The sequence below is a fragment of the Scleropages formosus genome, chromosome 10, assembly GCF_900964775.1.
Source record: "Scleropages formosus chromosome 10, fSclFor1.1, whole genome shotgun sequence".
Lineage (NCBI taxonomy): Eukaryota > Metazoa > Chordata > Actinopteri > Osteoglossiformes > Osteoglossidae > Scleropages > Scleropages formosus.
This window is the reverse complement of record NC_041815.1, coordinates 25,511,836-25,583,448: the sequence shown is the minus strand read 5'-3', so window position 1 is coordinate 25,583,448 and position 71,613 is coordinate 25,511,836. Positions and strand designations below refer to the sequence as shown.

General features: G+C 49.5%; 2 protein-coding genes across 2 annotated transcripts; both read right to left on the bottom strand.

Annotated features, from left to right (window-relative positions):
• Positions 1–33,078: 33,078 nt before the first annotated feature.
• Positions 33,079–58,314, bottom strand: aatf (apoptosis antagonizing transcription factor). Its single transcript, XM_018748876.2, has 12 exons — positions 58,219–58,314; positions 56,959–57,129; positions 55,330–55,773; positions 55,088–55,225; positions 48,689–48,800; positions 48,064–48,271; positions 47,193–47,354; positions 46,370–46,453; positions 42,348–42,415; positions 42,170–42,250; positions 40,518–40,589; positions 33,079–33,642 (listed from the first exon to the last, which is right to left on the bottom strand). Exons 1-12 carry the CDS (start codon positions 58,301–58,303, stop codon positions 33,576–33,578), a joined length of 1,692 nt encoding a protein of 563 aa, XP_018604392.2. The 5' UTR covers positions 58,304–58,314; the 3' UTR covers positions 33,079–33,575.
• Positions 58,315–60,668: 2,354 nt separating this feature from the next.
• Positions 60,669–70,618, bottom strand: lhx1a (LIM homeobox 1a). Its single transcript, XM_018748362.2, has 5 exons — positions 69,514–70,618; positions 66,797–67,020; positions 65,964–66,241; positions 63,511–63,676; positions 60,669–61,816 (listed from the first exon to the last, which is right to left on the bottom strand). The coding sequence occupies exons 1-5, from the start codon at positions 69,681–69,683 to the stop codon at positions 61,437–61,439; spliced, it is 1,218 nt and encodes a 405-aa protein (XP_018603878.1). The 5' UTR covers positions 69,684–70,618; the 3' UTR covers positions 60,669–61,436.
• Between the last annotated feature and the right edge of the window lie 995 nt (positions 70,619–71,613).

Sequence of the window (71,613 nt, the reverse complement as noted above, 5' to 3'; positions counted from 1 at the left end):
ATGTACCTGCATCGTCCTCACAGGAGCCTGGAAATTCACCAGGGAGAGAGCCCATCCCCAACTCCCTGGTGGCCCTTTTCTTGGGTGGACGGGGGAGCAGCGCAACACGTATGTGACAGCCGCAGTAGCCGAGCGCAGCAATGTGGGAAAAGGCGGCCGAGGCGCGAGCGTAATTAGTGATATCGTTTCCGTGCCGAGTCTCTGCCGTAATCTTCCAGGATGATGGCTGACAGACACTCAGTCGCTGCGCTTATCTGTATTCTCCTGGGCAACGCGTCGGTGCCGGAACAACAGGCTTCGGCGCCTGGGCTTTGGAGGACGTTCATTTCCAGCGTGAGGGGTTCGACTAGCCCTCCCCTCCCCCGCCCCGCGGCACCGAGATGAGGTCTCCTAACCGCGCTCTTCAGAGGCGGATCCTCGCGCTCTGTTCCTCCTCTGTTCTCACAAAGGCTTTCGACGCTGTGTTCCGGGCCTCCTGCTCTCACGCGCACGCGCGCACACACTTGCACGCCGGACAGATAGGCGCGTGCCGGACGTGCCGGCCAACACCACGCGCGCTCTCTCGCTCGCTCGCTCGCCCGCCCGCCCATTGCCATTCCGTGCATCTGCGAGCCCCGGCCGCGACGACCCTCTCCATCTCTCCGCAGCGCCTTTCCGTGGAAATTGAAATAATGATAACGTGTCCCTCTGACTGCATCAAAGTATCGCCACTTCAAAAAAAAGCCGGAAGGCATGAAATGCAAATGACAAACGTGGAGAAGATGGATTGAGTGCCGTCGCCACGCGCCTGCTGGATCTTGAAAGAGGCGCTGGGGGTGGGGCGGGGGCAGTTTTAGATGTGGCAGGGTGGCGAAGGGGGATGGCGTGGGGATGTAGACGGGACAGGGTGTGTGTGTGTACGCGTGTGTGCTTAGTTCCTCTATGACTCGCTGACCCTGGGACGCCGGCGTCAGTCGCCGTCACACGCCGGGCTGCTGCCTCTCGCTGCCGGGAACCTCGTCCGAACGTGCGGCGGCTCAGCAAGAACACGGCTAGGAACACGGATTTAGAGGAGTCCCAGCTGCTGGACCTGAAGGTCAGCGCCCTGGCCCTCAGCCGGCGACGGGACCCTCGGGGACGGGGACGTGGACGTGATCGGCGGGACAGCTCTCCCGCTCCCACCGATGACTCTTCGTGTTCATATATGTTCGCCCGCGTTCTCCAGTTCCCCGGGACAAGAGCAGCGGCCTTCATGGTGGAAAAAGAACCATTTCAGAGCCTAAATAGTAAAAACACTGAATCTGCTTACACTTCCATCTGTTTAACTGTTTACTTTAAATTTATATTCATAACCACTGCTTTTTTCAGTATTTTATCAGACTGTTTTGTTCTGGTTTTACATATTTTCACTATCACGTTATATGTATATAAAAGCTTTCATTGCATGAAAGATGCTCTGGAAGTGTTTTACATAATAATAATAATAATAATAATAATAATAATAATAATAATAATAATAATAAGAAGAAGAAGAAGAAAAGGTTCTTATTATTATTACTATTATTATTATGCACATCAGCATCCCATATATATATATATATATATATATATATAGACACAAACACACATGCATACATACTATATTGCACTATTCATATTGGTTTTTGACCAATTGCTAATTATTTATCTGATAAGTATACATCTCATAGTTGGAAAGGTAGTTGGGGCTGTGATCTGTGAGGCCCAGGTTTGAATCCAACCTCCTCCTGTAGTACCGTTGACCGAGGTACTTACCCTGAAGTGATACAGTAAAATTGTACCCTGCTGTATAAATGGCTAAATAAATTAACTGACCTCAGTTAGTAAAACTTTTTTAAACAGTTTATGGAAATTTGCTGCCTACAAAATATAATTTCTGAAGCTGTAAGTTTGTTCACATGTTTGTTTATTAAGCTAAAGTAATAAATGTCCCCAAAGGGACGGTACACCCTGAGAAACAGACCATGCGGTTACGCGATAATAAACAAAGTATTCTTTATGAAATTAATTATTTTCGAAATGAAGGTTTTCAAGGTTTTAAGGAGTGAGGATGGAGTCAGTTATTGCATTAAAGTAAACCGATCTGTATAAGGCCCCTATAGTGGTATGTAAACTTGGAAGCATTAGTGTGTGTGTGTGTGTGTGCGTGTGTGTGTGTGCGAACAGGTGACAGCAGTGCGGTCCTGGACATGGACTGTTCATCAAGGTTACAGGCCCCTTTGGCGGTACCGTGGTGAAAGGTCCCCTGAGCGGCACCGTGAAGCGAAAGTGCCGCGGCGAACAAACGTCCCGCAGATTACAGGGAATCTGGGTCGCTTTCCATAAACGCTTTCGCCGAGCAAACGGAAATAAACAAGGGAGTCGCGGCGCACGCTCTCTGTGGGCGGTGTAATGTGAGCGAGACGCGACCGCTGCATTACTGCCCCTAGGTGGGCAGAGCCGGTCCTCGGCGTGCGTCTCCGCGTGCGAGTGAAGGACACGCCGGAGTCGGAGATGTAAGGGTGCGTCCGTAAAGGAGACGCCGGGCTCAGAGGTGCGTGCGTGCGTATGTATACGTGAGGGTGCGTACGAAGGACACGCTCGCGGAGCCCAGAGCTGGAGAGCTGGGGTTGTGCACGAAAGCGCGAGTGTGTGTCTCGAAGACACGCTGGCCTCGGCGTGCCCTTCATACACACTCTCACACGCACATACACCCTCGCACTGAAGCGCGTACGTGTAAGCGTGCATTTACGGGACGCGCTGGGTCCAGGACTACGGGCGCGTGAGCGTGAGCGCGTGTACGAAGGACAAGGCCGAGTCCAGGGCTGCGAGCTTGTGTAGTTAAACAGCGGCAGGAGGGAGACGATACATTAAATGCGAGGCAGAGTGAAACAAATTACACCGTTGTCTTTCTGTTGTTCTTGTCTCCCTCTCGCACTCTTGCCGTTATATATTTTCACACTTGGACGGCTTCCCTCCCCCCGCATCCGGCCCGCCGCGCGCACGCACGCGTGGGCCCGCGCGCTCCCTCCCTCCTTCGCTCGCTTGCTCTCCGGTACGCCGTCCCTGCTCTCCCTCGCTCTCTGTCTCAGGTCGCGTTACGGCGCCTCCAGTAGAAATAATAGGAGCGAAGGCGTGAGGTTGTTATTTGCATAGAAATAGCATGACGCCCCAGGCAGCTTGGGAGAAGGACACAGAGATCATTTGTCTAAAATTTTAATGAAAACTTTTGCTGAGACAGAGATTTTTCTACCCCCCCAACCCCCTCCTCCTCAACCAAGCCCACCCCCCCCAACCCCTCCCCCTTTCGCCTGTCACTGAATTAACGGGGGCTCGATTTAAAATTAGATGACACGTCGCAAATCGCTGCATGCCGGAGCGCAATAACATGTAAATTTCAATTTGCTGGGTTTAATAGAAGCGGGTATCGCCGTGCGGCCGAACCGCGCCGATGCCATGGCGGGGGGGGAGGGGGGGGGTGGGGTGCTGCCTCCTCCATTGTGTTGGTGTCAGAGCTGACTGGAGCGCGAGACTTTACCCTGAGCCGCTTTGGGGACGAATCCCTCCTCGGTCAGCGTGGGGAGGACACCCAGTGAGGGACGCGCCGCACTTCTGGCACACGCACGGCGGGGTCACCTGATTGGCCGATACACCCGTTCCTGCTGGGGTCAGGATGCTGATGTCCCGCGCAAACTTTAATGGAGTTCATTTCTGTGTGTGGTGCCGTGGGGAGGGTGGAGAAGGCGGGTGGAGAGGGAGTCGGGGGGCGCCGTGTTTCGGACCGACCGCGTCGGGTTAGCTTAAGTGCGGCGGTGAAGGGGAGGAAGCAGACCCCTCGCCGCCAGTACGAACCCCCTTGCGTGTGAGTGTGTGCGCAAGCTACGCTTAGCCGAGCTGCCCTTGGATTCGCGGTGAGTCTCCACGCTGCGACGCGCGAGAGCCGCCGCCGGGCTCTTGATGCGGAGCTGCGCTGATGCGGTCGGACGGGGAGGTCGGCGTGGTGCCCGCCCTGTGCCAGGCCCGTGCCAGCTCTGCGTCTGACCCACTGGTTGATGCAGGGGAGTCCTTGTCCTGCTCAGCAGTGCGGAAGAGACAAGAGAGACAGGAGGTGACGGGACAAGGTGGGACAGAAGCAAACCCTCCTCGTAATCCATAGTCACGGTCATTCATCAGCCATAAGAACTTCACTAGGAACAATAAGTAAGACAGAGCTGACCGCAGCAGGACAGCAGAGGGCAGAGCGGCAAAGGACTGGGAACGAAGGCTGCAGGTAAGGCCAAGGATGGGTCCGTTCTTGTACCTTTGGGCTTGGCTCTCAGTCTCAATCATTACTGCAAAACATCCAGTTCTACGAAAGGGTCACAACTTCACCGCACAAGTTTCTTTGAATTTGAAAGAGTCTAATAAGCAGGAAGAGAGACGGTAAAGCGGCGGAACGGGATGCTTGCGTTTATTCAGCTTTTCAGTGAAACGACCTGCGATGAATTTATACATGTTTAGGGACATATTTAGTTGAATTAGGAAATATATATGCGCTCATCGCAACTGGCAAGGAAGAATTACGGCAGTTGTTGCTAGATCCTCCGACAGTATGGAAATAAAGCTTATCGAGGAGAGCTCTCGTAGCTGTCACTGATGAAGGCCTGCAGCCGAAAAACATTCCTGGTGGGATTTCAAATTGTGATGAGTAGGGCTACAGCTGTGCTGTCCTACACACACACACACACACACACACACACACACACACACACACACACACACACACACACACACAGAGGCTGAAAATGCTTGTCCCAAGCGGCGTCATGGCAAACCAGAGCCTAACCCAGCAACACAGGGCGTAAGGCTGGAGGGGAAGGGGACACACCCAGGACAGGACACCGCTCCAACACAAGGCACCCCAAGTAGGACTCCAACCCCAGAGGGCAGGATCCGCCCAAACCCGCTGTGCCACCGTGCCCCCCACTGCGCTGTCTTGAATACACTCATATTTACCAGACCTCATCAGGGTAAGCATCTTGCTCAAGGGTACAGCAGCGAGAGGAGGAGCTTGAGCCCAGGTCTTCAGAGCGCAAAGGCAGCAGCTCTGACCACTACGCCCCCTGCTGCCCCCTATAACCCTCCTTAAATGGAGTAACTGTGTCTTGCTGTACGGGGGCCTGCGTTCGTCTGCAGGCACTGCAGCCCTCGCAAAACAAGGAAACAGACAAACACGGCAGCGCTTGTTGAATCTCAAATAAACCACGGCATCTCAGTGGGTTCGAACCCTTGAACTCCTCAGGTTGTGGGCCCTCCCACTCCGGTCATTTTTTGCCCCATTTTTTCTCTTCTGTGAGCCGTACGCTGGGCCCAGGGGGGCCTCCCCAGGCGCCATGCCACCGACGCCACCCAGGGTGCCAGCTTCAAGGGCCGCTTGTGGGCAGGAATCCAATCGCTTAATTAACGGCACTCGGTCCAAAGCGGTCCAAGCGGCGCGGCGGAGCCAAAGGGGCCCGCCGAGAAGAAAGGTGTGTTTTGTACCCCTCCCCTTTTGGAATATTAATGAAGTGCAGTAGGGTGCCGTGGTGGAGGACGGGTCGTGAGCGCGCGTCTCCAGTCAAGGTGACCGTGTCCGTGAGCGACCATCGCCGGGGCCTGACAGCTTTAGGAGAGCGACCGAGATTTGTGGCCGGAGACATAACCAATGGAGGTAATAAAAAAGTAAATGATGGTTAAAGAGGTTAAAACAAAGGGTGAAAACGCCACCTGTCCTGCTTTTACTGGGGGCGCGCTGCACCCCCAACCTGTCGGTGTTCCCCCGCTGCATGATGGGAAGTGGGTGAAGGGGGGGTTAATGAGCCCTTGGGGTCAGAGGTGCACGAGGGAAACGAAAATGAGTTCAGTGGCCTCGGCGATATCCTTCATGGAGCAGGAGCCCTTCCACACGCGCTGTTACTCACCAGCTCTCTCTCTCTCCCACACACACACACACACACACACACACATACACATCTGGATAAATTAATAACAGGTATCTGTGTGATACACACAGCTACTACAGCACACATATTCTCCAGGATAAGCAGCTGTCAGAGGTGTGTATGTGCACACCTCTTATCTTATACCCCATCTTATTTATTCTTATTATTATATTCTATTAATTAACTAGTAATTATTTTCTTATTATTATTATTATTATTATTATTATTATACCTCATCTTATTATTTCAGGAGATTCTGCAGTGTTCAGGGTTGTTGCCTCCCAACCTGAAGGTTTTGGGTGTGAACCCCAGCTCCTGCTGTGGTTCCCTCAGTCAAAGTACCTACAGTCTGTATAAAAAGTGTTCACAACCCCTTGGCTTTTCACATTTTATTACAGAGGATTTTTACATTTCAGGGGCTCTGTGAGCTCGGATGGGAGGCAAAATTATCTTCTTATTTTTTGCTTTATTTTAACTAACACCTAACTGAAATTTTGCATTTATTTTCATTATGGATACAGGCAATATTAATATTTTCGATACAAATATTTCTGTATGATTGTTTCCTATGTTAATCTATGCATTTTACTTTATGCATTTAAATATATTATTCTGAGAAAAGGGGGTCCATAGACTTCACCAGACCTCCAAAGGGGTCCAGAGCTGAAAAATGGTTAAGAAACTCTGTTTTATTGTGTTACAGACACAGGAGTATTTATTCTGAAATAACGCAAAACGCCCCAACTGCAAACAGGTGGACACCAGTCAAGTCATTCAGCGACCTGGAGAAGAGACTTGGTTACTTCGCAGGTAATTTTGGTATGTCAAAGCAAGGGCTGAATACTTATGCATTTGATTATTTTATGTTTTGTATTTTGAATCAATTTAGTTAAAATGTCAGGATTTTTTCACTACACTACACTACTTTCACTACAGAGTACTTTGTGCTGGGGAATGGCAAAAAATCTCAGTTAAATACATAATGGTTCCATGCTTTGACACAACAAAACGTAGGATAAGTCCAAGGGGCGTGAATAGTTTTCATAGGCACTCTACTATGAGCAGACTCAGTAGGAATACCATGCTGTATAAATGGGTAAATCACTGTAAGCACTGCAGTGGCTCGAGCCACCACCCTGCACTCTAAATGCCTAGGTTTGGATCCCACTTCCTGCAGCAGTACCCTAATCAAGGTACTTACCTTGAACTGACACAGTAAAAATTACCCAGCTGTGTAAATGGGTAGAATGAAAGTAGCTTAACGTGGTCAGTCACTGCGGAGAAAAGCATCGGCCAGATAAATTAATGTAACAGCACAGGAATCTCGGAAAAGGGGTCCTTGTGAGCGAGAAACGAAGTTCTAACATCAGCTTGAGAAAAGTTGAAAAACATGACCAACTTTCACATTTCTGAATTTTTCAATAACTTTGCTGTCATGGGGTTCGGAATCAGGACCGGTTAATGGGAAGTGCCCGCAGTGACGTGGGAACAAGGGTGCGCGTGAGCGGGCGTGTGAGTGTGTATGGGTACGTGCGTGTGCTCTCTCTCCTCCCCCTCACCAGTTGGCTGCACAGCCCTGCAGACGCAGCCCTTTGTCACGGAACCTGTCGATAGTGCGGGCGATGGCGTGTCAGAGAGGAGGGACCCGCGGTATTAATACACACTGGAGGTTATAAAGCACCCCCCCGGGAGCGGCATCCTGGGGGCCCCCCAGTGACCAGCAGGTGACAAAGTACTCTTTAATACCCAATTGACAGTATTGACGTCCCCTGGGCCTGATGCGCACGGGAGAGCCATCGCCGCGGGAGCCCCGCCCTCGTGTGGTGTTATTGATCGGCAGCCCTGGGACCGCGTCCCTGTGGACACACACCCCGTCCCCGACCCATAATGGCCAGATGAACCACTCCGATTACAGTTCCGAGGAGACCGTGCCATTCTGTTCCTCTTTGTCTCACCAGGACAGAGTGGGAACACTATGGAAGGTGGGTGGGGATGCGGGGGGGGGGGGGGGCTCAGGAAGCAAGGGACGGAGCGTCAGGACCCGGTGTCCATTATGATAGTTACAGCGAGTGAAGTCATTAGATGATGTCTAGCATCCAGAGGCCACATCAAGGCGCCACATTGAGGACGTCCACTGTGCTGCAGGAGACACGGAAGGGACAGGAAGGTCAGAAATTTCTGTCTCCATGTGCCAAACTTTTTTTCATTTAGTTCCAATAAATTCCACCACTGCTTCCGCTAATTCCTCTACGGCGCTGACCTCCGGTCCAGATTTTCGAAGCCAAGTTCCTGAATTTGACAACATTCTTTAATGCTGTTGCGCTGCAGCGGAACAAGGTTTTACGCAAGAAAGTGGAGTCCCCTGTCCCCACAGTGCTCTGCCCACCTCTAGGCATTCAGTACTTTGATTTATGGGTCCTGCAGTGTGTGTGTGTGCGCTACTCCCTGTCACTGTGAGCATATGGAGAGCATGAGAGGGGCAGCGAGGAGCACAGGAGAGCTGAGTCCATCCCCCCCTCCAATCAGCCCCCTAGAGCTGCAGATGAACACAGCACATCCCAGCTATTTATTTCTTACATCCAAGAAGAGCATCCCCATGAATTAGAACATCATCTCACACAGCCACCTCTTCAGTTCCTCCAAGCCCTGCACTGCCCTGTGAGTCCTGCTCGGGGTGGCACCAGCCAAAGTATATCACCCACAATGCAACAGTTTTTACCAAGGCTGCTTGAAAGGAGCAGAACAGAAAATGAAGAAGAAAAAATTTTCAGCAGTGAGACAGAGAATAAAAGTTATGATTGCATATTTATATGATGAACTGCAAGTATGGTTCTTTTATACTAGTAGATTTAGAGATTCTACAGACACAAGTTACTTCTACACAAGTTATTTCTTAAAGTCTGGAAAACAAACTGCTGTATCTGAAAGTGCTCAGTCAGTAGGACGGTCATATAGTCATAGTTGGTCGTGGTCAGTCATTCAGTTAAAACCGCTCATAGTCAGTCATGGTCGGTCACAGCCACATGGTCAATCAATCAAAGTCAGTCGCAGTCAGACACACTAAGTCACTGTTGGTCCTTGTTAGTTACAGTAAATCAAAGTAAATCACAGTCAGCCAGTCTCAGTTGGTCACAGTCAGACACAGGCTCTTTTAGTCACCATCAATCACAGCCATTCAGTCACAGTCACTCACAGTCACTCAGTCAGTAACAGTGAATCACAGCCAATCGCAGTCATTCACAGTCACTGTTAGTCAGAGCCAATCACAGTCAGTGACAGTCCCAGTCAGTCAATCACAGCCAATCACAGTCAGCCGTCAGTCAATCACAGCCAATCACAGTTAGCCGTCAGTCACAGAAACAGCCCATCGCAGTCAGTCACAGAGCTCTCCAGTCCACTTTCCTCCGTTGTTGCCAACTAAACACAGACACATTTCTCTGTGTTACACACACAGTGTGCGTATGTGAGTGTATACCTGTGACATGCTGCCCACAGCCACAGATCTACCTTCTCCACAATTAAATTAGGAACAGGTTTTTTTTTTTAACTAATTTTTCTTTTAATCATCACTTTTTTTATTTCAGGTCATTTTTATCCCTTTAGCCCATCACACGAATGCTGCAGCAGCAACTTCTAAATGGAGTGACTTCATGTTTTAATTTAGTGTATGCAGTTAAAAGGTAAAAAAAGGAACGCAGATGATTTGCGGTGATAAGTTCAAGCGGATATCGGGGAGGTTAAAAGTTAAAGTAATTCATTACGGGAGATAGCAGGGCGATATTCCTCATCCTGACGCCCCACGCGGGCCTCGAATCTAAACCGTCGTCCAGCTACTCCGATGCAGAGATATTGCTGAAATTGATGGTCATATTTTACGGCGGGTCAAGCCAGAGCGGAGTTTTGAACACTGTAATTACAAGTTTGGTGTAGGGTGGCGAGGGGCGTGGGGGGGGGTGCGGTCTTTGTCTCGCTGTAGACGAGCGCAGCGGTTTAATTGAACGGCGACCTCTGGAAGCGCTCCTCTGCCGCTCCCGCAGCGCAATGGAAGTGCTGAGCTCGGGTTCCGGGTGCGCGTCACCGCTGGAGCCGGCAGCGTCTCGGAGCACCTTCAGCAAGAAAAAAATTATATCCTCCCGAAGAGAAGGTGACTGTAGAGCGGTTATCTAATGAAGAAGGGAAGGAAAAAGTTGGATTTTTGCATTTATGGGTTTGATTTTTGGTCCTCGTGTTCTGGTTTTTATCAGATGAAGACCAAGGTTGATTTAGGGTTGGTCGTGGGTTCAAATCCCACGTCCTGCTGTAGCGCCTGGACCTTTGGATCCAGAGGAAGCAACTGTACGGACCACGTTATCAGTTGCACCTTTCTCTTTCGGACATAATCAAGGCTGTCTTTGCCCCCCCAACAAATCAGCTGTGCTCAGGAGCTCCTTTGACCACAGCTCATCTCCTGGAGGTCATGTGGTCCTGGACCCAAATGAGCCAAGTCCCTCCCCCCAAACCCAGGTGCATTCCAGGGGGGAACCCTTACATCCCGGGGCCATTTTGCCGTTTCCCATCCACTGTCCTCTAATCAATTGCGCACATGACCCCCGCATGACTCCGGTGACCTCTGACCTTTCTGCACAATAGGCTCCCAGTGACAAACACCAGTCAATAGCCTCTTTCAGCCGCCGCCTCTCGGCCCTCATCTCGCCAAATGGTCGCCTCATCTCGGCACGCTCGCTTCTCCCTTCATTTTCCTTTGCTGTCTTTTTGTCTCCCTCTTTCCGGCAATCTCCCCTCAGCCGCCGGCGTCCCAATGTTCCCGGGTAATGGCGAAATAAAGAGCCCGCGGCAATGAGAGCCGCGGCAATTTGTTCCCGCGCGGGATCTGCGCCGCCGTGCCCCTGCTCCGCACCCCACGCCGCAGCGCCTGATGAGCCTATTTCGTGTCGTCTGGCGACGCTCATCTTCTTTAATGAAAAACGCAACAATTACCGACGCGCTTTGAATAGCGGCGGCGGCGCGGCGTCCGTAATGAAACGTCTCGGCGAGGAACAGAAAGACTCATTGTCTGTCTGTCCATCCGGCTGCCTCTGTCTACAATCCGTCCGTCCATCCGTCCGTCCGCATTTCTCTCTACATTTCTGTCTCTCTGTCCATTTGCCTGCCTCTTTGTCCACCTGTCTGCTTTTCTCTCTCCATCTCTGTCTCTCTGTCCACGTGTCCACCTGCCTGCCTTTCTGGCTGTCCGCGCACTTTCGAAGCTTCATCACGTGAGCCGCCGCCACAGATACGGTGCACGTGTCTCGCTCGGAGTCACAGACGCCGTCCAACACCGTCTTTCACAGATCCCGCTGAAGATTACATGAGACACTGTGAAGCATCGGAGGCAGCGAAGCGAGGAGCTCTTTCCACGGCGGAGGGCGTCCGGGGCCACTCCCCCCCCCCCCGTCGGCAGCGGCGTGTCTCCATCCGTGTCCACTGACCTGCGAGGGCCGCCTCCGCCGACATCAAACGAGTGCCCCCCTCCCACCGGCAGCAGGGGGTGGGGGATACCTGTCGGGGCGGTTGCCATAGAAACCAGATGTGCGGAGCTCTTCGTTCCGCTTGACCCAGCCGACCTGGACTCTGCAGCCAAGGTTACGTCCCGACACGGTCGGGACCAGGTGCGGCGACGTCAGATCGCAGCCAAACACACACAACCTCCGCCGTCTATGCGGTAGACAAGTGGTGCCGTGACGCTGCCCTGCGCTCAACCATGTCCCGACTCTTCCGGCAGTTGGCGCTGTTGCGCTCCAGTGGATGAGCCGAAGAAGGGACGCTCCCGGCGTACACCCCCTGCCCCCGTCTCACGTGACACCGGCGCCGAGGACCGTGTCTGCGTGGAGACAGCGCGTCAGCTCACACTTTAATAGCTTTTTAAACGCAGACAGCTAGGTGTCAAACGCGCCGCTGTTTAATTAATTTTGTTTGTCCTGCTCCAATTCTGATAGTCATGGGCTGCCGGGCATCCCTGTTGTCAGGCGCAAAACAAAGGGAACACGGGGCGGAGAGGTGCACCCTGGGAAACAACCGCCTTGCTGAGAATGCGGGGGACGGCTCTGCGGCGCCCGGGTCGCTCGGGGGGCCTTGTAGCGCGGTGACATGACACCATCAGCCCCCCAACCCCCGTGGACATGGACAGACACCGTCCCGCTCGCTCGCCTCTTCCATAGGGTGTCAAACTGGTCGAAATGATGGACCGGCACCGACCCTGCGGTTTCAGTGTCTATATTCACTACCCCCTCGTTCCCCCTTCTTACACTGATTTACCCTATTTATACAGTTGGGTAATATTTACTGTATCATTGCAGTGTAAGTACTGCAATAAAGGGTACTGCAGCAGGAGGTATAAGCAGGATTTGAACCCATGTCCGAGTGGAAAGCGGCAGCTCTAACCACCACCACCTTAACCTTCTCAAACCAGTAGTGTCACCTAATATGGGTGTTTAATCAATGTTTTTACCACGCTGCAGGTTTATTATTTTACAAGTGTGTGCGAGCACAGCCTTTTTTAGGTTTTCAATCTGGAAGGTTCTATCGCTTTCCGGTACAGAGAGGAGTCCAGGGTGGTATTTTCTGCGTGGTATGATTTAATTTTTTTAATGTGACGTGGAAAAAAAAGTGAAAAGCATCAGCTAATGAATACATGTATGGAATTTTTCCTTTATAATGTTGAAGCCTGTTCAGTACCTTTGCTGTGAGGTCAAGTGTTCCAGGGAAGTCATTCTAGGGAGAGCGCTTCACACACACACACACACACTGGGCCGATCGTGCAGCGTGGCCACCGGCTCTCTGTTTACACGCTGACTGTTTTACACCCGCTGGGGGGGAGCGTCAGTCGCAATGTTCCCCCCCCCCCCCACTTTTTTTTTTTTTTTACACGACTTTGATTATTCATAGAAAGTGTTAGAAGATGGGCTTTGGGGGGGGGGGGGGGCTGGTGTGAAATAAATAAATAAATAAATAAACAATTACGGCACCCCTGGCTGCACACACCGCGAGGAGCCAATCACCGCGTAGGCCAAACGACTTGGAAACTGTGTGTAATGAGTAGGAAACGATTAGAGGCAGCTCTTGCTAGGCTGAAAATTGACATTAGTAAAAGAAAACTCTTTAGTGGGCGGACGAGGCGCTCTCATTTAGGCGGTAAAAAAAGATGTGGGGGGATGGACGGACGGACGGACGGGCGGACGGACGGATAAAGTCAGCCGCACACAACTGGTTTTGGGGCCCCGTGCAGAAACATCACGTCACGTTTTTCAATCTTACCGCAAGGTTATTCAGCATAATGCAAAATTAAATTATGAGAGTCTGCGAATATTGGGATGGAGGAGTCGTTCCGGAGGTGGTTTATTTGGGTGAACCGCCGGTGACCCGCGCAGTCGACACGCCATGCGTGAAATCCACTGGAAATTAACACCGGGGCCCCCGCCTGGCGACGTGCTTCGCCGCGAATGCAAAGCCGGCCGCCGCGAACCGTGAGCCCCCCGCCGCTTGGGCCCCTGCTCTTCCGCCCGCCGCCGCGCCACGCCGTTCCTCCGCGTCCCTCTTTTCGTCCGCGGCGAATCGCAAATTTCACTCGCCGGTCCGGCTTCCTCGGCGAACCGCCGCGGGGTCCCACGATGCCGTGCGGGAACACATCCCGCCGCCGTCCTGATGAAGAGTGACCCCGGTTGCTGAGCCCTGCAGAGGTGAGGCGTCTCTCACCGGAGGAGGCTGGGAAGGCGGTGCGAGGGAAATAAGGCAGTGCTGAGCGTTGCCCTGCTGTGTGCTTCTGTGTTTGTGTGTGAGAATACTGATCAGTGTGACTGACATCAAGTATGACCCGAGAGTTCCCCTCCGTCCGTCCGTCCCCTACGGAGACATGTCCCGCGGGGTGCCGACTGTCAGGACCTGCGAGACGGTGGATCGGGGTGATCAGAGTCCCTCTGCGGCGAAGCCCAGCATATGGAGGTGTTCGCCGATGGGCGCAGCTGGTGGGGGGTGTTGGATGCTGGGTGACCAGCGGCACGGGAAGGTCCCCCGTCTGCGTTACGGAGAGTCCGTGTCCAGCCTGATTGGCCGAAGCGAGCGGGCGGCACAGGGGTTAGAGCTGGTACCTTTCCGCCACTGCGACAACAGTGTCCTGCTCTCTCTGAGCTCCTGTCCAGCCTGTGACCACGGGGGTCTCCCTGCCGCCGGCACATAAGGGGTTAAGGAAGGGGAGCATTTGAGCGGAAGATGCTGCGAGACCAATTGTGTGTAAAATGCATGAGTTTCAGGCATGCGTGTGAGCGCGCGCCGGCGGGGGAAAGAGCAGGGCTGCGGGCGCCGTCGTACCGTCATTACCGTCGCTGCCCGACGCCGCGCTGCAGATCTGTTTGTTTTCCAAAGCGATTGTGCCGGGAGCTACTAAAACAATCACCGCTCACAGGACCATCACAGACCAGGAGACAGGAGAGGAGGATCCTGGGAAGGGGGGGGGGGGGTCGTGTCAATGTGTGCCTTGAACTGGGCAGGACTTGGTGTGAGTGTGTGAGAGAGCAAAACCTCTGCCGCAACACTTCCACCGCAGCCCGAGGGTTAGCAGTGCAACAATACCTCTTTCCTCCCTTCCCATAATTCCCGGAACGGCGGAGGCCGAGAAGAAGACGGGCGCCGCAGTAATAACGACAATAACGCTGATGATCACAGAGCGAGGCCCGAGGACGGCGGCAGCGCCGGGGCTTCGGCGTCCAGGACGCCACAAAGGATTGCATAATTGAGCCCCTCTGCCGTGTTGGCGGGCACCTCCCTCGCTCCCTCTCCCTCCCTCCCTCCCTCTCGCTCGCTCGCTCGCTCGCTCCCTCGCTCTCTTTCTGGCTAATTTAAAATTTGTCAAACCCGGGCGTCTTCTGGATCGCTGGCCTTTGATATTTTGCGCACTCCATTTGCCACCAACAAGCCGCGGGGCCTCGTTCCTGCTGACTGCGGCACAAGCGCCCGCTCTCCATTTATCTTTCCCCGCCGACTGAATGCTTACTCATTACAGGGGCTCTCGCTGGGTTAACCCCCGCGCCGCTGATGCCCCCTACACCTACCACCCCCCTCCTTCTGCCAAACGTCCGCCACCCCCCCACCAGCTGCCCCACGCAAAGACTGGCTTCAGAGCTGTCCGCCGTCCAATGTTGCGCTGTCTACTGCAGTACCGTCCACTGTCCACGTCTTTAGACCGGATAAAAACTCACAGTATATCTAGTAACCCAACCAGATAACCCAAGAGATATTGAGTATCCCAACTCTATAAATCAAAAAGTATCTAGCACCCCAAATATATCCTAACGACCTGCGTTACAGTGAGTTCGAGCAGGAAAGCTGCTTATTGTAAATAGTTGCATTATGGGAAAAATGTGAATAAAGTATGCAACCGCTGGGGGGACTTAGGGGCAAAAGAAAGGGGTGACCATGTTGGGCAGAGGGAAGAAAAAAGCCTGAGTGATAATAAGCAAGCTGGGATGGTTGGCTTGAAGTGCAGATCCTTGATAGAAAGGAGTCCTTAGACCAAGAGCATTTTTTCTCTATGCGCTGGTGTTCAATAAAATGTTCAGAATGAACGCTGCCTGTGAGTCCTTCTTCACCCCATCCAAAGCCTGAGTGCTGCGCTACAATATAATCCAAAACGTATCTAGTAACCCAATCAGATAACCAAAAAAATACAGTAACCCAACCTGATCAGGGTGGCATGATGGCACAGCGAGTAGTGCTGCTCTCTCACGGTGCCTGGGTGGTGCGAGAGGACGTGGGTTCAGTCCCCGCTCAGTCTGTGTGGAGTTTGCATGTTCTCCCTGTGTCTTTGTGGGTTTCCACTGGGTGCTCTGGTTTCCTCCCACAGTCCAAAGACATGCTGTTTAGGTTCCCCCATAGTGTGTGTGTGTGTGTGTGTTCCACTGATGTATGGATGAGCGACCCAGTGTAAGTAGTGTATCTAGCAGTGTAAGTCACCGCGGTGAATAAGGTGTGTGGGCTGATAACACTACATAGAGTTCATTTTTAAGTCGCTTTGGAGAAAAATGTCTGGTAAATAAAGAAATGTAAATGTAACCTAAAAGACACAAAGTAACCCAACTAGAGACACCAAGAAGTATATAAACCCAACACACTGACACAAAATTACGTAGCAACCCTACTCAGCGTTGGAGCACTGAGCTGGACTGAAGAAAGACCTCACGTTCCTCCCACACGGAGAACGAAGCTCCCCCCGCATCACCGTACGAAGACTTACACGTGTACCTGTCATTGGTTTTCTAGCACTACGCTGACTGCAACAAGAGCAGCGAGGGTGTTTCTACACGCGGAGGAGTGTGTGTCAGTGTGTATCCACAGTGGATAGGTAGGACGTTGCAGTGCGTTCGGATGTACATGCCTTTATTTGCTATATCACATACGTGTGTGTGTGTGTGTGTGTGTGTGAGAGTGATGTGTCTCAGTGCAGTATTATCTCTGAGTGTGAGCACACACATACAAATACAATTTGTGTTTGCGCGTCTATCAACGTCTACCTGTCTGCGTCCGCGTGTGCGGGTGTGTGCGGGTGTGCGCGAACACGCCATATCATCTCCTCGCAGTGTGGTGAGAGTAACCCCTTGCCAGCCACTCCCCGGGGAAACGTGTCAATCTGGGTGTCCACAGATCAATCAGCGCCTGATTATGCTTTTCATTCTCCTGCAATTGATTTTATTCGCAGCTGAAAATAGGCATCTGCCGTCGGGGCTGCGCGTCGGGCTCCGCACCCGGGGCTCTGCGCCCAGGCTGACGGATTGCTTCTGACAGAGATCAATCTCGTGGCTGATGGGCAGAGGGGGTCCGAGAGCCAGCGCCGCATTACTGAGAGCTGTGCTGACACCCCCACCACCTACCCACACACCCACACACACACAATCACCGCAGCTTGTCTCAGACACTCAGACCCCACGATCAGGCTCAAACACAGACACACACACACACACACACACACACAGTGTAGTTTGCCACCTGCCTCCCACCATCGCTCACCACCACGTGGTTCTTCCGGAACCATCCTCTCCCGATGAACGGCAGTCATTTGTCCACCGCGACCGTGTCGCCGCTCCTAGGGGGTCCACAACACCGAGTCTCTCAAGTCACTTACTGGACTCCTGGAAATGAAGACAACGTCCGGCGGAGGAGGTCGAGGAGGACGGTGTGAGGAAGACCTCCCGCGCCGATCTGCAGCCCCCCGACCCCCATCCCGTCCGACTGGCCTCACCTCATCTCACTCAAGTGTCACGGCAAGTGGGGATCGATGTGGCCCGTCAGTCTGCGGCCACCCCCACCCCCCCGGCCGCCCTGCCACCTCGCTTCTCCCTCCCTCCGTCGCTCCATCCTCTCATCACGTGTCGATGTTCTCCAGGGCCTCTCCGGGGGAGTGGGCAATCTTCACAGCGATGAGGCCTCAAATTGAGCAGAAAATAGACATTGACACATTTGCTAATATCATCTTAATCGCCGGACGAGCCGGCGGGGGGATCGTTCGCCGGGCGAGCCCTCATCGCACCCGGGTTGGACTTGACCCCCTGCATATGGGCGCCTGTTCAGGGTCGCTGAATGGCGGCTGTATTTCGTCCACCACGGCGGTCCAGGGGTCCAGCCGTGTCCAAGGACCACCGGGTGCTGCTACGTCTTGCCTCCCGAGGACGCGGGACACAGGAAGGGGAAGGGTCAGCGAGCCCGTGTCCCTTGTGGCGGAAAAGGACGCGTTCCGCAGTCCGGCGTCCCTCTCTTCCTGCGACGTGTTGCTGCCCTTCTGCCTGAAAGAGGCGCAAGTTGGCAGCACGTCCCCCACGAGCCCTGCCCACACGTCCCAACACCCCCCAAACACACACACACACACACACACACACACACACACACACACACACACACGCACACACGCACGAGACTCCAGCCTTTTAATTATCGCCCGATTACCTGTTATATCACCTCGGCTAATGGAGAGCTGCCCCAGGGGAGCCGTCCAATCAGGCTGTCCCGTGCTGTATCGGCGAGCGCCATTTTAGTCATCGCCCAGATTAGTGCTCAAAATTCCTGCGTCTTCGTTCTTCCGTTCGGTTTAACCCCTTCCTAACCACCCTGTGTGCCCTAGCAGAAAAGAATAATTTCTATGGGGGCAGCTTGTAGGGTAGTGGTTTGCTCTTCTGCATTTGGACCCAGGGGTTGCAGGTTCAAATCCCACCTCCATATGTACTACTCTTGAAGAAGGTACTTGTCCTAAATTGTACCAGTAAAAACATTACCCAGCTGTATAAATGTAATAATTGTAGGTAGATGAACAGTGTAAGTTGCTTTGGAGATGTGAAAACCACATGAAAAAAAGTTATGTTATTGTTGGACCTGCATCCTCCAGGAGGGGGGGAGGGTCACAAAATGGAACGAGTTGGGGTGAAAGTAGAGTGAACAGCAGAGTCCTCCTGTCCTGCCCCCATTTCTACCCAGTGACCTGGGGGGGGGCATCTGACTGGGTAAGAAGGGGGGGGGGGTTTATCACTGACTGGTTGACCTGTAGCGATCGGGTGGAGCCGATGTGCCGCATACACCGTGCTACAGGTTCGAGAGGACTGTCCCGGAGAGCAGGGTCCAGGCCTAAATGCCGACTGCGCGCGCGTCTCTTCGAAGCTGAGCGAAGACCGGGTCCAGCGGGGCCCGTCGAGGTGAGCGACTCCCTCCCCCTCCCCGACTCTTAACAGCCTTCCCTACCCATCATCCCCTGCTGCTGCGAAGCTTGACGGCACACGAGGGAAGTGGGCTTTGCCACGAATCCGGCAGCGGCGTTACATTTCTGAGCGCGTGCCAGAACGGCTCCGCCGCGGAGTCCCCCCTGTTCCGCCGGGCTGCACGGCGTCCCCGGCAGGGCGATTACTCGCCGCCCCCGGGCCGAACACGGACACCCCTGACCCGTGCGCCTATCCCCCTCCCCCCCCCCGCCTCCTCTCCCGGGGTGCGGACGGTTCGGGAGCGGCCGAGCGGCGTGACGCCCCGGGTGCCAGGAGGACGGGGGCGCTGTCAGGGAAAAGCTCCTTACGGTTTCGGCGCCGGTTCGCTCGCCGGGGAGCAGGGGCCCGGCAGCGCGGTAATGGAGGCGCAAATAAAGCTGGGCGCCGAGACGACAGGAGTGTCCCTAACACTCGGCGGCGGCGCGCTTCAAACGGCAGCGGCGGAAGAAAGCGGAGCGGGCCCTGGAGAGATGCCAGCTTCCCAAGGTAGAGCACAAGTATCTTTAGAAGCGGGCGTCTTGTTAGCTAATACATTACACCAATCAGGACGAGCTATCTTAAGCTACAATTAATCTGCACCCTGGCACGCGCTGATAGGACAGCAACATGCTGTTTCTTAATTAAAAGCAAACGGATTAAAAATGATTAATAACGGTATTAAATATTCTCATGGACTACAAGCATGGGGAATCTGGCTTTCTTACGCAGGCTTAAAACGAAGAAGTCATTAACGCACTCGCAATCTTCATAAGCCAGAGCTTCACTTTGTTTGGATCAGAAGTTGCTTACCTCATGAATATGCATTTCCCTATCAAGTTTAGTCAAAAAGGCATCGCGCCCGCGTTCCGTGGCTCTGGAACTTGTTGACTTTTGATTTATACGTTTCCCGGTCCCTTCATCCCGGCGTCTCCGATAGCGGCCCGTTCCTGGCGGGGGTTCGACCCGGGAGCCCGGACGGAGGGGGCCGCCGGCAGCGACGCGTGGATTTAACCTCGTCCCGCGACGCGTCGCTGCCACGCCGCTCACCTATATTCAAATGAGCCGGCGCCATTTTTTCCTCAAGCCGGGTGCTGGCTGCAGGGGCACGGCGGCGAGGAAGGACGAATCAGCGGCCAACTGGGGGCTGCTGACGGAAAAGCCGCTGTCTGTGTGTCGCCGGGGCGCTTGCGACGATAAAAAAGCAAAAATAAACATAATAAACCGCACGAATAATCAAATGCAAAATCCAAAATGAACACGAGGAAAATCGTTTGTTTGCAGGTTTGTAAACACGTGAATCACAAATATGTGTTCGCCCTGCGTGTTTCAGTGGCTCTTCCGCGAGGGTAACAAACCGTAGGCGAAGCCGAGGGTCTGATCAAAAGGAAACAAGTTTATGGATACATTACAATAGGCTTCAACCCAAAATAACTTACAAATATACCGGTTCGGTTTCTTTAGTCGTCAGGAATCACTCGTCGGGGGTCGTGGCGATCCAGAGTCTATCCTGGACACGTAGGGCATGAAGAAGGCTACATCCTGCAGGGGGCGCCACACCATCCCAAGGCAACACATACAATAATTTTCCACATTATAAGGTTATAATTGATATTTAAATAAACGTGATGTTAGAGCAGCCAGATTTGGATCCAGGTTCGAATCCCACTTCCTGCTGTAGTACCATTGAACGGTTAAACCCTTGATGGACCTGTAGGATACAGCAATGCCACAGGTCCCTGCCCTGAGCAGTTCTTTTCCACCCCCCCCACCCCTCAACAGGGGGTCTTCCCATCTCTGGGACAGCCTTCCCTGATTGTTCGACGCTGGTCTTTCAGTCTCGCATCAACTCACGCACCTCTTCCTACTGTCATGTGACATTTCAACAGCATCCAGTTTTCCTCCTTATTTCTGAGGGCCCAATGTGGATTCATTTTCCTAGTGTCACAAAGGTGTCATTCAATAGCTCTCCGAGTGGGGACAGGTCTCTTTCCCTCACTGGTATTCCCAGTCTCACAATACTTTGTGCAGGGGATGTGGCTACTATGCAAGGTACTTAACCTCAACTAATACTGTAAGTTACCCATTTAACCAATGCTACTTACTACAATTTATAGAACTGGGTACTTCCAGTGGCTCAATTTAGGGTGATTACCTTGCTCAGGGGTACTACAGGTGGAGGTGAGATTCAAACCTGCAACCTTTAGTCCATAGAGATGCTCTATGCTACCAGCTGCCTTCTTTACAGAGTTGTATAAAGGAGTAAAGAACTGTACCTGCCAGCATAGTGGCAAGAGCTGCTGCCTTTAGATGCAGTGGTCATAGGTTCAAAGCCCACCTCCTGCTGTAGTACCTGTGAGAAAAGCGCATAAATGAGCAGATCAGCTAAATGAATAAATACAGTTTTTGAGGTTTAATTACTTAATTCTAGGGAATCAAGGCAGGACCCCCCCCCCCCCCCCACACACAACCTCACTGAACCCATGTCCATCTGGGGATGGGGTGCTGGCCATGTGTTTCTGCCCACTGATGGAGGAGGAAGGGAATTAAGAACAGGCTTCTCTGTTGTCACCTCTGAAGAGAGTGTGTGTGTGTGAGTGTGAGTGTGTACGTACTGGGGCGTGTTTTTATTCCAGATCCAAATGAAAACAGGTTCCAGGCGGTCATGACAGCAACTCTGTTAAGGAACCAGTTACCAAAGAGCTTTTCAAATTGATTTCATCTGCGGCGTCGGCAGCACACTGCTTAGGCCTTCTTCTCCCAGGGCTCCCCCCGCCGGCGGCCAGACTCCCATCAGCCCCCGTTTGTGTCGGGGAAGCGCGGTGGGGAGATGAATAATAAGGAACTTTGAAATCATAAAAGACGGGAGCAGAGATAAAGATCGGCTCGCTCGCTCGTACGTTCGCTCGCTCGGAGATTGTTCCCCTCTCGACACCAGTCATCAATCACGGGAGGATTAACGGTCCACACACACACACACACACACACACACACACACACACACACGTGCACACACACGCGTGCCCGGAACCCTTGCTGGCTGACGATGGCACGGGATGGCGCTATTGGCAGTAAAAAGCCGAGGGCCTCTGGTCCAAAACCTGAGTGACGTCCAGCGATGACGCACAGCTGCTTTGGCAGGTGTTTGATGTCCACGCCCTGTCTCAATGGGGACTCATCCTAACTAAGCAGACCTACCTGTCCAGCAATACCTGCGAGGAGGTGCACTGCCGAGCACAAGTGATGGGTCCGCTCCTACCGTTCTGGAGAACCTTCAGCTGTACGGGGACCCCATACAAGCGGATCAACAGGCGAGAGCGCTGCCCCCTGCCGGCTCCTTGGTCTCACTCCCGATGCGGATTAACACGTCTCAGCCACGTGCTCTCACTCCACCTCTTGCGTCCTTTCAGGTGGGCGCAAGCTCAGCCGGAGGCGTTCGTGCACTCTCATCAACCACCTCCCACGGCATGTTCTGCCAGCTCAGGACTATGACCTGGTGCCCATCCTGTCTGCTGCGGACGGCTGGAAGAAGGTGCTGGGTTTGGAAACCGGAGCCTGCGCTGCTGTCAAGGGGAAACAGGAGAAGAGTTCTAGATGAGAAGAGAAGCACGGAGTGCGTTTCCAGTTGAGAAAGTCTGAGAGGACAATGTTATTCGATTAAAAGTGCAATTGCACATTACAGGTGGCGTGATGATGCGCAGTTCCAGGGTGCTGGGGTTCGAATGTGGCTCAGCCTGTGCAGAGCTGGCGTTTTCGCCCCGTGCCTTTCTTCGTGGCGCTATGGTTTCCTCCCACGGTCCGAGCATGTTTCATCGGTGCCTCTAAACTGCTCCGAGTGCGTATTTGTGTGAGCGATGGCCCTGCGATGGACCGGCGTCCCATCCGAGTTATACCCTGCCTCACAGCCTGCATTTCTGGTATGGGCTTTGGTGCACCACAACCCTGCACCGGAAAAGCGGTTATTAACAATGAATGAATAAATGAACAATACACTGTATGCTTTATGGAAAGGTATGAAAAGTTTTCAGGTCTTCAGCCAAAACCCAACATTAGATAAAGGGCACCCGAGTAAATAAATGTAACATTTATTTAATGAGCAAAGTTATCGAACACCAACCGGCACTGTGTGAAAAGGGACCTGGCCCTTATTGTTAAGTGGTTGTGTCACCTTTAGCTGCAATGACCGCAACCGAACACTTACAGTTGATGACGAGTCCTTCACATCGCTGCTGAGGAATTTAAGCGCTTCTATTGCAGTTCCTTCCAGAAGTGCCTTAATCCAGAAACGCTCGTAGGTTTTTGAACCTGAGCTCTTGGGTTCAGGTCTTGCCCCAGCATCTCTATCGACTATCGTCTATCGATCGTCCGGACTTTGACCGGGATACGCCAAAACGTTCATGTAGTTTCTTCTCAACCTTTCTGCCGTTCTGATGTCGACTTGTGTTTATACTTAGGGTCTTCGTTTACCGTGCTACATAACACAAATACAGATGCTCCTCGACTTACGATTTTTCGATTTTACGACGGTGAGCTGGCGATAGACATTCGGCAGAAATCGTACTTGGAATTTTGAATTTTCCCCGGGCAACCGATACGCGGCGCGATACTCTCTCGCGATGCTGGGCAGCGGTGGCAAGCCCATAATGACCATCACATGCATGCCAGGCTATGAAGTTTGGTAGGTTAGGTGTATTAAACGCAGTTTCGACTTACGATGGGGATAGATGTGTCTAGCAGTGTAAGTTACCTTAGCGAATAAGGTGTGTGGGCTCATAACACTACATAGAGTTAAGTGGAAGTTGTTGTGGAGAAAAGCGTCTGCTAAATAAATAAATGTAAATGTAAAGTAAATGATGGGTTTTGTGGAATGCAACCCCATCGTAAGTCGGGGACCACCTTGTACACATCCGTTTCGACTCGCAGATGGATGACCAGACGTATATTAACTCATATACACATACTGTACACACGCTTAATAGAAAATTGCGCAACTTCAACATGTGAAATAAACATAAAACCACACGGAAGGAAACCCCAACAGCACAACTTCCGAAAACCACCGAAAATGCCATTAACATCATCAGGAACAGTCGTTTTATAAGCCCGAGAGAATTCTATCTACGTCGCGGTGCGGCGCCCGAACCGAAGCCTGTATCAAAGTGGAAAGATTTGTACGGTGTTCATCGAAGACGAGCCCCCTAACTTATAGGTTTAAAAAAAGCGAAAGAGAAAATTGAAAGTGACAGGATAAAGAGGAGTACATTTCACTCTTAAAAAAAGGTGCTTGTGCTTTTGAGTGGGGTGATAACAATCTGGACATCAGTAAGTGCGGCGGATTGATTGAGAGGGTGGTGCGCGTGCAGATTAAAACGACCTTAGAAGGAGCACTTAATTGATGATCAAAAGCGGCAGGTGTAAACAGGCAGCGTGCCGACGCGAGCGAGGCGCCGGGCCGGACCCGAGGGACGGGGGAAGGGCTCCATATCAAAGCCCGCGCGGAGGCTGGAGAGGGTCCATTCAAACCAGAACCCTTTCATAGTGACCCTGGGGTGAGGTGCAACCGGACCCGCGCCTGCGCCGACGCCCACATGAAAGCACGGGTCGGGACCACGGCACCACAGAGCGCACAATGAGGATACAAGCAGAGAGAGAGAGAGACGGGCAAGTGATCGTATACATGTACGCACAAACGCCCACAAGAGCAGGAGCTCAATGAGCTTGGGAGACATACATAGAAAGAAGTGCATGTGTTCTCTGTCACACACGCGCACAGACGCACAGACACACACACGCACGCCAGTGTGAGGGTACAAGATATTTTCATTCGACCACAAATTATAAATAACTGATCGTTCTCTGGAGGGCGCGCAGTGGCGTGGCAGGTTTGGCCTTTGCCTGCTCTCTGGTGGATCTGGGGTTCGAGTCCTGCTCGGGGTGCCTTGCGGCGGACTGGCGTCCCGTCCCGAGTGTGTCCCCTCCCCCTTCAGCCTTGGGCCCCGTGTTGCCGGGTTAGGCTCCGGCTCGCCGCGACCCCACTCAAGGCAAGTGTGTGTGTGTGTGTGTGTGTGTGTGCGTGTGCATGCACATGCATGTGTTCTATGCAGGGTCATAGTGATCCAGTCTAACCCAGAAACAGGCAGGGAGCGGAAGCCTAATCTCTTGCAATCTCACACACACTAAGGGCAAAACAAATTCACCTAAAAAACATGTCTTTGGACTGTGGGAGGAAACCAGAGCACCTGGAGGAAACGAACACAGGGAGAACATTCAAACTCCATAAAGACTGATCCAGATTCAAACCCATGTCTAAAACCATAGCTCAGGAGCTTTGAGGCACCGGTGCTACCTGCTGTGCCAACCTAGTATGAATATGTAAAATACACAACTGTACAGTAACTCGAACATTTCTTGCACGTTTGTAAGTTTTTACATCTGAAAATGTTGTGCGACATGGATACACAGTCATGTTATTAAATAACCCATCTGACTAAAGCGAACCTTCGGTTGCCATGGTGTACGGGAAGCTGACTCCCCGTTACAGTGCCGAGCCGTGGGGGGTGGCTTGATTATGGAGATGTTGTTTGTTTCAGATGAATTAGAGGAGAGATGAGTGCCTGTTGAGAAGGCTGTAGGAGTGAGACAGCTAGGCCAGAGCGGCATGGGCTGCTGGGGTTCCAAGTGCACCCGCAATAAGTGCTGCTCCGCCCCCTCCCTTATTGCCCCATCCAATGCAGGTGATGCTAAATCTAATTAATTAAAGGTCAGCAGTGCTGCCTTTGTTTACTGCCTTACGGATGAAGTGCCTGGGATTGGCGCCGACTGGTCGCTGGTCACTCTGTTGCTTCTTAGGGCCCATTTCCCTGCTCAGAGAAGTGTGTTTTACCATAGTACTGCACTTCTCGCTGTAAAGTTTGCCTCCTGTCATACCTTTGTTAACTCCACCAATCACCTTTTCCATGGAGGGAATAAAACACTGATTTTCAGTGCATTATCAATAACCGTGCATCCACTGCAGAGTCACAGCGGTCCAGAATCCTTCCCAGAAGCGTGGAGTGTGAGGCAGGGTTCATCCTGTCAGTCACACACACACACTCATTCATTCGAAAAAAAAAACACACACTATGGGCAATTTAGAATTGCCAGTTTCTTTGAAACACATGCCTATGGACTGTGGGAGGAAACCAGAGCACCTGGAAGAAACCCGCAGGAACATGAGGAGAACACGCAAACTCCACACACTATGAACTGGGACTGAAACCATGTCCAAATACACAGTCCAGGTGTGTTTGTGAGGCGCAAATGCTACCTGCTGCACCACTGTGCTGGCAGTCTTCAATCATTATGAATTTTTTTATTCATAAAAAATTTACCTCCACTTTTAACCTAATGTCTCCCCTGTATTGAACAGCTGGTAGCCTAGTGGTTGGAGCTACTGCCTTTGGACCCACAGGTTCGATCCCCACCTCTGGCTGTAGTACTCTTGAGCAAGGTACTTACCCTAAATTACTCCAGTAAAATTACCCAGCTGTAAAAATGGGTAAATAATTCTAAGCTTGTAATATCAGTTGCCTTGGAGAAAAGTGGATAGGGGGTGTGGTGGTGCAGTGGATTGGACCACAGTCCCGCTCTCTGGTGGGTCTGGGGTTCGAGTCCCGCTGGGGGTGCCTTGCGACGGACTAGCGTCCCGTCCTGGGTGTGTCCCCTTCCCCTCCGGCCTTACGCCCTGTGTTGCCGGGTTAAGCTCCGGTTCCCCGTGACCCTGTATGGGACAAGCGGTTCTGAAAGTGTGTGTGTGTGGAGAAAAGTGTCAGGTAAATACATTCATTTTTTTTTTTTTTTTTTTACTTTAAACTTACCAAAAAAAGTAAAGTTTTAAAGTATTTAATGTAGCCTCACAATAATTAAGTCTGAGAAGACTCAAAAATGCAATGTTATACAAAGAGAGAGAGTACAGATTGACATTAAAGCACACTGATTATTGTTTAACAATGAACACTGGAGTTTGCACATTCTGATGAAGTCTTAGAATTTGGACTGAAATCTCAGCGCAGCTTTATAAGTGACACTCACCGGAGTGTGAAAGTATGGTCCGAAGCGTGCGATTACTGGTTCAAGTTTGAAAATAAAACAGTATGTTTCGCATTATATGCGTATACAGTTTGAGAAAGATTAATGAAAACTATACACTGAAATATTAAACTCCTAGAACATACCGGACAATGACATGATAATATACGCTGGCGCTGGAAAATATTTAAACATAAGAAAATATAAAAAAATTTATATCTAATGAAAATTAACTTCAGAAATTTTAGAATTTACATCCAAGTGTGAGTGTGCAGCATTAAACAACATAACTGAATCTGCTACAATAATATTTCTGTAATAAACGCATGCTTCCTTTGCTCCGTAATATCATGCACGTTGACTCACCGTATCAGTGCAGGGTAACTAAAACTTTCTCCGGTCTGTTTATTTGTGGATAACACAGATTTATTGTGAGACTCGAGCCCAACGTGCACAGGTACTCTGAGCATTAATTTGTCACTGTAATGCAGAGCGATCTGAAACTGGCTATGTTCATACAGTTCAATATTTCAGTGGAAGAAACCTGATGCAATTAGGCACTCGGAGGCGGTGGGATGGGATACGTCCACTGTTGGGGGGGCGGCAGGGCCTCTGAATGGGCCATCCTGACACACCGCGGCACCGGAAAAGGTGCCCGACGGACGCGTTATGTACATACGGGGCTGGTGATCCGACCTTCTGTTGCACTGATTTCCACCACATGGCCACTACTGAGGTTCACACTGACACAAGAAGACACAACGCAAAGTCAAAAACGGCAGCGCACGGAAAACACGCTGAAAGGACCCGGGGAGAGAACTCAGAATTAACGCTTTTTGCCATGAAAATTAGAGCCGATTGCGTCTGGGCTGGGGGTGTGGTGGCGCGGTGGGTTGGACCACAGTCCTGCTCTCCGGTGAGTCTGGGGTTTGAGTCCCGCTTGGGGTGCCTTGCGATGGACTGGCGTCCCGTCCTGGGTGTGTCCCTTTCCGGCCTTACGCCCTGTGTTACCGGGTAGGCTCCGGTTCCCCGCGACCCTGTATGGGACAAGCGGTTCTGAAAACGTGTGCGCGCGCGCGCGCGCGTCTGGGCTGCCGACAGCGTGTCTCACGCAAGGCGTCATGAAGAGCACTCGGCTCTGGCTGGCATCCTGACCAGCGACCGTGGAGCACGTTGTTTGTTTGAACGGGTCGCAAGCACATCGGCTGCTTCGCGCGCACAGATGAGTGACTGCTTGCGCAGAACTGTGAATATAGGGTGTTGTGTCGAACCCCGGGCGCTGCTGGGCCTTCAGGGACGGGGTAAGACTGCCTTTATCTATACCGTGGTGAACGTAGTCAGGTAAGCCTGGGCTGAGAATGCGAGCCAGCAAGTTTCAAAACTGTTAAGGCTGTCTCGTAATCTGGAGTTTCCAGGTTCAAATCCAAGTGACCTCGGCAAGGTACTGACCCTGAATTAATACAATAAAAAATACCCGGCTGTATAAATTACTTTATAATTGTATATTCACGGGTTCAAAAGTCGTCTCCAGCAGAATTTTGCTGTTGATATTGGCATCTTAATATCACCTCCCTACCGTGGTGGAGCCTTTGGCACAGAGTTCCTCATAAGCCCAATGCAAACAGAGCATTGGTTAATGGGACAAAAGAGGGTAGAACATACATTTACACATTATATCTATTTATATATACCGTTTGCATTTATACATTTCACTGCCAAGGCCGCGATCCAGTGAGCCTTCAGGGCATTTACCGCTAATTTGGTGGTCTCAGTAAAACATCTTAAAAGATTGTTCCTTCCCAAGAATCGCATTTGTCCAATGTATTTTTAAAGCAGAATAATTTATCAACGTGTCCCAAAGGCAAATTCAAACAAATCCACACATAAACTAGGTATTTGTCGCATTCTGTAACACATTCAATATGTAATCTTTAACAAATATTTCATTGTCACAGTGCCCAGAATCTACAAAGCACTGTTGACATCATGAAATAAAAGCTTAAATCAATTTAGCTGCCTTCCTTTAAATAATAAAAACCTGTGGAAGTTGTACAAAAAAAAAAAATCAATAATAATAGAAGAATAAAATTGGTCAGAGCGACTGCCTTTGGACCCAAAGGTTGCAGGTTCGAGCCTCACCTCTGGCTGTAGTACCCTTGAGCAAGGTACTTACCCTGAATTGCTCCAGTAAAATTACCCAGCTGTATAAATGGGTAAATAATTGTAACCTTAACATTGCAAGTCGCTTTGGAGAAAAGCGTCAGCTAAATGAATAAATGTAATAATAATAATAATCGTAGGAATTTATTTATTCCTTTGCTACGGCACCACAGAATACAACACACAAGCCGCAACACGCTGGACTCGCTGTGCTTGCGAAGCGCCCGAGCGTTCACGTTTCTCTCTCCGTGGGATTTCAGGGGGGACTTTAGATGCCGTTATTAGTCCAGAATTAGCCCGGGCCTGAAGCATGCCTGAATATGCCGCCGCAAAATCCCTGGATTTCATTTCAATTTTCATATTTTCACATTAATTTACATAGCAATGAAGGGGATTCTCACCTGGAGGTCAAAGAGGACGCGATCCTGATGGAGCAGGTCGATCTGGATTACAGGGGGGCTCTTCTCCGGGAGCAGCGTTCGCACAAATTGGCCTGGTCCGGGTGAGTCGTGCAGGGAGTCCACCTTGTAAGGTCGTGTTCCAAGCCTTCGCCACTCGTGCCGAAATAACTCGGTAGCTAGCAGATAGCAATTTAATACTGAAAATAATAACACGTCACCTTTACGCGCCCCCGTAAAAGTACCATAATTCAATTTCAATAAAAGCTTTATTCAAAACCGTCATTTAATACCCCGGGCTTTTGTTTGCATTGTGGAATAAATACCATTTTATACTGTATACGGCAACTGTGTTACAGCAATATTTCTGGATGACATATTTGACCAGCCTCAGAAGTCCAACATTACCAAGAACTAATTGAATATTCACATTCTGTTCACTGTAACCCACAATACGAGTTTACAGGAGCAAATTGCCTCACTGGTTGTGCGTGTTAAAAATGCACTTTTTTCCACCGGTGAAAAGAGATGCTCAGTACAGTGCTGTGAGCACGTCTCCACGTATGTCACATTTTCACTGTATTTGCTGCTTTTTGACATTGAATGAGATCAGATCTTTCGGGTGGTTCTAGTAGAATATGGCTGGAACCTGAGAGAGGACAAAAAAAATGACACCAGTATTGTTTTTATCATTTTCTTGGTGTCAAAGATAATAAACAACATGGCCATAGGTGTGGAAAAAGTAATTGTCCTCTGATTTTAATAAACAATTAAAGGGATAGTTTACCAGCACAGTGGCACAGCAAATAGTGCTGCTGTCTCACAATGCCTGGGTGGTGCGAGAGAGCATGGGTTTGATCCCCACTCAGTCTGTGTGGGTTTCCTCTGGGTGCTCTGGTTTCCTCCCACAGTCCAAAGACATGCTGTTCAGGTTCCCCCGTAGTGTGCGAGTGTCACAGAGAGTGTGTTTCACTGATGAGTGACCCAGTGTAACTAGTGTATCTAGCAATGTAAGTCACCGTGGTGAATAAGGTGTGTGGGCTGATAACACTACACAGAATCCATTTTAAGTTGCTGTAAACAATCGAGCCTAATCTGGATCAAACCTGTCCAATATAATTTTCAACTGCTTAAACCCTTACCAGCAAAAGTCATCTTAGCAAAACAGAGATTCACACAGGCACATTGCAACACCCTCAAAGGAAAATCCAACGTGGCCAGGGTCACACAGCCATTTCTAAGACTTTACACCTCAAACAAACCACGGTCAGATCCATTCTCATAAATCGGGCAAAGTTTGCAACAATGGTGAATCTACCTAGAAGCGGACAATTCCCCAAAACATCTCTACGAGTAAAATGTAAAATCATTAATGAGCTCAAAAAGAACTCAGAACATCCAGGGAACTGCATTCCTCTGCTGCATCAGCTCAAGCCTGTGTTCATGGCTCGGAGAACATGTTTGCCGTAAAGCACCTGGGCGTCCTTCTGTGGACTGATGAATCAAAAGTAGACCTTTCTGGATGACATGGGCCCCGTTATATGTGGTAAGAACTTTCTGCCAGCAGTCAAGCATGGTGGCGGCAGTGTGATGCTCTGGGGATGTTTCGCTGCCGCAATACCTGGTTGCCTTGGTATCACTGAAGGAACCATACTTCCTCTTTGTTTCAGAAAATTCTAAAGCAGAATGTCAGGCCATCAGTCTGAGCTGAAGCCGAATCCCAGCTGGGTCATACAGCAAGGCAATAAACTCAAACATACAAGCAAGTCAATATCGCAATGGCTGCGGGAGAAAGAAAATAAGTTCTGTAATGGCTTAGTCAAAGTTCTCACTTAAATCCAAGTGAAATGTTGTGGCAAGACCTGAACAGAGCTCTCTGTGCTTGAAAACCTCAAAATGTTGAGATAAAGTGGGCCAGAATTCTTCCACAGTGAGACTCTTGTCAACCGCAATAATTAGTACTTAGTTGCAGTCATTACAGCTAAAGGTGGCACAACCAGTTAGACTATGAAGGGGCAATTACCTTTCACACGTATGACTGTACATTTACATTTCCTTCATGCAAGCAATACTGGCATCACTTTCTCCTCTCTCGGGCTCTATTAATAAGAAACGATCAAATTTAATGCTAAAAAGCTGCAAAAACAAAGGAATTAGCGAAGGAGCATAAACCTTTCAGTACGCTGCGAACGTGTGGGGCACGAGGAAAACTTAGAGCCGGTAAACGTTGGAGGGGATGAGGAAAGTTACTCTAAATGTGTGGGGGGGGATGAGGAAAGTTACTCAAATGCCGTAAAGCCTTTTATAAAAAGGGAGCCATATTAAATGAGCTTATGATTATCGGGTGGAAAGCAATGCCTGACTCCCTATTGTGGCTGGATTTGTGTCCCACTTAAAATGAGCCGAACACAAAACTTGTTTGTATACAACACAGCGGTCCCTGCAAGCGCATTTAGGCCGCAAGCAGATCCACACTTGGCTCCTGCCTGGAAAAGTATCACGCGACTGGGGTAGGGGTGGGGCGGGGGGAGCAATTCCCAGTTAATGGGCTCCTATATACATAGAAAAAAAGCACATAATATTTTAATAACATATGAAGCACTACACATCTTTTTAAAAATGTACAGTGTACAACATTCAAATAAACCTGCAATAATTAATATAAATATTGCACTGGTGGACACAGCACAAGCATTTTATTACATACATTTATATATCATATGCACACATACGCATTTAATATCGTGTATCAAAGACTAAAGACATGATGTCACTTTGTGTTGATTTCCATTAGTACGTTGATATTAGGAGAAATATGTATTTGATTTAAAGGTATGATGCTGTGATTGAAAATTTTTTCTTTTTTTTTAATCATAGGATCATACTTTAAGTCACTATCAACGCGTCTCATCTGGAGTTGATCCTCAATTGGAAAAATATTGAAAAAATGGCTGAAAACAGAGCAGAAAAAGTTTACTCGATATCCGAAGGTATCGGTTAAGACTGATCGCTGTCTGGAGACGAACCGCTGTGTGTTCACTACACTCACATAGAGTGCATTAAAAACACACACACACACACACACACACACACACACTAACGGCAACGTGACGCACGAGACAGCGCGCTCTCGATAGCGCTTCGAAACGTGTCTAATCGCGCGGGGCGTAGCAGAACAGAGCACCTTCATATGTACAATAACTCCCGTCGTAAAATTTGGGCAGAAAGGCTCCGCTGCTTATCTGGGAGCCAAAGCCCTCAATGTTCAGTCGTCTAATGCTTGATGCTTTCCACCCGCAAGATGATCAAAGTGCTATTTTTCTAAATTTCAAGCTTTTTAACTTCAACAGTCTTAAGAGGGATGAGGCAGATCAAACTAAGACGATGGGGGGGTGGTGGCGAGGGGGGGGGGGGACATCTTTGTAGTCTCTTCCCTTTGTTTTTCCCTCTCCTACTTTCATACTGGGCCGCTAGATAGGTCAGCTCCATTACCAATCCGCCAGCCCACAAATATTTAAAACAAATTGAATCGCACACCCAATACCCATCACAATTACAGGAGGCACAATAACTAAATTAGCAATTCAACACAATAATTGGAAATGCGGCTTGCTCTGTCCCGGCGGCTTCCCTGGAGGGCCCCGCTGATCTATGGAGGAACGGCAGCCTCGCTAATTCCACAGCTAATTACAGACGCGCCGCAGAATGAAGTTGTTTGTCTCCAAATAAGAGAAGCAAAGCCATGCTGAGACAAAGTGAGAAAGAGGGGGAAAAAAGAAATAATAACACTAAAAGAGGAGTGTGTGGTCATGTTTGTTCCATTCTTGTTTTTATTTGGATGGGTATTAACAACGACAAAAAAAAAGCGGGGGGAAATTAAACAGCGTAACAAAAGGCGACCACCGGACGAGATGACGTCCCGCAGCCAAGCAGACTGGAAACGCAGCCAGGTTTCTCCTCCTCCTCCTCCTCCGTGCTGCAGCAACATGGGGTAACCTGTGGTGCGGCAGGATGGGGAGCGCCGAAATAGGACAGCAAGGCCTTGTGGGACTGAGGAGGACTCGGCGCTCCACCGGTACCGTGGAGGCGTTCGGTTTCCGCAGCGCTCTGTTGCTCGGGGTGACAACTGGGTGACTGCGGAGGAGCGGAGCCTTAAGTAGGACAACTGAGGCGAAGAAGAGTCAGAGTGCTCCTCGAGTGTCCTGCTGGGGGTCCGGCGGGAGAAGTATAGCGTCACAGGCGGAGCCTCAATCCCGCGCCAACGCATCCTCTGCTGGGGAGGTCTTCCCGAAGAGCGAGCGGAAGAGTTCCGTTCTGCGAAAACAAGCAGGGCCCAACGTCCCGGAAACAGTGAGCGACACAAACGCACCGGTGTGGAGCGCAGGGGGGGGGGGGGGTATGGGATAAATAAATAAAACTGAAGTTCGAAATCACACAGCCTTGCAGCATGGTCGCCAATCTGCAGCACCGCAATTCTAAACCCTCTAAATATCAGACACACAAAGCCAATCAGGGTATCATCATAATAATATTTAAAGAAGAAAAAAAATGTATCTTTATATATATATATATATATATATATATATATACCATCACATTTTTGTTTGGGTCACTGCAAACGTTCCTCTGCAGAGTAAAACCTTGAAATGTGGACTCATTTAAGGGTTTAGAGTTCAGGCTGTGCTGCGTGTTGTGGCCACACACGTGGCCTCGGAACGAAATTAATTATTATTATTTAAAATAACAACAACGTGTTTTGAGGCCAAAAGTTTAATTCCCACATTTTGTGCCCGACACAATTTTGTTTCCCCACTAGTTTGCGCACACGCATTTACATAAAGACGGGACGGAGACGGCGGAGAGAGAGGGAACACGCCATGCAATTTGCCATCAGGCTCGCTATCTCCAGCAGCGATAATGGGGAACAAAGTGACAAAGCGGACGCGCCGTGCATCGCCGGAAAGATCGGGGTCCGCGTGCTCCCAGAACCCAGCCTCGAACCAGCTTTACAACCAGTTATAAACAAATAACGCCAAATCGGGGCAGCCTGATGACGGCGCGGGAGAGAGTTCATTTCAGATAAAGTTACCACAGCTAATCCACGTCTTTATCCGTTCGTCCCCTCGGTATCTCATCTGGAGTTGGCGCACATCTGATGTCTTCTTAAAAATCATTCCTCAAGCGCATTAGTTTAGCTTTAGCTAAGACCGTCTATGATAGGAATTGAACATATAGATTGTGTTTGTCACTGTGCTGGGTGGCAATGGTGTTGGGGGGGGGGGGGGGGGGGTCTAATCTGATTGCTTTGGGATGGATGGAGCGAAAAAGGGAACGCATAAATACAAACAAGACGGACCCCAAAAAAAAAAAAAAAAAAAAAAAGCATCTGAGCGGGGGGGATAATTAAAGAGCCGTTCCGCGGAGTCACGGACAAAGCCCTCCTTGCGGGGAGCTGGCGGCGGGGCCCGGGAGACCGGCCCGTGGCCATCCCGGCGCGGTCCTTCAGCCCGGCGGACCGCAGATTGAATATTTTAATAGGATGGATGAGAGCACATCAGCAGGAGAAAGAGGGCCTCAATCAGGCGGCCGGGAGCGGGGTATAATTTCAGTTTCATATGTTTCTGCGACTTGACAGTACTTGAAAAACAATGACAGTGACCCAGTTGCAGGATTCCAATTAGTATTAGATATGCAACAGTTGAGATTAGAATGCGTGCTGCCTTTATGGCGCCCGAGCTCCCTGATTACCAGTTCAGCACAAGTGTCAACCCATGATAAAGAGCGCGCAAATAGGGGAGTCCGATAAGGAACAGGAGGCCGCAGCTACACACTATTTCACTGGGGAATATTTATTTCTAAATACCTCTGCTCGCGCTGGCCAGCTTAAAGTTATTTTAGTCAGGGGTGGGGAGGGGGAGGGGGGATGAGCGCGTGAGTGGAAGGCCGACGTTGCGCCCCGTCTCGCCCTCCTTGCTCCCCGGGGCGACGCAGCAGCTGGAAACACGCCGCCGTCCTTAGACGCGATTGCTCATCAGGGAAGTGCGGGAAACACACCTGCTGCCGCCTGCTTGTTCTCACACACAACACACGCGCGCTGCACTTCTGTCATGCTAAATAGGCGAGGGAGGGAGCTTGACTCGCGATCCCCCTCGGCCGAAACCTCGGGTTCGATTCTGCGGCACCCGTTATTCCCTTTCACGCAGGCGGGCAGCCGCCGATGAACCCGAAATAAAAATAAGCTGTAAACGAGAATGACGGACAGGGGAGAAGAGCGGGTTAATGCCCATACATATTTATGGGCCTCGGGCCACGGGGACCCCACTCTGATGGCTACTGGCTCTGTACGGCTCTACGGCTGGGGCCATTAACCGCCTGTGGTCCGCAGAACGAGAGGAAAAGTGGAAATCCAAACAGCCCCCGGGAGCCCGGCACACACTCAGGATGCGCCGTATGAAAGGCGCAGGCTGAGTATTAATAAAATATTATAATAACGTTATGTATACAGGCTGACGCATTATCCAATCGTGCACAGTTGTGTGTGCACTTAAGTTATTGCTTTGAAGCGCGTTCGCTCAAGGGAAAGGTGGCGAGGCTCACGGCGACAACCCTGCGGTCTCGTGTCGCGCTGCTCGGCCAGGGGACCGAATCGTGTGGGATCGGGGTGTGAGTGGATGGGGGGGGGGGCCTCCTCCTTCGTGGACCGCAGGGGGTTTGGATGGCCTAATTAATAATTACGAGCCTGGTTGCAGGGTAAGGAGCGCCGCTCATCAATCCTGAAGGTTTAACCTTGCCCCCCCCGCAATCAGTCCGTGGTGGGGTGGGGGGGATGACAGGGGGAGGAGGTTAGTAGAACATCGCCCCCATTTTCTCGAGCCAACGGGTCGGATCTGCCACACCCTGCGACTTCGGAACGGCCCCAAATCCCATTAGCCTCGGCGGCGCGGAGCTCTGTATTAGTCACAGGCCAGAGAGCGGCCGCCCGCCGTAATTAAGGCAGCACGTAGGTACTGCAGGAACGGGATGGCCTCAGGTACGCGTCCCTTTTAATTAAACTCTGCTACGGAGGGATGGGGCGCTAATGGCAGTGTGGTGAGAGGGTCCATCCTCTTCAACACCCCGCCAGCAGGCCCGGACATCCAAAACAGACTTCGGAAGCTGTAACTGCAGACAGCGAAGGGTTTTCCCACACGAGGCGCATTCGGAGTCCTGGACGGCAGAAACGGAACAACATCGCGATCAACTTCGTTTACAGGTGGTGCTGCGTCCAGGTGTGTGTCCAGTGTCTTTTTTATGAGCTCTGACTGGTTGAGCAGGGCTAGGATGCCACGCACGGATCCACCACTGGGTGGCAGTGTTGTACACTGGTGGGCACAGCAACCCAGAGAACGCAAACTAACGCAAGAGGCCCCTCATGGAGAAGCCAGAAGAACACACTGTGGTTCTTACCCCGAATACTGGACTCCCCAGGAGATCATGTCCCCAGCAACAGACCCATAGCTCCCCTTTCCTGGCAGTACTTCGGTCTGATTAGCTGCAGCGTTCCCCCCCCCGATAATCACCGTGGCTTCTCTAAATTCCTCCAGCAGCCACGTTTAACGTACCCCACAGTAGACGGAGATCACTTTGTGACTCGGGTTCCCGCTGGGGTCTGCATGGTTGTCTACGGCCATGTCGATGGGAGCGCGTGTGTTGGTACTGTAAATTTTACCTGCGGGGGTGGGCTTCTAAAGAGCTCCTCAATTACGGAGACTAATGAGGAACCTGAGCTGAATGACTTCACTGGTCAGCCATTTGCCATGAAGGGAAACACACCTGTAAGGATCTTCACACTGATTTTGTTCAGGAGTGCAAGTCCACCAAAAGCAAAACCAAAACCAAAACAAGGTCCCTGATTTTATCTACGCACCACATACGCAAATTACTACTGCTGACAGTGAAGTGCTGTCAGGGTGCTCAAATGTCACAATGACATGTGAACTGTGTTTCATTGATCGCCAGGGCCAGTGTGAGCACCGCAAGGCCAGCATCCTACCGACACCCTCAAAGGAAAGTGTGCGATGTGTTTCCAGAGGGCCTTGCAAAGCAGAGGTTCGACTCAGAGTTTAACAGCAGGTACTGAGTGTGTTCTCCAGCTCGTGGTCCGTGCAAAGGCCCCTGAGATCTTGCACGTTCTCCTTCGTGGCACTGAGAGTTGGGATGAGGACCCCCAGCTAAGCTCTGGATTCTGAATGAGGCGCTCAGCTCTGTGACCCCTGCAGCTGCACGGCAGCCATTGTCTCGGCTCGCCTCCCCCGCACTCGCAACATCCTTAGCTACACGCTCGGAGACATTGTCTTTTTAGGCCTAAGAGCACACAAGGAAATGCACGAAGCACAAGAGAAAACCAGTCCACTATGGTGTCTTTATGGTTGGTTTTGTGTGTGTGTGTGTGTGTGCGCGCGCAAGCAGGCAAAGTCGGAGGCTGCAGGGAGAGCCATTGAGGGGTGGACAGGTTCACGGCCAAACGTTCCCTCCACATCGCACTGGGAGCCACAGAGAGGCCGCCCGTTACATTCGACAGGGAGAAGCGCTGCCCCCCCTGAGGGAGGGCAGGAGTCGCCCTGAGAGGGAGGCAGAGGGGGAATTTAATCCTCAATCCCTGTTTGAAATGCAGGACCAGGGTCAAGGATTACAATAAACTCTGATTATCAAATAATACATGCATTCTTATTCCAATAGAGTGCCGCACAGGGCAGACCTGGAATAAAGAGTGGTGGTGGGGGGGCATGGTGACAAGCAAAGGGAGGGTGGATGCTCCAGAGGTGTTGGATCAAAGATGGGGTGACGGGAGGAGGCACCTCAGGGGGGCAGGCGATGACACGTGCTTCCTGGTAACGCTCAACTGCCCTAACCCCTCCTGTGTGTGTGTGTTGGTGGTGGTGGGGGGGCTCATGCTTCCTCCACACTACGTCGTCCCCCACCCCCATCGTCAGTTGGGTATTAACATTCATGGGCCCAGCTGACCGTGTCGGTGGCCATAAAGCACCACAGTGGTGAGGAGGGGGCAGTTCAAGCCTCTCACACCTCCCCCCAAAGGTCAGTGGACTCGCCTGTCTGCAAAGGTCAGCGGCCACTCATGTTAGAGCCATAGATCTCAGTTATTACTGTACTGCATTGATCGTCATGTAAACGAAGAACAGCCCCCACCCCGCTCCCTCTGTCACAGCTCACAACACACATACACACACAGACACACCTGTTCTTCACCCAGGGAGACACAGTAACACGTGGACAGTGAACTCCCACACAGGAATCACCAGGGTGGGTGGAAGTCTGGGTACCCACAGTGCTTTGAGGGTACCAGGAGCGGGGGTGGTGTGACCCCTCGGGGGGGGGCACCGGTGGGTCTGGGCAGCTCTCGTCGGCTCGTCCCGCGTCTCCAATAAGCTTCCCGGCTCACACTGCCACCGCTGCTCGCTTGCCTAAATAAATCATTTCAGCTCCTAAATACACCCTCCCCTTCCTAATCCTGCAGCCTGCTCCCACAAAGTCACCCCCCAGGAACACACAAGTACACACACGCAGGCACACACACATACACAGTTTGCTCTTGAAAGTGCCTCTTTTGTCCTTTGTGACAATTACAGCAGAAGGAGTCCCTCGCTGCTTCCTGGCCCCGCGTGCCATCCCTAATGATGATGTATGCGCGCGGCTTTCCCGGCAAAGCTGCTTCCGGAAGGGGCTGCCAAGCTGCCTGGGGAGGGTGGGGGGAGGCCTGATAAGGCCCCTCCCAGCCCAAACTGCTCAGGCCTCACATAAAGAGTAACGAGTGCCCTTAACGACACTGTAAAAACTCCGTGGACAAGCGCAATATTACCCTTATTTAATACAATTAAGAAGGCGGCACCTCTCCGCACCCCCCCACCCCCCGCTGAACTTGGGGCTGCACCTGTTGCCCTGAAGATGAACGTGTCGTGGGTCGGCCAAGAAACTTGTTTGACCGGTTCTGTGCCGAAGAGCAGAGTAACTTTTTGTCAGCAGTACTTGCACCACGAACACCAATGGAGGGTAAAGGGTGATCGAACGAGGGGGGAGTGGGGGGGTGGCTGAAATTAGGAAATATGTGCTAAAATTGAAATATGATAATGTGAGGCTGGCAAAATCAGCCACGCAATGACAAAATAGGTGACCTGAGAAAAATGGAAATCCTGTGTTTCCTTGAAGTGGCACTTTAGGGCTAAAGGTGTTACTGTCCAGGCGCCTGTCACTGTCCTCTCAGACGTCCACAACGGCTCTCGGAGCGGACCCCCAAAGCAGGAGTGCACGTCAACGATATCGACAGGGGGCTGTTGGTGTGAGAAGTACGGTCCAGACTGCCCGTGTGTGCGTCTGTGTCCAGCTCGCACCACCCCCAGCGCCGTGTCCCTTCACACACTCGGCCGCTGTTCCTTCCCCCTGAAAGGATCGAGCGCAACTTCTGACAAAGGGAGGAGCTACACCTCGGGAGCGCTAGCCGTCCCCAGCACATGTCACTATTAATCAGACAGAATTAAAGGCACTGCCAAAAGCGATGATTTATGAATATATTATAAGCCTAATTTGTATTCAATAGATCATGTTTGTGATGAAACTCCCTGCTGGATGGCTAATTTTTCATATATAACACGCCGAGGCTCCGTGTGACACGAGCCCACGGTGGCGCCTCAGCAGAGAGGGACAGGATACACTCCACACGCATGTTGCTAGATGGAAACACACATTTGCAGAAGAGCATTTCACAGGATCGGGGGGCACAAACTCAACCTGGTCTCTCCAGGATGCAGACGCAGCACACCATCAACTGGGGGGCAGCTACTGGAGAGCCAGGCTGTCGGGTGTTTTGAGCGCACCCCCCCACCGCCCCATACTCCTGGCCCCCAAACAGGTCGGCACATGAGTGACTGATGAAACCGGGTGTTTACCTGGGAACGCAGCCGCCTCCAATTACATTGTGTGTGTGTGTGTGTGCGTGCGGCGGTCGGACGAGTGCCCGTCAGTGGGGCGGTAATTACAGACGAGTGGCGCGCAGCAGATCTGTGGGTGCGATGGGGGCCCTGTGACGAATGGCGATGTGATAAGGGGAGATGGAGGGGCCCGCGGGTTGAAGAACGGGTCAATAGCGGCGTGTTGCGCGCGCGGCCCTTGATGAGCGTTATTAATCTGTTACTCACCGCGCGTCGTCGTTCATCGAGTCGTGGTCAATGGGTGCCATGAAGTTCACCAGCTTGCTGTGCACATGGAACCTGTGAGGACAGAAGTGGGGATGGGGGGGGGGGGGCATCATCAGGAAAACTAGAAACTTCTACCATCCCCCCAAAAGAAGAAGGACCAATCAAAAGAGCTACTGAGCGCTTTTCCACACGTGACCCGTTTACACACACCAGCAGCATTTGGGATGCGTATGAATGAACCCCACATGGTGCTCCCCGCAATTTGCGCAAAGATGCCATAAAAACAAATTCATAGCGATAAAAATTTCCCAACATTTGGCGAGTTGCTAACAGATGGTTAAGGAAGCTGCTCGCGCTCCATGTGAAAGGAAGCGTTCCTCAAACGAACGCGCGGCAGATCAGGGGAAGGAGTCAACGCACAGAGGCGCCCGTGCACACACACAAAATATGCAAAGGGGAAGGATCTTAAAGTGCAACGCGCTCAGGATACAGATAGGCTGATTGAACGGGGGGACTGGTTGGTTGCGTCGCAGGCCCCATCGAGGAACTGTCCCAGTATTGTGTTGGAGAACAGAGGAAAAGCGTCCTCACTGACGACAGCGCGAACATTTCGGCAGTCTCCAACCACCTACTGTCACTGGGTTGTGGCACTCCCCATCAACAGGAAGCGTGATACACCGTGCCACGGTTCACTACGCTTCCGATTAGCGCAGCCAGGATGTGCTCGGAACCTGTTTGTTTCACCTTGTCTCAAACACAAGCACTGGTGCGCAGCCTAAAAATGAGCACGTCAAATGGTTCAGTGACCCACAGGGGGCACTTCGCAGACCTGGGTACCTAGGAAGTGGGTGTCCGTGTGACGTCAGGGTGGAGAAGAAGAGAGAGGGGTCACGTCCTTCACGAGGCAGCACTATCTCAGCTGGGTGCTGGGGAGAGGCAGCCTTGTGGGGGACAGGGTGGCGGCCGAAGTGCGAGACGTAACGGGAAGGGTGGAGGGCCGCAATCGGACCACCACCTGGCCCTTCCCGAAAAACCCTCCATGCATGATGCTATCAGGCTATAAAACCCGTCACCAAGAATTAAACACTACAGTTACTATAGTCCTTCCACTGCTACGTCAATCAACAGAGAGGGATCGCAATGTTTTGAGATTTTGGGAGGGGGGGGGGGGGTCCAAGAGGGATGAGAAGAGGACCAAACAATCGGGGGGGTGGGTGGCAGTTCACACGTCCCCAGTCGGCCGAACGCTGCGAGATAATTAAGTGCGAACCAACGTCCGTCTGAAGCCCTCAACAGCGCGGCATGGGGCCTGCGATTCGGCATTCAGAGGGCCGCTCAAGATCAATTAAAGACTTTAATTTAATTGACTTTAATTTACACCGCCACAAGATGGCTATCTTCCTCAAGATCGTTTAAATATTAATTTGAAAGAGGGATTTGCGAGAAACAGATGGATAAACAACAACAAACTGCTACACCCGATAAATGGTGCGATAATGAAATACGTGATTCCTATTATCATTTTAGACACTCATAAGGCAAAAAAGCATTTCCCATAATGCAACGAGGGGAACGTCTATGATGAAAGTAATGGAAGGAGCGGACGTCCGCGAGAGTCTCCGGGGCTGAGGTGACCAGGTGGACGCGCTGACCTGACTTTGCGCCCTTTGCTCGCCTTGGTGTCCACTTTCTTCTTGATCTTGCTGCGTAGCTTCTGGATGGTCAGCCACTGCCTGTTGGGGAAGGACAGGTCAGGACAGGACAGGACAGTGAAGAAATGGACACCGTGAAAGGCAAGAAATACAAGTGCTACCCGCTGGAGGACCTTACCTGCCCATAGCCACCTGGTCGTTGGGGTCAACGGCGCTCGTCTTACGTTCGATCAGTTCCCTCAACAACTGGAGAGACAGAGAGAGAGAGAGAGAGAGATGTGCCATCCGAGTGAGAAGGCTTGCAGTGGACGACAACGCAGGGGACAGTTCGCAGCTTGCTAAGAATCTCACACGTCCTTCGCGGGACACGCAGCACACCGCCACGGAAGAAGTTCTGGAGGAATCGGGAGGGGCTGCAGACATGCACAAACTTGCACTCCACTGTGGCAAGGGGTGCACAGATGGTGGCTGGTGGTCTCCAGGGAGGGGCAAGTCCTGGCCCAGCCAGGCTAGTGACAGCTGTCCCAGGTCAGACCGCAGAGCTGCCGCAGGAAGTCTGGAACTTCACTTGAAGCCTACCTACCTGTCCCAGCAAGGGAGGGGCATGTGGTGAGCCTACGCCTTTCAGATCGTCGCAAATCCACCCAAGCAGCCCTTTCCCGTAGGAGGAGAGGAGGGGGTGTGGCCTGTAGGTGGGGGACATGGGTCCTGCAGCTTCCGCGAGGGGTGACATCCCTGATCGGCCCTGTGACACACATGCACCGCCATCCTGTGTCCCCTTTCAAACCCACCACCGAAGAGGATCCCGCTAATCATTTCCTTTCAGTGGCATCAGACGGGGTGAACGGCGATGCGAGCGCGGATTAGCGCCGCTATCTGAGCGCGGATCGGGACGGTGGCGGTGCCACCCCCCTACGATGACAGATTCTGATCAGGCCTCCTGTCTATTGTGTGTCGAGCTCTTAGGAAGCACAGAGGTGTTTGTTCCAGGACTGTGGCTCTAAACAGGGAGAACAGAGGAGATTAGCTGCGCGCTCCCCCACCCAGAGCCGTTTTAAACGATCGAGGATCCTGATACAGGATCAGACGCATCTGCATGCGGCGTAATCAAAACGGCGTACAAATAAATAAATAAATTAAATAAATATTGCTGCTAAGAGAGGACTTTGCAACCCCTGCTGTTGCTACAGGAGGATGGGATCGCTCCTAGGAAACACCAATCCTGCACAGAGCTGTCAGATCAGCGGGACATCGACGTGTCTCCCGTCCCACGCGGTGCCGGGTGACGAAGCAAGCCGGCTTCATCGGCCTCCCGTAGCCATGACGGCGACTAATGACACACCGATCCGCAATCTGAAATCACATCGGCCCACCGGGCTGCCCTCGAACCCGTCCCGTGGCGGCGCGGCATGGAAACCGATGTGGCTCCAGGGGCTCCAATCCGCACACGACACACCACCACCTCCCCCCCTTCCTCATCCCTCACCCCACCCTCTGTAATTTCCGCAGGTCTGAAGTCTAATGCACCCGGAGAAGGACAAGTTTATTATCGCCAGAACACAGAGCGCTTTCCCACTGTCGCGTTTATCTGACCCGTTCCCAAAATCTCGCTGGCAGCCAATCTATCAGTTTATCTCTGCTACTTCATCACCGTCACTCCTGCCAGCTAAATACAAGCTCCAAATCCGCCGCTACACACATCTGCGCTGTTGTACAGGCGACGTGGCGCCTGCTCTGTAAACAGGAGCGCCCCGGGCCAAGCGCAAGACAGCGGGCTCCCAGAAAGCCTGGCTCAGCAGGGGCTGCTGGGACATAGGCTTCTCTTGCTCACACACACACACACACACACACACAAGTGTGTGATCACACTGGAACCTGCTCCACTGGCACAAGCGCTCACACGGGCACACACACGCGTGCAGGCAATATGCAAACATGCTCGAGTGCAACTGATTCATATGAAAACAAGAAGGAACCCCGGTGCTTTAATGACCTCGTGGCACAGGGACGCGGAAGTAACGGGAAGTGCGAGTCGGAACCCGTCCTCCATCATTATTAGCGGCTTTCCGTCAATCGTTACCACGGTTAATACGGTAACACAATTACGACGAGCCGCCTTCATCCTTCAGCTGTGTGTAAAGACCAATTCAAAAACTTATTACGATAAAGATTAGGAATTTTTTTTTTTTTGCCTAGTGAAATTACAAGAATGGCATTAATTTATTTTTTTATTTCAATTTTTTTGTGTGTCAGCAAGCAGAACCCAATATTGGCTAATCAGCCTCCCTCCTGCAGGAAACAGCTCGCTGCCCTCCAAGTGAGGGGCACGATTGAGGAATGGTCGGGAACGTGATGGGCCAAACACAGGGGAACTAGGTACCCTGTTAGGCAAACGATCCATTAACGAGGTCAGGGCATGGGAGTCACCATGGCAACCGGAGGTGTTGACAAGATTGCCGTATGTCCTGCTCAACCACACCACCACACCACCTTCCTCATGTTCTTCCTCCTTGCTGGGAGGACGTTAACTGGGTCAAAGAAACAAGTTTGATGCCATGGCAGACGGCCGCACAATGAATCTAAGACCGGGGGGCTAGAGAATGGGAGGCCGAGGGAACACGCAGCAGCCTTGCGCTAGCCTGCAGGGACACACACCACACAGCTCTGCAAGCCACCCGCAGCTAGGTGATTAAGGAGCGCTTCAGAGACCAACGCCATATTTAGCCACGATGGGGAGCCACTGGCCCCACCCACCCCTTGAGAGGGAACCAGATGTTGGAAGCGGTGTTTTTGCGGGGGAGCACGTACGGAGCTGCTCTTCTCTTCCCACCTTGCAGTAGGGGTGCTAACAAGTTTCCCCTATTAGCTGTGCCCCACTCCTGCTCCCCCACGTCCCTGGGACCTTCGGTTTGGGTGGGTGGGGGGAGAGATAAAGTTTTGACTGGCAGGACCATTTGTTTTAATCAGGTGTTTGCAGACATTTTCCTGACCTCCATTAGATTAAGTTTTAATTTAAATTAACCCCCACTTCTACCCCAATTAACCCTCTCCCCTCGCCCGGCACAGCCTGCGTTCCCAGCATCTGTTCTGGGGATGGGGGGGAATTAGGTGCAGGCTGGGCACCACTGTTCTCTCTGTCTTTCTCTCGCTCTCACACACACACACACACACACACACACACACACACACACACACAGCAGAAGCCCCCAGCAGCTCTTTTCCTTTTCTGTCCCGTCTAAAAGCACGGCTCACTCCATTACCACATGCAAAGTGAAGGCAGTAAACACCCCAGCAGCCGAGGCGCTGTGCTGGACACCCCCCACGAGTCGCATTGAGCATGTGCAGCATGACGGTGATTTATGACACATGCTGCAGGGGGTCTGCTGACAGAGGTCCCCCTGTGGTTGTGGACCACGGGCCCGCTGGCAGCTGCACACTGCCCGAGGCGGCCAGTTACACACATCAGAGCTCATGGAGGATGGGGAAGGTGACCACAGCCTGCAGGTGGAGGGGGGGCACGCTGTGTTCTGGTCCGCAGCCCCCTCCAGGGTTCTGCTCTGGAGTGCTGGGATGGAGACCCAAGTCCAGCATCACAGCGGCCAACACGCACAGTTCCTACAGAGCACCTCTGGTAAGATCCCACATGTCTGCCCTCTCCGAGTCAGGCTCAGAGCTCCAGTCTGCAGAGTCTTGGGTTCGGACCCCTAGTGGACACTAGAACCTTTCAGCGCGGTAGTTATGGGGTAGAAAGAGGAACAGTGGTTACAGTTGCTACAGTGCATTCGAAAGACTCATGTTCAAATCCCACCTCCTGCTGTAATCCCCTTGATCAAGGTACTTGCCCTTAATGGATACAGTAAAAATTACCCTGCTGTATAAATGGGTAAATCAGTTTAAGCAGCTAGCTATAAACGTAAAATGCAATCAGTAAATGTCGAAAGATGTGCCCCCGGCAGCAGCCTAACAGGCACCATCAGCAGCTCCGTAGTAAGCGACCGAACAGTAACGAATGGCTGGGTCACACACCAGCTTGGGTTCAAGGTCCTCATTTCTGCCTTCTAACGCTGAACGCAGTTTGAAAACACTGCTCTCAGAATAAAGAATGGACTCCAACGATGTCTGAACACCGACAAATGTGTTGAACTTCACTGATGGCAAGAGGAAGAAGAGGCAGAAGACCACCCCGAGGGTAGGTTTTACCTGGTGATAGAAATCGTCGTCGTCAAAGATCTCCTCATCCACATCTTTGAGATGGATGTTGGCTTTCAGCCCCACCTCTTCCCCCTGGAATGAGAATGATGAGACAAAGAAATCCATGTCAGGAAAAGAGAAGTCAGATCTCACACGGACACAATCACCTCTCAGATTAAGCATCCTCAGCACATTCCATAGGAACAGATGAACCGGAGTTATGTTTGGGACATTGTCATAAAAGAAAACAAAAAAAAACAGCCCATTCATAAAATATTAACGTATCTGCAAATGTGCCTCTTCCAGTTTTAGATGCCCAGACCGACAGCCAATGAGAGACCAGCATTGCACACATACATCCAGCAAGAACAAATTACATTAGGAGAGTCAGGATTAGGATTGGGATGAATAACCCACTGTTTTATCAGTGGGGCAGTGCTCCGCTGTTCTGCTGCTTATATTTCAGGTAAACATAATCCAGATGCCATACTCTGGGGGTAGATTCAATTAAGATACAGGACAGCACCATTAATGTGGCCTGGATCTTAATACCCCTGCGCCACACTGTAATGAATCTGGCTGAGGGTAGAAGCTGAAGCAGAGAGCCACAGGAGGCATCTTCCTCAGGCAGGGCCTCCGTGGGACACGTGATGCTTCAGGGCAGTTTATCACCCACCCTCAGCCAAACGGCACCGGACAGGGCATCACAGGGGGCCACCGCTCCTCTATCATAGCCCCCTTTACTACAGGCTGGAACAAAGAGCACGGATCGGCCGGCGCGTGACAAGTGATCTCTCTCCTGGACAAGCCTACACCCTGACCCCACACTCACCTCTCCACTGGCAGGGGTAGGGACAGGGGCGGAGTCAGTGTCAGGCTTGCCCAGGATCCTGTACTCGGAGCGCTTTGTCTGGGTACGGCGGATGAGCCGCTCCGAGTCGGTGAGGACCTGCTCCACCTGGGTCAGGATGTTCCGGTCAAAGGCAGCAAAGCCCTGGCGAGGAGGAGTGAGGGAAAGAACAGTCAACGCACACATATGGGTAAACAACAAAACGTTTGACACACAGGAATGCAACATCCTCCCTAACATTCCCTCCCATTCCACCTCCTCTGGACTGCCGCTCGCACATCCAAAGTGGGCTGACACACGGTTTTGTGGACTTAAGCCCACGTGTTCAGACGTGCCGCAGCGGAAGCGTGTCCTTGAAGAAAAGGCATTAGGAGGCAGCTGAAGCCAAAGAGAAGGACGAGGCCTGAGCGGCAGCTCTTCGCGGGAAAGCCGATGTTCGTGGCGCCGTACTTGCAGAGGATGGAGCAGACAATCCCTTCTTCAGGAAATAAAGATCAAAGTCGAATTAGGCAGACAGACTTGTTCGATGCAAATTCGCGCCGGCCTCCAGCTGTATCTCTCCCCGTTGATTTCTGCGCCGAGCAGCACTTTTCCTTGGTGCTGGGCGCCAGTTTCTAGGCAAGCGTGACGCAGTAGCGGGAGCGTGGCGATGGAGAGGAGGGATGGGGGGTCTCAAAGGGCTGTTAACTCGCGCGGCCTGTACCTCCTTTGAAGTCCAGACTTAAATGGTCCCGCCGCACTCACGATACGAGGCCTAGCATTGGGCACGGTGGATCTGAGGCGTGTCCCTTCGGGGAGAGTAGGCGCGACGGGGAGGTGTGTGGTGCTGGTGGTGGAGTTTTGGGGGGCCTACCTTGCCTGTCTTGCCCATGGCGAGGCGGGTCTTGTCGTGCCACTTCTGCAGCGTGGCGTCGCGGTACGGCTGGAAGGCAACAAAGCGTTTGGCCATGAAGTCAGGGTAATCCACCATGGCCATCTTACGCTTCGGAAGCGTTTGCCGTTGCTCCTGTGCCACCGACTCCTCCTCTCCCTCCTGATCAGAGTGCTCCTCCTCATCTTCACTGCAAGCAGCCAACCAAGGAAAAGTGTCATCCCACAGACACACACTTTCAAAACAAGCATATAGAGAGCAGCAGGGGACGTAGCAGTTACAGATCAGATTACTATACAGATCAGCAGGTGGCACAGCGGTTCGAGTCGCCACCTAGCAAGACCCAGGTTCACAACTCTGCTCCTGCTGCAGTACCCTTGATAAAAATGTTTAGTATGAATTAATAAAGTGAAAGTCATCCTGCTGTATGAATAGGCAAATCACTCTAAGTAGCCTATTTTAATATCTTTAAACTCTAAATCACTTTGGAGAAAGACATCATACAAATTAATAAATCACAACGACAACAAGTTCATCTTTACTATTACAGTTAAGTGCATAACTAGCCCACGGACAGGAGCCCTTCGGAGGACTGGGTCACACAAACCTGCGCGTGGCTGCCTTCCCCAGAGCAATAGGGCGGGTGTCTGGGTTCTGGTGGAAGAGGAGGTCCTGTAGCTCCATCAAGGATCTCTGTAAGGCCTTCAGGGCCTTGTGACCTGCGAGCAGAGACACATCACCACGGGTGGGGTGAGCTAGATTTCACGGCACACAAACTGGGGAAAGAGAGGGGAGCGGTGTATCCTGCACTGACAGCCCACTAAATAGAGTCGAGGAGGAGAGAGGGCAGCGCGGCGAGCTTGGAAACACGGCGATAGCGCCAGAGGAAGACAGAGCGCAAAGACAAGTGGGAACGGAACAGAGATACGCAGAGAGGAAGCGAGGATAGGAGTGGGGGAGGGGGAAGCAAATAATCCATTATCTGTTGTGTTAGCAGTGCCGTTCCCCAAGACATCCGATTTATTCCCGGACACGGGAGCGTCACCGAGATGCGGGAAGCACTGTGTCAGCACCACGGACAGCAGCACAGTGCTGCATCAGGACCAAGGACAGCGACGCCGCCTTGAGGACAGCTCCACACAGGCGTACCGGCGCCGGGGACAGCGGCACCGCTACAGCTAACAATGGGTTTGGAGTGTTTGGACAGGGGGGTGGCGGCGGCGGTGCTGAAACGAGCGGGGGCTGATGAAAAGGCAGACCTGTGTCCAACGGCGCCTCCGGATCCTCCCCGTTAGGCCAGCAGAGGAATTCATTAAAATACAATTCTCCCCAACTGCAAACATAATCTGACAGATTAATGGCAGAGCATGAAATCTGCAGTTTCCGTTGACAAAAGTTACACGCTGGGGGAGGGGCCGCGGGCTGCGCGGGATTATGCTCCGCGCCGCTAATGCAGGAATAATTTGATGTAGCTGCCAATTTGCTGCGCATGCACTCCCCCGGCAAATCCGACTTTACCTTGCACTTCTGAGCGAGTTTTACAGCCGAGCTGTGTCTCCCGGCGGCTCCCTCCCCGGCCGCGCCAACTTCGCACCCCCAGCGCACGCCATAAATCAGTCAGATGTGGATCTAGCGAGTGTGCTGTTGGAGGGGCCTCGGTTTATTTTGCCTCTCCAAAGGGTAAATCATAAAAACGAACAAACCGCGCGTCCGCAGCGCCGTGCGGCAACACAAGCGATCAAACGATACGGACACGGTGCCGCCGGTGCTTCCGTGTTGGACAGCAGTATTATTTAGGAGCTCAGATGGGGCCAAAAATAAGCAGCCCAGCGTGCGCGAGCTTTCTACCTTACTTTCTCTTGTTATATTTACTTCGCACCTAAGTGAAAATGTTTCCGCTGAGTTACATCTCCTTCCAAAAGTTTTTAAATCAGCTTGGCGCCCGCTTTCGTTGGGTTACAGGGCCACTCTCGCTGTAGGGGGCAGGTTCCGGTGGCTATGTATCAGTCAGGGGTGTACAGGTGAGCGCAGACCCAGTGCTGTCCACCCTCAGCTCACACCCGGCCCCAAGTGGCTCGGTCCCAACCCTCGGAAAGGTGTTGCGGGTGTTTACATGACCAGTTTGACTTCAGCACCTACCGCCCATCGGGAAAAGAGAAATTCCACAACTAATTACAAACATGGAGGGTAAAAATCCTCTCCTGCATCACTCAAAGGACATTTCAAAACTATCGCTCAAAATGACAAGAGGGAGGCGTCGAGGGTGACCCCAGCAAACAATCGGGCTCATTCACACCCCGCGCCCGCTCACTCGCTCGCTCGCTCTCCCGCCAATTAATCCCCCCCAACACGTCTGATTAAATCTTTTCAAGCAAATCCTCGGCTCCTTGCTTTTGTTAGCTCACATCGTGTCACATCCATTAAAACGGGCCTTCACTTTCCCAACCACCGGCGCCATCTTCACGACTACCACAAAAAAGAAGGAAAAAAAAAAAAAAAAAAACCCCACAAAAGCAAAACAAAAAAAGCAAACGATTCCTGATCCCGATGTCTTCGGCTTTAATCAACTGTACGCCGGCACCCCCCCCCCCCCGCCCCATGTCATAATAATGTGCTGTTTGGAATTCAGGAGGCAGAGTCCACATCAATCATTTGCACATTTTTTTTTCCATCCACTGCAATAAATATGCAAATGAGGGGAAACCAGTCACTGGTAATTTCAAGCTCAGCTCACCAGTGTTAAAGGGAGAAGGAAGAGAGAGAGAGAAAAAAATAAATAAATAAATAAATAAAATAGGGACACAAATTTATTAATTGCCGCTGGCCAAAGGAATCCTATTTCTGTGGGCATTGATTACAAAGCAGTGTGAGTGATTACCGCGAGACTGGCGACCCAGCCAGCCATGAGGGAGAAATATTAAAAAGCAAAGGCCAGACAATCGGCTGTGAACAAGGGCGCGATGGCCAGCGTGTGGCCCCGTGGGGGGCTTCCTGGGAGAAGCTGGACAGCGGCACTGCACTTTTAATCACAAGGCACTCTGGTGGCAAACGAGTGTCGCGTGCAGGGGTTCGGGTACGAGCGTGCAAATCCCCCTCACCAAGGTACACACACGTGTGATATGCACAAGCCTTGGTGAGCTGCACAGCTGGGCCTGTTAATGTGGGATTATGTTGCGTGGAGACCCAATTATCCAGCATTGATCTAAACCGCTGTATGTCTCGTAGCAACTAAACGTTCCTGTTGGTTTGTCTGTGTATACATACACACCCACACAAAGGTGTTTCGCTTTATTAGATTCACAATCTGCTCATAATTCACACGCTGAGTGAATCACTACATACCAAAGTGCATGAACAAGGTGGAAAACCTGTCTTTAACTCGGTTACATCAACAAGACAAATCTGCACTCAGTCTTTCACGATCCGTGAGAGCGGCACCTTTGAGTGGTTCGACACCTCACGTGGACCTGCAGGTGGTGTGTTGGTTGGGGACATGGCCTTGCAATGAAAAAAAACTGAGGTTTGCATCCCTGCTCCTGCTGTAGTACCCTTGATCAAGGTACTTACCCTGAAAGGATACAGTAAAAAAAAAAAAAAAAACAAACAGCTGTATAAACAGATAACTAGCTTTGTATGCAAACCTAAATTTAAAAGTTACCGTGAAGAAAAGAGTGAGATAAAGGATGAAAGAGTTGAAATCGTGCCTTCAGTACTACGTATCTTTCTCTGTAAATTGCACGTCCTGCATAAATGGGCGAAAGTGACAGAGGGGCTTCCTGCTTTGTGTCACTCTTAGTGGCATTAGCTCTGAAAACCAAGCGATACCTCCTTAGACACGTACACACAGCCACGCACCAGCATGGATGTGCTCACACAGGGACCAAATATTCAATTACAGTCAGGTACACGCCATACAGCTGCTAATTGATCCTAATTAGCACCATAATTAGGAAAATATTTCTGGGAGGGGCCTGCCAAGACACACGAGCATTTAAAAAAAAAAAAAAAAAAACTGCTCGATTTAGCTTGTGACACACAAGACAGAAGAGCAGACAGACGGACAGACCCAAGCGAAGCCTCTTCCACCGGAAAATAAACACCAGTGATGAGAGACAAAAAAGAAAAAAAAAAAAAAAAAACATATAGGTACAAAATGGCCTCTTTCCAAGAAATTTCATCTAACATAAATTATTGCTGTAAACTTCTCTGGCAGCGGAGGCTAATTAATTCCTGCAGTACACACAAAAGGAAATGCCGCTTGACAAATGGGAGCAGGACTTGAAAGCTGCCAGGTCTGCAAAACATTCTCCACTTCAATTTATAAGCAATTCTGCAGTAAATCATCAACCAGAACTGGCGACTTCGGGAGGCGGCCGCTGCAGAGGCGAGAGCCCCGCGGTATTACCGACAGGCCTCGGGGCGGGGGGGGGGGTGAAATAAGGGAGGATGCGGGGTAGGGGTGGGGGAGGTGTTAACCCACTGTGTGCCTGCAGGCATAATACACACGAAGGTGGAAAGGGGACCTAGCCGAGTTCCCAGTCGAGCCGAGGGACCCCAGTTTGGGTCTTGTAGGTAGGAGACCACAGTCCCCAGTCACAGTGACTTCAACCCAACCGTTAACACTGGACGTATGTTAACTTTACCTGTCTTACACCATACAGCTCTGCCTCCTGCCACACAATATGAGATGAACGAACTAACCAAGAGGCGTAGACTGGACATGCTGGAGCGCTCCTCGCACGATCAGCACAGAAGAAGGCCCCATCCTCATGCAAAGCCACATGGGAAACACCAACAAGTGGGATAAATTCATCTCCCCCTCACATACTGCTTTTCAACAGAAATCCTTCCTGAAGGCAAGAACTGACCATCCGCCCCTTCTAATGCTGCTCTTCCTCTGACTTCTTGCCCACAATGCACCATGGCAGGCAGTGCCTCATAGTGGTCATCCCAAGAAACTGCACCTTGACAACTTGACTCTTGGGTTTGGGGTGCCTTCTGGACCGAACCATCATTCAAAGCCAAACGAACCGCTCCACCTGGCGCTGCCGCAAGGCGCTCCCACAAAACCAGTGCCATCCATCTTTCATGCTTCTCCACATCTTCTACTTAAATGAATTATATCCCTAGCAATTCTCTTAACTAATGCACTCCATTAAAATATTTGGCAGAGTTAAAATAAAGGAAAATGAAAAGGAATTTCAGCCTAATTAATTATTTCTGGACTTTGTTTCTAATTAAATGCTTGGTTACTTTGTGGTGAGGGGTGGGGGGGGGACAGTTGTTTTAATGATTAAGGAACTGGATTTGAGACCCGAAGTTTGGGAGGCTTATACCCTGGGGAAGGTGGGGAGAACTGCTACTGGACCCTTGAGAAAGAATCAACCCAAAGAGCTTTGGTAAAACAACCAGCTGGGTAAAGCAGAAAGGCTGAAGGTGTTGAGCGAAAGAGTGACGAAAACAAGAACAGTGGCGCTCTCAAGTTCGAGTGGGGTTGGAGACCACCTGACGTGCCCCTCCACCTTGGAGGCAAATTACACCCTAGAACACCTTTAAGTCTCTGAAAGAAAATCAAGATGTTTCAGCAGAGGTTCAACAATAGATCTCAATGGGCATTCGGGGCAACTGTTAGCATTACCCTATCAAAGAAGATCAGAGATCAAGAGAAAGAGGCGGAAAGTGAGTGAGCGAACGAACCAGAGAGTGCAACGCCCCATCAACACCAAGGAAATTGGCATCTACGATTCACGTGACGACTGCAGGCTCTCAACACGGACACTAAATAACAAACCAAACAAAACAGTGTCCATAACAGAGAGCAAACATACGTGCGCACGCGCGTGCACGCACACACACACATACACACACCGAACACTCAATTTCCATTGTAATCTGTCATCTTGCCTCTGGTTTTAATTCCTGTTAACTGCACTGCCACGTGTCGCTGCTTCATTCATTTTAATGGAATTGAATAACAGCGCCGCTTGGTTGCCCCCACACAAGCCTGCTTTAATTGGAAAGAAAGTTTTTTGGGGGGAAAAACTGAGGCACAGGGCTGGAGGGGGGGGGGTTCTCTGGTAACTGTAGTGGAGTGACGATCACCTGTCAGTGAAAACACCTTAGAGTCTTAAGACAAGAGTCTCATCGGGCAATAATGAACGTTCCTTACATGACATCTCTTATTAGTGCGAGCCTTCAGTTCCCACCGCTTGCAGGGTTACAGTATTTTGTACTTGATGTTTACTGTGGCAGCAGGTTGCATATAGTGGTTAGAACCAACACCTTGCAACTGGAAGGTAAGGAGTTCAAACTGTCCTGCTGCTGAACTATCCATCCACTGTCAACAATTGCCTGTCCCAAACGGGGTCGCGGCAAGCCGGAGCCTAACCCAGCAACACAGGATGCATGGCCGAGGAGGGGAGGGGACACACCCAGATCGGGACGCCAGTCCGTTGCGAGGTACCCCAAGCAGGGCTCGAACCCCAGACCTGCCACACAGGGGGCATTGGCTGAACTCGCCACACCCTGCCTGCTGCTTAACTGATACTGTAAAAATTATTCAGGTGTAGAAATCCTTCAGTCGCAGAAAGTAGCTTCGTGTATACCACCTTGGGGAAAAGCATCAAATTATTAATACTAATAATAATAATAATAATAATAATAATAATAATAATAATAGTAGCAGTCGTAGTAGTGCACAGCACCATTGTTTCACAGCACCTGGACAGTGTGAGAGGACATGGGTTTTCTCTGCTTAATCTATGTGGAGTTGGCATGTTCTTGTGTTTGCGTGGGTTTCCTCTGGGTGCTCCAGTCTCCTCCCACAGTCCAAAGACATGTTTCAGGTGAGCTGGTGCCTCGAAACTGCCCATAGCGTGTGAAAATGTTACACTGTTCTGGTGTATAGATGAGTGGTTGAGTGTAGGCAGTGTATATAGCATAGCAAGAGATCCTAGATGAAAAGGTGTCGTATTTATAAAGTGAAGCGATCAAAATAAGGACTCACTGTTCTTTAAGGCTCCGGTGAAGTCGGCTCCACCCCTAGTTTTGAACAGGGGGAAGGTCTGTGGCTGCGGCAGCTGATTGGCCGTCACCAGAGCTTTCTGCAATTTGATTCGTCCTTCCAGAAGTTGATCCCAGAGTGCTGAAGGAGATCAAACCAATCATGACACGTTACAGATTAAAAACCAGAGGACAGTGACCTATGGCAGCTGGAGGGACTCTGCTGGGACGGTCAGTCCTACGCACCAAGTTGATTTTTGACCGCTTTCCCTTTTTCCACCTCCTCGTCAACCTTGTCTTTGTAAAACGTCATCACGTCGCTGTCGTCTTTGTCCGCATCGCCTTTCTCCATCTCTTCATCACCCTCATCATCGTGCACATCACTTTCATCTTCATCTTCCTCGTCCCCTGTATCTCCTTCCTCATCATCCTCCTCATCCTCCTCATCCTCACTGTCTCCAATATCATCCATTCCTTCGGTTAACTTGTGAAAGTCTGTCTCGCTGGGGAAGGTAATGTCTGCCCCTTTCATCTTCTTCACCAGGGTCTTCATCTGGGGGCTGTCCTCATCGCTACCTGCAACACTCTCATCCTCCTCTTCTTCCCCATCATCTTCATCATCACAGGTGTCGCCATCACCGTCGTCTTCTTCCTCCATATCATCCTCCTCCAGTTCCTCACTTTCCATTCCTGTTTAACACAAAAAAGTAAATTATGACAAAAACATTCTCCCCACATTAACCATGCATCCCTTCAGCCACATTCACACCACAACAAATCAATGCGCAAACCACGCTGCTTGAAATGAGCACACGGAAACACCTGGAAGGGAGTGCGCTATGTGGTCAAGCTGGGCACGGCAGTAAGATGGCAACTACGTCTCCCATAAGCTCGCAGGTGCCTGGGCTGAGGCCAAGCGAGCAGTGCGCTCATCAGCACACAGAGCGACAGCAGGGCAGGGATTAGGACACGCAGGCACCATGCTCACTTACCAAAGTTAATTAATTGTCTAATAGGTTTAAAATTGATTAGCAATGTCTGCAGTCTGAGTTGCAAATCTCTGTCTTAATCCAGGTATCTCGCTCTTTGGATCAGCAGAGATTTCTTTAATTAACAGCCCAGCGATGTGCTTTTGTACTGTAACCTGGAAACAAACAGCCTGGGGCCCATCGTACGGAACATGAAAACAGCTCTGAACCACCATCGACAAAACGCTTCGTACAAGAAGGATGATCTAGCGCTCACAAAACGGGTTGCTGACCGGCATGTTATGGATTATTAGCCTGGATGGAAAACTGCAAATGTGCCCTGAACCATGAAAAAGTCAATCCAGTCATCCATTATCAAAAACTGCTTGTCCAGTGCAGAGTCCTGGTGGTCTGGACCCTAACCTGGAATAATAGGGTGTGAGGCGAGATGCACAATAACTGGGATGTCAGTCCATCTGGGCGATCAAACTCATTTATTCAAACATACACACACTACAGGCAATATAGCACCGGTGAACTGCACAGCAGTCCTATCCTTAAGTTTTTCCAGTTAATTTAAAAAAAAAAAAAAAAATCATGTTCTGTGGTTACTAAGGGGACATAAAAGAGCAGTCATAAAAAAATACTACACAATGTCAAGTTATAATGAAATGATAAAATAAATCAATTCTTTTAGACTGACAGCACACATCAAAAATACAAAGCTCAAGGTGGGGTCTCATTGTCAGCCCCCTGACATGACCAGCAAGCCCCAGTTTTTGATCTGTACCATCAGTTAGGACCAGCAGGTTGTTCACTACTGTAAAATGAGTTACTCTACAGATCCAACTCTTAGGTTCCTCACGTGTCACAGTGTGTCACAATGAATAGCCCAACACAAACTTACCAGATCCTTCCGCCTCCCTGCGCAGCTTCTCCCGTGATGTAGCTTTCCCCCAGTACCGGCGATCTGTTTCGGACAACAGAGCGGAAGCACGCTTCCGCAATCCGCTGACGGCGCCATCTTCGTCTTCATTTTCCCCTTCGTTGAACTTCTCCACCACCTTGGCTTTAGTCTCTGCAGGGGAGGTGTGTGTGGGGGAGGGAATGAAACATGATGGTTGGGCTGTAGAGACTCAACTCGAAGCACCCTGCAGTGATTTGTGACTTAATGGATCCCACTAAGACAGATGTTTCAACCCAACACACAGGTGACGGCTCGAGCCAGTAAATAAGAAACGATCTCAAAAACAAAATCAGGTTTTAATGTCCAAGATATTCAGAAGCCACTGACATAATGCTATGTGTTACTTCAAAATGTTACATCTATTGCCTACTGAAGCACCTTATGATCATGTGTACTCATTTTTCTCATCGATACTATATCGGCATACACTGCCCCCACTGCAACCAGTAGTGTTAAAAATGACATTTTTCAGTTTTCAAATGTGTTTTATAAAATTTACGACCTGCATTTACCCGCACGGCCGATAGGTGTCAGTAAAACACCCAAAAAGAACAGGAGTGAACTAATTGAACTCACTTCCACCGTGTTTACAGGTGGTGTCTGGTGTCCCTGAGTGTTGGTGACCAGTAAAAAGATGAGGAATGTAGGATGTGATTATGGGATGAACTGGTCTACATCCAGCTGTGAAAGGGAGTTTCTAGAAACAGTATACACTGCACATCTGTAAGGGGGTTCCACAGTCTTCTAAAGTTAGGGCTGTGTTCCTGTGCGGGTCTCACACTGTGACCTTCTTTTAAAAAAAGCAGTTGATCCATAAACGCAGGAGAATAAAACTACGAGAACAGTGACATTTTTCTTGTATTTCTGACATTATGATTATGATCCATTCATCCGCGCCCCGCAGAACCGCTACACAACAACACACAACCCGAAACTGTAAAAAACATAAAATTACAGCAAACTCTGTATTTTGGGAACCGTCTACGATGAGCCAATGGGAAACCTCAATGCTGGTTAACTTAATTTCTAAACGATTTTCTGTGGATTTAAGAAGAGCTACAGCTCAACAAGCGCTTCCGGGACCCACGTGCGTCGTCGGCGTCAGCGTGCAAATAATGGTATTTTTCGAAGAAAAAAAAGTCATTTAATATATTATCGTGTAGAAGTACAACTTGTGAGCCACTGGAAGCCATAACTCACCTTCATCCTGGTCGTCCTCGGGGTCCAGAAACGCCGGTAAAGGATTTAAGAGCTCCTCGAGTTGCTGCGATATGGACGCCGCCATTTCGTCTCAGCGCCAACTACGCAAACAGACCGCGTCGCACGTCATCAAAACGCGCCGGCTCGGCTCGCCTCGCTCGCTCGCGCGCTGGTGACGTGTTCACACCTCTCCCCTATATCTGGCTGCACGTTTCTTTCGTAATTAAAACATTTCCAGCGGTACATATTTAGGGCGGTGGATGTGAAATCCCGTGTTCTCCTCGGAGATTTATGTAAATCACAGTGAAAACGTCATTTAAAATCGTTCAATCCTGTTGAAAAGAGTATTTATATTTAACAGCTCCGCAAGGTCACTTAAATCCAATATTCAATATGCAATCAATATGAATTTGAATTTAAAGAGCTGTGCCCTCCCAGGTCGAGGTGCACGCATTCAGCTGCTCAGCTGAGCCCCCGGCCCACCCGGCACCAGGCCTCTTTAACTCACCGGGCCATGATTAATTCATGGGGGATTATGGGCCGGCCGCCGCGGTGGGACCAGTGGGTTTGTTCAAACTGAACGCGCAGTGCGGCGAGATAAGGCCGTTTCCCCCCTGAAAAACACAGCGCACTCAGGCACCTGCCTTGCTTTGCCCTTTTGCACCTTTGAATAATTTTACACTTCCTTGGAAAAACAAATCAATATAACATATCCTGGTGTTTTACTGAATTACTTGGGATGGACTGAATAAATTAAAAAAAAATAAACATGTTTGCTATGAAAATTTCAGGTTCCTTATCGCTTATGGTACTAAAAATGTGCGGGTCTGCGAGTGTAAATGTGGCGATTGTAGTCCCTTTACGGTCAGCTTTACGGTCCCATTTAGACCCTGCTAAAGCCCACTTCCTTATTAGCCACCGCTTTCAATATTACAATATTACATAGAATTAAATCAAGATGTTAATTTAAAAAAAAATAAAAAAAATTGTTTAAAAAATTTTTAAATGATGTATTTAAAAACATTTTCTTGGTGTGTAGGGCTTCACGTATTTTAAGATGGGCATTATTTCCAAGAATGTGGAGCGTACGAAATCGCTGTTATTTCCTGGCTATTTAAATCACCCCAGCGAAACCTCGATAAAAACGCGAAGACTGACAGGTGCCACTGCGGTATCTTTTACCACAGCAGCTGAATGCAGATTCTCCATGTCACTTTCCGGGGAAAATGGTGCATCGCTAGATAAGAGTCCATGTGTTCCGTTGTTGCCTTTTTCTGTATGTCGCATCAATGCAGATTTCCTTTGCTTATTCATTTCACCCTTGTTTTACAGGGGATGATCACGTAAAGAGAACTTAGGCAGATTTTCCTTGCCAACCTGCAGTGACACGAACGTAAAACAATTTCGCAAGAGGCACACACAGCAGCAGTAACCCAGCCTTCGACATACATGTACAGCCTTCGTTTCTGGGTATAAAATAACTGCATGCAGTATTAAGGTGCTGAATCAACTAGAAGCCTAATAAAACCATAAAAACCATGTTTTATTCATCTATAAGCATCATTGTTTAAAAACTTCCCATGAAACCAGACACAACGGTGTACCGTTCTTACCAAAGAAAGCCTTTTGCCATTCAATGTTTATAATTTCTAGTTTTATTAAAAACTCACAAATCTTTCAACATGTTGTATTTATACAGTGAATGGTCTAATATGCACTGGATGGCACATAAGCTTAGGTTTATTAGAACAATTAAAGACATACCATGAGGGGTTTGATATTTAAAGAAAGTAGCAGCGATTTGGCTGCATATTTGACCATCAATTTTTAATATTTTGGATTTTCCTTTAAAGACACAAAAATAAAACCTGTTGGTCTAAGTATGTTATTATATTAACAATTTTATGAATGTTTTTTTTTTTTTTTTTTTCAGCAGACTAGAAAATTAAGAAGTAAATACTTCTTTTTTTTAAACACTTACACTTGTTTCAACACGGTCTGCAGTTGATGGTGCAAAGCACTTTTACAGTATTTGTGCTATATTTTTATTTGGCAACTGTCTACATACTTGTGTTTTTTTTCTTTAAATTTTTTGTAAACAACATCTTGTACAAACTAGCACAGTGAACCACAACCCCAGCAAACTTGTTTTTTTCCATACAATATAAATAAAATCAATACAAAAGTTTGGTTGGTTGCTTGGAACATTTTTTTTTTCATCTGGATCGAGAGGTTCTAAAACATGGTTAATACTTTTAACTCCTGAATTAAATATATTACGTAAACAGTTGACTGTTCTAAGTCCCTTTCAGACCCTTGTTAAAAGATTTTTAGAAGGTAGACTTCATTTGACGACATTTCAAGTTCTCTTCCATTAAATAAAGGGTTTACAATCCATATAACTTTTTTAATGTTTGCCTTTTGAAGGCAAACTTCTTGGGATTTGGTGGAATTCTTGAAAGAAAAAAAAAAAAAAAAAAAAAACAGAAAGTCCAAGATAGAAAAAGAAAATGTCCCCCTGCCCTTCAGAAACATATTTAGCATCAAAAAAAGCTGTTTAAGTGTCAATATGGCAGAGCCTTGAAAGGCAAAGAGGTCTGAGGAGCTTTCAGATAAATACCAGGGACACGTCTGGTGCCATAAATACACAGGGCTGACACATTTCAGCTGTTCTGGAGTCAACATCACTGGCCACAAAACCTATTGTCCTAGGTGTTTTTATACGAAGCCGTTTAGTCTTTGACAGTAGCTAGCAATGTTTTTGTGTTCCGGAAAAAAAAGGTTGAATTCAGAATGATCCCCCCCCAACCGCCCCCCCCCCCCAGCAGAGCATTGAAATGTTTCAGGTGGGGCGTCGCTGTGTTGCACCTTAAAAGCAGAGTCACTGTGCTCACAGCCGAAGGAGCGAGAACCCGGGCGAGCAGTCCAGCCGGGTCCATCGCGTCGTTTCTGCTCTCGTATTGGTAGAGAAAGGAGTGACTGAACATCAACGAAACACCAACGCAAACGCTTACAACCTCTGACGTTTCCGCGTGTCCTTTCCCTTACGAAACCGCGTGGTCAAATAAAATTGCAAAAAATAAAATGACAAAAATTCATCCAAGTCCGAGCCCCCGTCGCCTTCCCCTCCACGTCTCGCCCGCCCAGCAGCCCCACCCACCCTCCGTGCCCCCCCCTCGTCGTTTGTCCTTTCTTTCTCTTTCTCTCTTGCTCTCTCGCTACCACACCGTGGCTTCGTTCATTTCTGAGGGCGGGTGTGACAGGTGGTTGTTGTATCCGCTGCCGTTGAGGGACAGTGAGGTAAAAGGCGGGCTAGGCCCGAACACTTCGGAGGAGATGCTGTGCATGGGTCCCGGAATGCCGGGTTCTGGGCTGGGCGAGTCGCCGGGATGGTGCGACATGATGTCAGAGAAACGCTGCACCTCGCTCGACGGGTGGTGTCCGGGGAGGGGGTGGTCCATGCCGCCCAGGGGGGTACCGGTGGGACCGGAGGATGGGACGAAGGGGAGATCCACGGGGGTCTGCGCCTGCGAGGACGGAGGTCCCTGGGGGAAGAAGTCGTAGTTGCCTCCAGGACCGTAGTATTCGCTTTGATAATCTGCTGATAAACAAGCAAATCAGGGTGAGCATGAGAACAAAGGATCTGTAATGAAACCTTCTACAATTAATTGAATTTTTGCCCTGTACTTTGATGGGGGGGGGGAGAGACTTTTCTGTAGCGCATTAGTCACAGAACACGATACACTTAAATCAAAATTAAAACTGGGTGGGAAGAATAGTTTCTCTCAGAAATTAATTAGGGTGAACATCTCTTCAGCGATTTTACCTTCTGATATGTGGTGTCTATTTCAAGACGACAGTATTTTTTAAAACGGTCTGCGGAAATGATGAAGCAACGCCAGATGAAGCGTTTTTTAAAATAATGCACATAGAACATTTAATTAAACATATAATTTGTAAATGTTTCATGTCTTTTTGTGTGTCAGTCCCAGTATTTATTTATTATGAAAACAGGCTCTGAATTTAAAATAAATCCAAGAGCATATTAATGATTTGCAAAACGTTAACGAATTTTAACGAAGTACAATTCGACAAAAATTGCCATTCCGAATTAATAACGTTATTTATAAACCTTGACTTGATCACTATTTTGCCTTATCCGTGCATTCCGTAAGACGTGATTCGTAACTCTTAGTTAACATGTAGTGAATAAAATGGAAGCCCATGACTCAATAGTTTCATTATGTTACAGGAGTTGGGTTTTGTGCTAAAAGCAACTGCAAATGAGGTCTAAATCTAGGCGGCCCACCGGCGCACATGTCAGTAGTGGGAAAATTGTCCTCTGTTTTTCTGAAGGCCTCTATTTTTACCGCCGCATAGAGCCGGAGAACAAAAGACTGGTGCACCGGGGGCCGTTGGGAGGCCCGTCCAACCGATCTACCCCGCCGAAACTGTCTGGTTACATATTAACAGAGCCGTTCACAGTGGAAGTCACAGGCTTTTCCCAAAATGAACAGCAGCCTCAGGAATTTGCAGTGGAAGTGTTTGCCATAGTCCTCCACTGCAGGGCACCTGGCTAAACAAAATCACTCAAGTCAGGTCCCCGACACCAGTCACTTCACCTTAAACACGCAGCATTACTACCGCAATGGGGAAAAAGGCAAAATCTCTGTTATTTTCTCATCTTGAATATTGAATATGATTTTTGCTGCCACTGTGAGTATTATTATTATTCACTGCTGGTATTGCTACTTGTATCATTTCTGACATCACAGTGATATTATGTGCAATTACAGAAATACTACAGTAACTATACACTACACATCCTTCATTTTTTTATACAAAACAGCGTTAAATACCGTCAGCATATCAAGGATTAATTGGAAAATATTACTGCATTCAGTTACATTTTTAATGACAGAGGTGAGAATTTATTTTCGGTTCCAGCGCTAAAACCCCTGAATTTGAGCGGTAAACACCACTAAACCGAGACTGTGTGTTTTATTCGGATCGGAATAATCATTTCCGTCTTCATTTTTTTTTTTTTTGTAAATTAAACCTTATTGTATATTACATATGTAAATATTTTCCCGCGCCAGAGGGAACACAACCGCGTGCAATTTGAGCGCTTAAGTGACACATGACTAAATACTTATTGCTGAAAACTTTTTCCCAGTTCTACGAGTCTTTTATTTTACGCTCGATCTTCTGATCATCTGATGCCGGGTTTTCACTCATCGACAGTGTCCCGCGCGCGCGCGCCCACACGCCCACACACGCGCACGCACTGACCTCCGTAGTAGGAGAAGGGTCCGTTGGGGAGGAGCTCCCCCGGCTCGAGGCGGTCCACGAGCGTCCTCATCCGCCTCGGGCTGCGGAAGAACGCGTGCCTGCGGGCCCCGAGCGCGCTCAGCTGCTTCATTCGCCGCTCTTTGGACCGCCGGTTCTGGAACCACACCTGGGCGACACACACACACACACAAATACGTGCGCGCGCGGTGAACACACACTGCGAGCGCAGCCCCGGCAGCCGGGATTTTTTTTTTCACTCTCAAACCCAACAGCGCAGATGAGGTTCTGCAGACTAAACACACGGTCCACACACAACCAACAACATGCACGACGTCTCCCGCACTTTTAAAGCGTCACGTTAAAACGATTAATCGAATACATGATAATAACGTGTTGCGGGGAGAAAGAGCGACCTCAGTTTTTTACTTTGCAGAGGAGCGCGCGGGCGATGCGCAAGAGGGTCCGGTTCCGCACGTCCATTTTCACACAAACGGAGCCGAAGAGAACCGAGACACTTGTGACCCCTGCGACCCCACTTTCTCCCATCTGTTTACCTCTTTATTCTCACAAACAGGAGGTAGTTCCGAACGCGCCCTCGCAAATATTTCTCATGTTCTTTTTCTGGTTCTAATCCAAAATTTCAAACAAGAAAAAATATTCACATAAATAAAAACGACATGAAAATATTTGCCAAAGGATTATTTTAATTTTGAAAAAAAAAAAAAAAACTGGCATATAACAGGACCCAAGGCAATAAAAACATACACATATTTGTAAAGCATTAATTAGAGTAGGCCTACTAGTATTACTAAAAAAAAAACAGTTGTATCATTAGCATTAATAATAGGAGCAATAATAATAATAATAATAATAATAATAATAGAGCACAATCCTGCTCTCATTTCTCCACTAAAATGAGCTGAAGTGATGAATGGATGACTTGCTGTGATTGAGTGAATTCTTATGGCTGTGACACGATGAGTCCTAATTACGGTCACCGGGCTCTGAGATCTAACCTCACTTTAATGATCTTTTAACCCTCCATTTACCCCGACTGGGGGGAGCCGCAGCCCCCACTTCACATCTCCAATTAATACTTAATAGGAGGCTTGTTAGCCACACGTTCAGACATTAACGGCCCCCCCCCCACATTATTATCCCCTCATCTATATACCCACCCGTGAATCCCGTCCACTAATCACACTTTACACTGACCCTCTTAGACACCTCACCTCGACACCCCATTATTAATATCACAACCTACTTTCGCTTAATCTCCTCACATTTTATATTCATCACATAATACAATGGGATGCCCCCGCAACACCTCCCTTCTTTCACTACGTTATATGTCATGTTATACTATATATGTACTGTTCCTTACAAATAATTGAGTTTTTTTAAAGCCATTAATGAGTTTATTAATTTCCATCTCTTCTCCGCCACTTCTACAGAGAAAAAGCAACAAAAGCAAAAAAAAAAAATTCTTTTCATTTTCTGCAAACAATAACATTAATTTTTAAGAACTCGTTCCATTTTTAAACTCAGATTCTGTGTTTTCGTAAGACATTAATATTTTAAAAAGTATACTTCTAAAAAGTATAAGAGTGAAAGTAGAAAATAAAAATAAAAATAATAATAATAATAAGAAGAAGAATAAATTTGTGATCACTTTTGGACCCAGCAGGTTTAAATGTGCTCTCAGGCCGTGATTTCACCCTGTTGCCAGGACTCCCAGTGTCCACACACACAAACACACAAACACGCACACACTTCCCACGCCACCTGGCACGTCCTGCATCGATTGCGGCCAGGTGTCCAAAATAACCGCACTGAAATTGTGGACAAACTAGAAGAAATACTGAAGACAACGGAAGACAGAAGAAATGCCCTTTGCCGCGGTGAACGAGTGAATGAGTGACCCGACCGGTCGGTAACGTTTCTCATCGCTGCGCGGTGTCGCGCGCGCCTGTAACGCGCCCAACACAGCGCGTGGCCGTGCCAAAAAGACCTCTGCTCGCGTGTGTGTGTGTGTGCGCGTGTACGTGTGTGTGTCCACCATCAGCCCCCCCCGTGACACTTTCCACGACCAAGCAGCCAAAAAAATCTCACGTTTTAATTTGCGGGCAACCTCCAAGAAGGCTTGAGAAGGTGACGGTTTATCTCCCGACACACCGTCCCGCACACACTCCCAGTAAACAATCACTCCATCGGTTACCTGCTCTTACAAAACTGAAACGATGCGATCTTCTCTTAATCATATATAAAATCATAATTTGCTTTGAAATGTGACATGGAACTGAACATTCCAAAAGCCAAATTAATAAACGGACTTGCACGAAAACACTACAGGCCTGCCGTCTTTTGACATGATGTTCTCTGGTAATTATAAATTTATTATTATTATTATTATTATTATTATTACGTGACGCAAACGTGTAAGGCAGCCTTACCTGGATGACCCGCATGTTGAGACCCGTCTCCTGCGCGAGCTGCTCGCGGATGTGTCTCGTGGGCTTCGGCGTGGCGGCGAACGCGGCCTTGAGCGTCTCCAGCTGCTTAGCCTTGATGGTGGTGCGCGGGCCGCGCCGTTTGCCCCCCAGGTTCTGGTCGTCGTTTTCGTTGTTGCCCGCCTCTTTGTCGGAGAGGGCGGCGATCTCCGAGTCCTTCACGTCGTCCTGAAGCTGGTCCTGCGAGTCGGGGGACAGACTGGGGTCGCTGCATGCGGTCACTGCGCGGGAATAAACAAACAAATGGCATAAATAAACACACACGCTCTGCAGACTAAAAAGCCAAATTAATACTCGTCCGTGTGTGCATTAAATAATCGAACTGTTATTCTCTGCACTTAGACATTTCTTTTTATCATTACTATAGCTCTTCTACCGTGTAAATACATTATCTGCATCAACACGCTTATTTTAAACATTAAAATTTATAATATTATATATGGCGAAATAATATCCGTACATACCCTTATACCACAGAGTGACACGTTTTCGAGCAGCGCCGAGAGGGTTAAAGCCAGAACAATTTGGCAGCCTTGTCACAACATTCAAATATTTGCGGATGCCAAATAAAGGCACGAGGGCTCGAGGCAGAGCTTTTTCTCGCGCGAACAGATTGCTCTTTATTATAAATATGTATATTAATTGTGTGCTGCTTTTCACCGCCACTGGACATATGGCCACTGCTTTCTTCCCTACTGCTGACTTGAGTCTGTCAGCATGTACAGGTGAAGGAGAGGAGGTGGCGGAATTGGGGGGGGGGGGCTCTGCAGCCTCACCTGAGAGCAGGTTGGTGTCCTTCACGTTGCTGTTGCTCAGGTAGTCCTCTTTGCAAACGAACTTGTTCTCGTCGATGATGTAGAGCTCCTCCCCGGTGGACAGCTGCTTGTTGCACATCATGCAGGTGAAGCAGTTCAGGTGGAACACTTTGCTCCTCGCTCTGCGCACCAGGTCGTTCGGAGAGATGCCCTGAGCACAGCCTGCGCATTTGGTACCGAACCGCCTGGGGGGGTGGAGGGGTGGGGGGGGGGGGGAGAAAGGAACACTGTCAACAAACACGGTGATGGAAGGAAATCAAATGAGCGAGAAGAAAGAAAGGAAACCAGAAAGTCATACAGATTATACCAATAGGAATATTACAGAGATACAAAGAGAGAAAGAGACGGGAAAGATAAAATGAGAAACCGTGGAAATAAAGAAATCAGATTAGAAAGAAGAGTAAGAAAGAAAGGAAATAAAGAAAGGAATGAATCTTCACTTAGGAAACATGTAAACGCAGGTAAACTGACATTGCAACATATGTAACGTTCCTTATACTGAATGGGAACACAGTTTGCCATTGTGTTGGTCTTGTTTAGAAAAAGGCAGGGAGATAATTTCCCTTGGAATATATACTCAAATGTATATATAATATGTACTGAAATATATATTATATATATAAATATTTTAAAATTGCTCTGGGCTATAAGCAGGTCAGAGTGTATCAGATGTAATGAGCCATATCCAGGCCTTTTTGCCTGATTAACCTCCACAGGTATTTCATCCTCCTTTTTTAAATAACAACCTGCCTTTTAAATAAAAACCTACCTTTATAGTGGGCCGTAGTCATACTCAGCCTGCAGAGTTCCTTGTTTCAATATGAATTTGTAAATTCTGTTATTATAAAATAACTATTAATAACATATATGATAATAATATATATATAATAATATATTTGAAGGCCTTTCCATGTCTCCCAATCTGAAATTCCTCCTAGATTGAAATCCATTTCCCCTGTCTTTGTTTGAGGCTCACGAAGGCTTGAAGGTTCTTACAATATTTCATAACAAAAGTAGGAAGGAACCAACAAGTGTAATATTATGCTGAGATGTACGTCGCTTTGGAGAAAAGCCTCTGCTAAATGAATAAATGTAAACGTAAATATTTCATATTCAACCGCAAAGCACTGATTTTACAATAATAACACATAGTATCATACTGTTTAATTTCGAGTTGTATAAAAAATGTCTTAAAATAATTTCTACCACACTTCGCGCAAATATTGTCAGCACAGCAATAACATTTACTGTTATACAAAATAACAATGAGGAAAATAAAGTGTAAATGTGATAATTATAACTGCAGATGTAAAATAATCCGCGTGTACTGCTCGTATGCGATTGCATTGTGTGTGTGTGTCTGTGTGTGTCTGTGTGTGGGTTTCCTCTCCTCACTCCTTCATTATTCAAATCCACTTATCGCACGTCCACCCGAACCGCGCGCCCGCGCCCGCGCGCGCGCGCGCCACTGGGTCCTGGTTTCAGCGGCAAACGCCGGGTCTCCCCCACCTCCCACCTTCCTCTGGAAGCCGTGTGGGAGACAGGTCTCCGCGGCCCCCCTGGACCCCCCGTGCCTCACAAACAAAGTGTGATTTCCTCGTCTAACGGGTCTGCTCCTCGCTTTGCATAACAATGCAAATTAAGAACGTGTTTAATTTGTGCCTCATCCAACCAAGTTCCCCAGTTTTGAATCAATCGTGTTATATAATTTGGAAAATAGATCAGAAACATTGATTTTTTTTTTTTTTTACATTTTCCAATATTTTCAAAATATTGAAATATTCTCTATTGTGTAAGCTCCAAAAATCCAAATGTTTTCTGTTTTAAATATATTAAAAATATTTAAATACTTTGTATTTCTTTATAAATACTTGGAAAATAGTACGGAAATGCACTGAATATTTTTCCAAAGTTTTTTCAATAATTTTGGAACAGGCCTTTAAAAACAGTGAACTGTTATAAAGCGGTTTGGCTCCGACAAAATTTTATATTGTGAATTTTGTGCAAAGGTATAAACATAATTTATTATATGAATTCGCGCTGGGGCATGTTGTGAAATAAGCCTTCATGCGAAAACTGTCCGTAGCTTGTTCATTTTGTGCATCTTTAGCGCATGATGATTAATAAAAAAAGCACGCTTATAATCTTGCTTATAAAAAAAAACTAATTTTAATTTTTTTAAATGAAAGCCAACACGCCAACAAGAAAACAAACGTAGGCCCGTATTTTAAAAAAATTACACCCCGTCATCTATTTGTTCAGTCCGCCTTTTAAACGTTACTTTCCTGAAATATTAAACGAGGACAATTGACGCGCTGAAAAAAAGGAACTGCGAACTGAAACTCAGCTCAGATTCCAACTCCAATTAAAACTGGAAGCAAAATTTCATACCTCGCTGTTCTGCGGAAATGTTGCCAGTTCAGTGTGAGACTTAGTCGATGTGAGACTTAGTGATGATTCTCACTTAAGTGATGATTCTCACAGCGACACACCGCACGATCCGTAACAAAGAATTAACATTTGCCCCAATTAAAGCCGCTCGCGAAACACGTCCTCTCCTTTCAATCGGTGCGTCTCATTAAAGGATGTCAGGATTTTTTTTTTTTTTTTTTGGGGGGGGGTGACGCTCTTGTAAAGAAACTTGGAAATGGTAGCTTGTACCTCCCGCGAGGTCTTACCTGAAGAAGTCGTTTTTGCAGTAGAGTTTGCCCTCTCGAGAGAAGCACTTCTCCGTCAGGTTGCACTTACACTCGCAGCACTGCACGCATTTGACGTGCCAGGCTCGGTCCAGCACGTTGAGCAGAAAGCGGTCCAGTATGGGCCTCTCGCACCCTGCACAGTGAACCATCGTCTTTGGGCTCGATCCAGCAACTCTTTCGCCTGAGGGCCTGTGTTTTCTTTCAGCGTTTCACCTTCCTCCCCCCCTTTTTAGAGGAGAAGAGCTCTGAATTTTTAAGAGAACCTTTGGCTCTTTCGCGCACTTGGGAGGTCCCGGTGTCCACGTCCTCCTGCGAGTCCTCAGATCCCAACAGATCCTGTAAGGTCCGGAAAAAAAAAAAAAAAAAAAACCAAAAAGAAGAAGAAGAAAGGAAAAAAAAAACAACAACAACCAAAAAAGAAACCAAAGTGAGGGTGGCCAGAGGTGTGCGAGGGTGAGCGTTGTCGGCCGGGTCTGAGGTAGCGCCACACACAGCCTTGCTTTGGAAGCCTCGCGGAGTCAATCTTCTTTTCCGTCTTCCATGCAAACCAGCAACAAAAAACACAAATAAGAAGCAGAAAAAACGGGAGACACGAAATCACCAGCGCGGGAAAGTGAGGTGGCGGAACCCCGTGGGCACTTCTCCGTGGCCGTCAGCGTGGAGCATCGGAAGGAGACCGTTTTCTGCGCGCGCAAACACTGGAGATGCATCAAACAGAAGAAATTCTGAGCGTTGCAACCATTGTGCAGCGCGAGGCAGCCGATGCGATGCACCTAGTGATGCACTTTGTCACCGCCGCGCATCCAGCGCCGCATACCCGTTAATAAAGGGAGGAAGAAAGGGATACCCCCAGCAGTGTCAGCGGAAGCGCGCGCTTGTTTTGCCCCTCTCCGGTTGCGTGGGTCTCCTTGGTGAGGCGGCGGTGCACGCGGCTAGTGCCGTGTGAGCGCGCGTGTCATCTCTTCCTCTCTCTCTTCCCCTCTCTCTCTCTGTGCGCGCGCGTGTGTGGTGTATGGGTGTGCGCGCGTGCAGGACCGACGCTCCTCGCGCAGCCTCCGGTTTACTCTGCATGTTCCTCAAAGCCCACGAGCCGGCCTTATTCACAGCCGCGTGACGTCAGCGGCGGCGCGAGCCAATCGGCGGTTCGTCGTCCGAGTAACCGCGCGCCGTCTCCCGCGAGCTCCGCCGGCGCGCGCCGCGCTATTTATAGGGAACAGAACAAACCAATAGTCAAAAAATCAGAGAATGTGTCATATGTTAGTTAATGGGGTGGGTGGACTTCAAAACACGCAAACCTGTGTACAATGTGACCACGGAACAGAGTGGACCTCGAGACTCCTTTAACAAGGTACATGCAAACAACAAAGTTATCTTTCTGTGTGCATATCATGTATATAAATTCATAACTGTGTTTATGTTTACATGTCGAGCAAAAAGATGTTTCAGTGCTATTTGAATTTTTCCGAGTGGGCCTGCCGTGGTCGTGCAGAATAATATGCATGATGTATAATAATACGTATGTTGTGTTTTAATACACGGTACACGAGGATATTTACTAATGAAATGTAAAATGATATGATGTATAATGAATATAAAATGTGTTATATACAATGTGAGTAAATGTGTCATTAGAAGAGTATATGTACTTAGTTTGTCAGTGGCATTTTGCTGTAGCTTTTAGCGTAAATTGACTATTAATAAGAGCGAATTAACTGCGCTTTAGAAAATTAAGAACCGTTAATATTATGTGCTATTGAAGAACAAGAAATAGGAACATCAAAGTGACGTAATGGGCTACTTATCCGATTTTAACGCCGAAGTCGGGAGTTTAGTGATGAAAATACCCTTGCAACCGACGTGTGTGTGAATTTGCAGGCGCCCGAGCCTTAGATAAACGAGATGGATTTAAGAGGTAGAAGCGACGGAAGAATGAATGATGCGTCGAAACGTGTGAGCGCAACGTAATGTGAGAGACTCTAAAAAGAGATCAAATATTAAGTGTTTCAGTCGCCTGCTTTTGTAGGATCTGGACATGGATGCCCGACTTGGGAACTGTCGATGGAAACCGAGATGGTCTCT

Coding starts and splice junctions, on each gene's coding strand:
- aatf (XM_018748876.2), bottom strand. CDS start 58,303: ATGGCGGCGTCCATATCGCAGCAACTCGAGGAGCTCTTAAATCCTTTA. Junction 57,130..58,218: donor CGAGGACGACCAGGATGAAG/GTGAGTTATGGC, acceptor CCTCCCCTGCAG/AGACTAAAGCCAAGGTGGTG. Junction 33,643..40,517: donor TCGATGAACGACGACGCGCG/GTGAGTAACAGA, acceptor TTGTTTTCGCAG/AACGGAACTCTTCCGCTCGC.
- lhx1a (XM_018748362.2), bottom strand. CDS start 69,683: ATGGTTCACTGTGCAGGGTGCGAGAGGCCCATACTGGACCGCTTTCTG. Junction 67,021..69,513: donor TGCAAAAACGACTTCTTCAG/GTAAGACCTCGC, acceptor CCACCCCCCCAG/GCGGTTCGGTACCAAATGCG. Junction 63,677..65,963: donor TCAACATGCGGGTCATCCAG/GTAAGGCTGCCT, acceptor TGTGTCGCCCAG/GTGTGGTTCCAGAACCGGCG.